We start from the raw sequence: 70,913 nt of genomic DNA, 5'->3' as shown, positions 1-70,913 counted from the left end.
AGGGTGGTAGATGTCTAGTCTCCCTTATGGCTCAAATCTGATAGTGGGGTGGTAGATGTCTAGTCTCCCTTATGGCTCTAATCTGATAGTGGTAGTGGGGTGGTAGATGTCTAGTCTCCCGTATGGCTCTAATCTGATAGTGGTAGATTACTAGTCTCCTTTATGGCTCTAATCAAAAAGTGGGGTGGTAGATGTCTAGTCTCCCTTATGGCTCTAATTTGATAGTGGTAGTGGGGTGGTAGATGTCTAGTCTCCCTTATGGCTCTAATCTGATAGTGGTAGTGGGGTGGTAGATGTCTAGTCTCATTTATGGCTCTAATCTGATAGTGGGGTGGTAGATGTCTAGTCTCCCTTATGGCTCTAATATGATAGTGGTAGTGGGGTGGTAGATGTCTAGTCTCATTTATGGCTCTAATATGATAGTGGTACTGGGGTGGTAGATGTCTAGTCTCCCTTATGGCTCTAATCTGGTAGTGGTCGTGGGTGGTAGATGTCTAGTCTCCCTTATGGCTCTAATCTGATAGTGGGGTGGTAGATGTCTAGTCTCCTTTATGACTCGAATCTGATAGTGGGGTGGTAGATGTCTAGGTTCCCTTATGGCTCTAATCTGATAGTGGGGTGGTAGATTTCTAGTCTCCTTTATGACTCTAATCTGTTTGTGGTAGTGGGGTGGTAGATGTCTAGTCTCCCTTATGGCTCTAATCTGATAGTGGTAGTGGGGTGGTAGATGTCTAGTCTCCCTTATGGCTCTAATCTGACAGTGGTAGTGGGGTGGTAGATGTCTAGTCTCCCTTATGACTCTAATCTGATAGTGGTAGTGGGGTGGTAGATGTCTAGTCTCCCTTATGGATCAAATCTGATTGTGGGGTGGTAGATGTCTAGGCTCCCTTATGGCTCTAATCTGATAGTGGTAGTGGGGTGGTAGATGTCTAGTCTCCCTTATGGCTCTAATCTGATAGTGGTAGTGGGGTGGTAAATGTCTAGTCTCCCGTATGGCTCTAATCTGATAGTGGTAGATTACTAGTCTCCCTTATGGCTCTAATCAAAAAGTGGGGTGGTAGATGTCTAGTCTCCCTTATGGCTCTAATCTGATAGTGGTAGTGGGGTGGTAGATGTCTAGTCTCCCTTATGGCTCTAATCTGATAGTGGTAGTGGGGTGGTAGATGTCTAGGCTCCCTTATGGGTCTAATCTGATAGTGGTAGATGTCTAGTCTCCCTTATGACTCTAATCTGATAGTGGTAGGGGGATGGTAGATGTCTAGTCTCATTTATGGCTCTAATCTGATAGTGGGGTGGTAGATGTCTAGTCTCCCTTATGGCTCTAATATGATAGTGGTAGTGGGGTGGTAGATGTCTAGTCTCATTTATGGCTCTAATATGATAGTGGTACTGGGGTGGTAGATGTCTAGTCTCCCTTATGGCTCTAATCTGGTAGTGGTAGTGGGTGGGAGATGTCTAGTCTCCCTTATGGCTCTAATCTGATAGTGGGGTGGTAGATGTCTAGTCTCCTTTATGACTCTAATCTGATAGTGGGGTGGTAGATGTCTAGGTTCCCTTATGGCTCTAATCTGATAGTGGGGTGGTAGATGTCTAGTCTCCTTTATGACTCTAATCTGTTTGTGGTAGTGGGGTAGTAGATGTCTAGTCTCCCTTATGGCTCTAATCTGATAGTGGTAGTGGGGTGGTAGATGTCTAGTCTCCCTTATGGCTCTAATCTGACAGTGGTAGTGGGGTGGTAGATGTCTAGTCTCCCTTATGACTCTAATCTGATAGTGGTAGTAGGGTGGTAGATGTCTAGTCTCCCTTATGGCTCAAATCTGATAGTGGGGTGGTAGATGTCTAGTCTCCCTTATGGCTCTAATCTGATAGTGGTAGTGGGGTGGTAGATGTCTAGTCTCCCTTATGGCTCTAATCTGATAGTGGTAGTGGGGTGGTAGATGTCTAGTCTCCCGTATGGCTCTAATCTGATAGTGGTAGATTACTAGTCTCCCTTATGGCTCTAATCAAAAAGTGGGGTGGTAGATGTCTAGTCTCCCTTATGGCTCTAATTTGATAGTGGTAGTGGGGTGGTAGATGTCTAGTCTCCCTTATGGCTCTAATCTGATAGTGGTAGTGGGGTGGTAGATGTCTAGTCTCATTTATGGCTCTAATCTGATAGTGGGGTGGTAGATGTCTAGTCTCCCTTATGGCTCTAATCTGATAGTGGTAGTGGGGTGGTAGATGTCTAGTCTCATTTATGGCTCTAATATGATAGTGGTACTGGGGTGGTAGATGTCTAGTCTCCCTTATGGCTCTAATCTGGTAGTGGTCGTGGGTGGTAGATGTCTAGTCTCCCTTATGGCTCTAATCTGATAGTGGGGTGGTAGATGTCTAGTCTCCCTTATGCTCTAATCTGGTAGTGGTAGTGGGGTGGTAGATGTCTAGTCTCCCTTATGGCTCTAATCTGGTATTGGGCTGGTAGATGTCTAGTCTCCCTTATGGCTCTAATCTGGTAGTGGTAGTGGGTGGTAGATGTCTAGTCTCCCTTATGGCTCTAATCTGATAGTGGGGTGGTAGATGTCTAGTCTCCTTAATGGCTCTAATCTGATAGTGGGGTGGTAGATGTCTAGTCTCCCTTTTGGCTCTAATCTGATAGTGGTAGTGGGGTGGTAGATGTCTAGGCTCCCTTATGGCTCTAATCTGATAGTGATAGTGGGGTGGTAGATGTCTAGTCTCCCTTATGGCTCTAATCTGATAGTGGGGTGGTAGATGTCTAGTCTCCTTTATGACTCTAATCTGATAGTGGTAGTGGGGTGGGAGATGTTTAGTCTACCTTATGACTATAATCTGATAGTGGTAGATGTCTAGTCTCCCTTATGGCTCTAATCTGATAGTGGTAGTGGGGTGGTAGATGTCTAGTCTCCTTTATGGCTCTAATCTGATATTGGGGTGGTAGATGTCTAGACTCCCTTATGGCTCTAATCTGATAGTGGTAGTGGGGTGGTAGATGTCTAGTCTCCCTTATGGCTCTAATCTGATAGTGGTATTGGGGTGGTAGATGTCTAGTCTCCCTTATGGCTCTAATCTGGTAGTGGTAGTGGGGTGGTAGATGTCTAGTCTCCCTTATGGATCTAATCTGATAGTGGGGTGGTAGATGTCTAGTCTCCCTTATGCTCTAATCTGGTAGTGGTAGTGGGGTGGTAGATGTCTAGTCTCCCTTATGGCTCTAATCTGATAGTGGGGTGGTAGATGTCTAGTCTCCCTTATGGCTCTAATCTGGTAGTGGTAGTGGGTGGTAGATGTCTAGTCTCCCTTATGGCTCTAATCTGATAGTGGGGTGGTAGATGTCTAGTCTCCTTTATGACTCTAATCTGATAGTGGGGTGGTAGATGTCTAGGTTCCCTTATGGCTCTAGTCTGATAGTGGGGTGGTAGATGTCTAGTCTCCTTTATGACTCTAATCTGTTTGTGGTAGTGGGGTGGTAGATGTCTAGTCTCCCTTATGGCTCTAATCGGATAGTGGTAGTGGGGTGGTAGATGTCTAGTCTCCCTTATGGCTCTAATCTGACAGTGGTAGTGGGGTGGTAGATGTCTAGTCTCCCTTATGACTCTAATCTGATAGTGGGGTGGTAGATGTCTAGTCTCCTTTATGACTCTAATCTGATAGTGGTAGTGGGGTGGGAGATGTTTAGTCTACCTTATGACTATAATCTGATAGTGGTAGATGTCTAGTCTCCCTTATGGCTCTAATCTGATAGTGGTAGTGGGGTGGTAGATGTCTAGTCTCCTTTATGGCTCTAATCTGATATTGGGGTGGTAGATGTCTAGACTCCCTTATGGCTCTAATCTGATAGTGGTAGTGGGGTGGTAGATGTCTAGTCTCCCTTATGGCTCTAATCTGATAGTGGTATTGGGGTGGTAGATGTCTAGTCTCCCTTATGGCTCTAATCTGGTAGTGGTAGTGGGGTGGTAGATGTCTAGTCTCCCTTATGGATCTAATCTGATAGTGGGGTGGTAGATGTCTAGTCTCCCTTATGCTCTAATCTGGTAGTGGTAGTGGGGTGGTAGATGTCTAGTCTCCCTTATGGCTCTAATCTGATAGTGGGGTGGTAGATGTCTAGTCTCCCTTATGGCTCTAATCTGGTAGTGGTAGTGGGTGGTAGATGTCTAGTCTCCCTTATGGCTCTAATCTGATAGTGGGGTGGTAGATGTCTAGTCTCCTTTATGACTCTAATCTGATAGTGGGGTGGTAGATGTCTAGGTTCCCTTATGGCTCTAGTCTGATAGTGGGGTGGTAGATGTCTAGTCTCCTTTATGACTCTAATCTGTTTGTGGTAGTGGGGTGGTAGATGTCTAGTCTCCCTTATGGCTCTAATCGGATAGTGGTAGTGGGGTGGTAGATGTCTAGTCTCCCTTATGGCTCTAATCTGACAGTGGTAGTGGGGTGGTAGATGTCTAGTCTCCCTTATGACTCTAATCTGATAGTGGTAGTGGGGTGGTAGATGTCTAGTCTCCCTTATGGCTCAAATCTGATAGTGGGGTGGTAGATGTCTAGTCTCCCTTATGGCTCTAATCTGATAGTGGGGTGGTAGATGTCTAGTCTCCCTTATGCTCTAATCTGGTAGTGGTAGTGGGGTGGTAGATGTCTAGTCTCCCTTATGGCTCTAATCTGATAGTGGGGTGGTAGATGTCTAGTCTCCCTTATGGCTCTAATCTGGTAGTGGTAGTGGGTGGGAGATGTCTAGTCTCCCTTATGGCTCTAATCTGATAGTGGGGTGGTAGATGTCTAGTCTCCTTTATGACTCTAATCTGATAGTGGGGTGGTAGATGTCTAGGTTCCCTTATGGCTCTAATCTGATAGTGGGGTGGTAGATGTCTAGTCTCCTTTATGACTCTAATCTGTTTGTGGTAGTGGGGTGGTAGATGTCTAGTCTCCCTTATGGCTCTAATCTGATAGTGGTAGTGGGGTGGTAGATGTCTAGTCTCCCTTATGGCTCTAATCTGACAGTGGTAGTGGGGTGGTAGATGTCTAGTCTCCCTTATGACTCTAATCTGATAGTGGTAGTAGGGTGGTAGATGTCTAGTCTCCCTTATGGCTCAAATCTGATAGTGGGGTGGTAGATGTCTAGTCTCCCTTATGGCTCTAATCTGATAGTGGTAGTGGGGTGGTAGATGTCTAGTCTCCCGTATGGCTCTAATCTGATAGTGGTAGATTACTAGTCTCCCTTATGGCTCTAATCAAAAAGTGGGGTGGTAGATGTCTAGTCTCCCTTATGGCTCTAATTTGATAGTGGTAGTGGGGTGGTAGATGTCTAGTCTCCCTTATGGCTCTAATCTGATAGTGGTAGTGGGGTGGTAGATGTCTAGTCTCATTTATGGCTCTAATCTGATGGTAGTGGGTTGGTAGATGTCTAGTCTCCCTTATGGCTCTAATCTGATAGTGGTAGTGGGGTGGTAGATGTCTAGTCTCATTTATGGCTCTAATCTGATAGTGGTAGATGTCTAGTCTCCCTTATGGCTCTAATCTGGTAGTGGTCGTGGGTGGTAGATGTCTAGTCTCCCTTATGGCTCTAATCTGATAGTGGGGTGGTAGATGTCTAGTCTCCTTTATGACTCGAATCTGATAGTGGGGTGGTAGATGTCTAGGTTCCCTTATGGCTCTAATCTGATAGTGGGGTGGTAGATTTCTAGTCTCCTTTATGACTCTAATCTGTTTGTGGTAGTGGGGTGGTAGATGTCTAGTCTCCCTTATGGCTCTAATCTGATAGTGGTAGTGGGGTGGTAGATGTCTAGTCTCCCTTATGGCTCTAATCTGACAGTGGTAGTGGGGTGGTAGATGTCTAGTCTCCCTTATGGCTCTAATCTGATAGTGGTAGTGGGGTGGTAGATGTCTAGTCTCCCTTATGGATCAAATCTGATTGTGGGGTGGTAGATGTCTAGGCTCCCTTATGGCTCTAATCTGATAGTGGTAGTGGGGTGGTAGATGTCTAGTCTCCCTTATGGCTCTAATCTGATAGTGGTAGTGGGGTGGTAAATGTCTAGTCTCCCGTATGGCTCTAATCTGATAGTGGTAGATTACTAGTCTCCCTTATGGCTCTAATCAAAAAGTGGGGTGGTAGATGTCTAGTCTCCCTTATGGCTCTAATCTGATAGTGGTAGTGGGGTGGTAGATGTCTAGTCTCCCTTATGGCTCTAATCTGATAGTGGTAGTGGGGTGGTAGATGTCTAGGCTCCCTTATGGGTCTAATCTGATAGTGGTAGATGTCTAGTCTCCCTTATGACTCTAATCTGATAGTGGTAGGGGGGTGGTAGATGTCTAGTCTCATTTATGGCTCTAATCTGATAGTGGGGTGGTAGATGTCTAGTCTCCCTTATGGCTCTAATATGATAGTGGTAGTGGGGTGGTAGATGTCTAGTCTCCCTTATGGCTCTAATCTGGTAGTGGTAGTGGGGTGGTAGATGTCTAGTCTCCCTTATGGCTCTAATCTGGTAGTGGTAGTGGGTGGGAGATGTCTAGTCTCCCTTATGGCTCTAATCTGATAGTGGGGTGGTAGATGTCTAGTCTCCTTTATGACTCTAATCTGATAGTGGGGTGGTAGATGTCTAGGTTCCCTTATGGCTCTAATCTGATAGTGGGGTGGTAGATGTCTAGTCTCCTTTATGACTCTAATCTGTTTGTGGTAGTGGGGTGGTAGATGTCTAGTCTCCCTTATGGCTCTAATCTGATAGTGGTAGTGGGGTGGTAGATGTCTAGTCTCCTTTATGGCTCTAATCTGATAGTGGTAGATGTCTAGTCTCCTTTATGGCTCTAATCTGATAGTGGTAGTAGGGTGGTAGATGTCTAGTCTCCCTTATGGCTCAAATCTGATAGTGGGGTGGTAGATGTCTAGTCTCCCTTATGGCTCTAATCTGATAGTGGTAGTGGGGTGGTAGATGTCTAGTCTCCCTTATGGCTCTAATCTGATAGTGGTAGTGGGGTGGTAGATGTCTAGTCTCCCGTATGGCTCTAATCTGATAGTGGTAGATTACTAGTCTCCCTTATGGCTCTAATCAAAAAGTGGGGTGGTAGATGTCTAGTCTCCCTTATGGCTCTAATTTGATAGTGGTAGTGGGGTGGTAGATGTCTAGTCTCCCTTATGGCTCTAATCTGATAGTGGTAGTGGGGTGGTAGATGTCTAGTCTCATTTATGGCTCTAATCTGATAGTGGGGTGGTAGATGTCTAGTCTCCCTTATGGCTCTAATATGATAGTGGTAGTGGGGTGGTAGATGTCTAGTCTCATTTATGGCTCTAATATGATAGTGGTACTGGGGTGGTAGATGTCTAGTCTCCCTTATGGCTCTAATCTGGTAGTGGTCGTGGGTGGTAGATGTCTAGTCTCCCTTATGGCTCTAATCTGATAGTGGGGTGGTAGATGTCTAGTCTCCTTTATGACTCGAATCTGATAGTGGGGTGGTAGATGTCTAGGTTCCCTTATGGCTCTAATCTGATAGTGGGGTGGTAGATTTCTAGTCTCCTTTATGACTCTAATCTGTTTGTGGTAGTGGGGTGGTAGATGTCTAGTCTCCCTTATGGCTCTAATCTGATAGTGGTAGTGGGGTGGTAGATGTCTAGTCTCCCTTATGGCTCTAATCTGACAGTGGTAGTGGGGTGGTAGATGTCTAGTCTCCCTTATGACTCTAATCTGATAGTGGTAGTGGGGTGGTAGATGTCTAGTCTCCCTTATGGATCAAATCTGATTGTGGGGTGGTAGATGTCTAGGCTCCCTTATGGCTCTAATCTGATAGTGGTAGTGGGGTGGTAGATGTCTAGTCTCCCTTATGGCTCTAATCTGATAGTGGTAGTGGGGTGGTAAATGTCTAGTCTCCCGTATGGCTCTAATCTGATAGTGGTAGATTACTAGCCTCCCTTATGGCTCTAATCAAAAAGTGGGGTGGTAGATGTCTAGTCTCCCTTATGGCTCTAATCTGATAGTGGTAGTGGGGTGGTAGATGTCTAGTCTCCCTTATGGCTCTAATCTGATAGTGGTAGTGGGGTGGTAGATGTCTAGGCTCCCTTATGGGTCTAATCTGATAGTGGTAGATGTCTAGTCTCCCTTATGACTCTAATCTGATAGTGGTAGGGGGGTGGTAGATGTCTAGTCTCATTTATGGCTCTAATCTGATAGTGGGGTGGTAGATGTCTAGTCTCCCTTATGGCTCTAATATGATAGTGGTAGTGGGGTGGTAGATGTCTAGTCTCATTTATGGCTCTAATATGATAGTGGTACTGGGGTGGTAGATGTCTAGTCTCCCTTATGGCTCTAATCTGGTAGTGGTAGTGGGTGGTAGATGTCTAGTCTCCCTTATGGCTCTAATCTGATAGTGGGGTGGTAGATGTCTAGTCTCCTTTATGACTCGAATCTGATAGTGGGGTGGTAGATGTTTAGTCTCCCTTATGGCTCTAATCTGATAGTGGGGTGGTAGATGTCTAGTCTCCTTTATGACTCTAATCTGTTTGTGGTAGTGGGGTGGTAGATGTCTAGTCTCCCTTATGGCTCTAATCTGATAGTGGTAGTGGGGTGGTAGATGTCTAGTCTCCTTTATGGCTCTAATCTGATATTGGGGTGGTAGATGTCTAGACTCCCTTATGGCTCTAATCTGATAGTGGTAGTGGGGTGGTAGATGTCTAGTCTCCTTTATGGCTCTAATCTGATAGTGGGGTGGTAGATGTCTTGTCTCTCTTATGACTCTATTCTGATAGTGGTAGTGGGGTGGTAGATGTCTAATCTCCCTTATGGATCAAATCTGATAGTGTGGTGGTAGATGTCTAGTCTACCTTATGACTATAATCTGATAGTGGTAGATGTCTAGTCTCCCTTATGGCTCTAATCTGATAGTGGTAGTGGGGTGGTAGATGTCTAGTCTCCTTTATGGCTCTAATCTGATAGTGGTAGTGGGGTCGTAGATGTCTAGTCTCCCTTATGGCTCTAATCTGATAGTGGGGTGGTAAATGTCTAGTCTCCCTTATGGCTCTAATCTGATAGTGGGGTGGTAAATGTCTATTCTCCCTTATGGCTCTAATCTGGTAGTGGGGTGGTAGATGTCTAGTCTCCCTTATGGCTCTAATCTGGTAGTGGTAGTGGTTGGTAGATGTCTAGACTCCCTTATGGCTCTAATCTGATAGTGGGGTGGTAGATGTCTAGTCTCCTTTATGACTATAATCTGTTAGTGGTAGTGGGGTGGTAGATGTCTAGTCTCCCTTATGGCTCTAATCTGATAGTGGGGTGGTAGATGTCTAGTCTCCCTTATGGCTCTATTCTGACAGCGGTAGTTGGGTGGTAGTTGTCTAGTGTCCCTTATGGCTCTAATCTGATAGTGGCAGTGGGGTGGTATATGTCTAGTCTCCCTTATGACTCTAATCTGATAGTGGGGTGGAAGATGTCTAGTCTCCCTTATGGCTCTAATCTGATAGTGGTAGTGGGGTGGTAGATGTCTAGACTCCCTTATGGCTCTAATCTGACAGCGGTAGTGGGGCGGTAGATGTCTAGTCTCCCGTATGGCTCTAATCTGGTAGTGGTAGTGGGTGGTAGATGTCTAGTCTCCCTTATGGCTCTAATCTGATAGTGGGGTGGTAGATGTCTAGTCTCCTTTATGACTCGAATCTGATAGTGGGGTGGTAGATGTCTAGGTTCCCTTATGGCTCTAATCTGATAGTGGGGTGGTAGATGTCTAGTCTCCTTTATGACTCTAATCTGTTTGTGGTAGTGGGGTGGTAGATGTCTAGTCTCCCTTATGGCTCTAATCTGACAGTGGTAGTGGGGTGGTAGATGTCTAGTCTCCCTTATGGATCAAATCTGATAGTGGGGTGGTAGATGTCTAGTCTCCCTTATGGCTCTAATCTGATAGTGGTAGTGGGGTGGTAGATGTCTAGTCTCCCTTATGGCTCTAATCTGATATTGGGGTGGTAGATGTCTAGACTCCCTTATGGCTCTAATCTGATAGTGGTAGATTACTAGTCTCCCTTATGGCTCTAATCAAAAAGTGGGGTGGTAGATGTCTAGTCTCCCTTATGGCTCTAATCTGATAGTGGTAGTGGGGTGGTAGATGTCTAGGCTCCCTTATGGGTCTAATCTGATAGTGGGGTGGTAAATGTCTATTCTCCCTTATGGCTCTAATCTGGTAGTGGTGGTGGGGTGGTAGATGTCTAGTCTCCCTTATGGCTCTAATATGATAGTGGGGTGGTAGATGTCTAGTCTCCCTTATGGCTCTAATCTGGTAGTGGTAGTGGGTGGTAGATGTCTAGTCTCCCTTATGGCTCTAATCTGATAGTGGGGTGGTAGATGTCTAGTCTCCTTTATGACTATAATCTGTTAGTGGTAGTGGGGTGGTAGATGTCTAGTCCCCCTTATGGCTCTAATCTGATAGTGGGGTGGTAGATGTCTAGTCTCCCTTATGGCTCTATTCTGACAGCGGTAGTGGGGTGGTAGTTGTCTAGTGTCCCTTATGGCTCTAATCTGATAGTGGTAGTGGGGTGGTATATGTCTAGTCTCCCTTATGACTCTAATCTGATAGTGGGGTGGAAGATGTCTAGTCTCCCTTATGGCTCTAATCTGATAGTGGTAGTGGGGTGGTAGATGTCTAGTCTCCTTTATGGCTCTAATCTGATAGTGGTAGTGGGGTCGTAGATGTCTAGTCTCCCTTATGGCTCTAATCTGATAGTGGGGTGGTAAATGTCTAGTCTCCCTTATGGCTCTAATCTGGTAGTGGTAGTGGGTGGTAGATGTCTAGTCTCCCGTATGGCTCTAATCTGGTAGTGGTAGTGGGTGGTAGATGTCTAGTCTCCCTTATGGCTCTAATCTGATAGTGGGGTGGTAGATGTCTAGTCTCCTTTATGACTCGAATCTGATAGTGGGGTGGTAGATGTCTAGGTTCCCTTATGGCTCTAATCTGATAGTGGGGTGGTAGATGTCTAGTCTCCTTTATGACTCTAATCTGTTTGTGGTAGTGGGGTGGTAGATGTCTAGTCTCCCTTATGGCTCTAATCTGATAGTGGTAGTGGGGTGGTAGATGTCTAGTCTCCCTTATGGCTCTAATCTGACAGTGGTAGTGGGGTGGTAGATGTCTAGTCTCCCTTATGGATCAAATCTGATAGTGGGGTGGTAGATGTCTAGTCTCCCTTATGGCTCTAATCTGATAGTGGTAGTGGGGTGGTAGATGTCTAGTCTCCCTTATGGCTCTAATCTGATAGTGGTAGTGGGGTGGTAGATGTCTAGTCTCCCTTATGGCTCTAATATGATAGTGGGGTGGTAGATGTCTAGTCTCCCTTATGGCTCTAATCTGGTAGTGGTAGTGGGGTGGTAGATGTCTAGTCTCCCTTATGGCTCTAATCTGATAGTGGTAGTGGGGTGGTAGATGTCTAGTCTCCTTTATGGCTCTAATCTGATATTGGGGTGGTAGATGTCTAGACTCCCTTATGGCTCTAATCTGATAGTGGTAGTGGGGTGGTAGATGTCTAGTCTCCTTTATGGCTCTAATCTGATATTGGGGTGGTAAATGTCTATTCTCCCTTATGGCTCTAATCTGGTAGTGGTGGTGGGGTGGTAGATGTCTAGTCTCCCTTATGGCTCTAATATGATAGTGGGGTGGTAGATGTCTAGTCTCCCTTATGGCTCTAATCTGGTAGTGGTAGTGGGTGGTAGATGTCTAGTCTCCCTTATGGCTCTAATCTGATAGTGGGGTGGTAGATGTCTAGTCTCCTTTATGACTATAATCTGTTAGTGGTAGTGGGGTGGTAGATGTCTAGTCCCCCTTATGGCTCTAATCTGATAGTGGGGTGGTAGATGTCTAGTCTCCCTTATGGCTCTATTCTGACAGCGGTAGTGGGGTGGTAGTTGTCTAGTGTCCCTTATGGCTCTAATCTGATAGTGGTAGTGGGGTGGTATATGTCTAGTCTCCCTTATGACTCTAATCTGATAGTGGGGTGGAAGATGTCTAGTCTCCCTTATGGCTCTAATCTGATAGTGGTAGTGGGGTGGTAGATGTCTAGACTCCCTTATGGCTCTAATCTGACAGCGGTAGTGGGGTGGTAGATGTCTAGTCTCCCGTATGGCTCTAATCTGGTAGTGGTAGTGGGTGGTAGATGTCTAGTCTCCCTTATGGCTCTAATCTGATAGTGGGGTGGTAGATGTCTAGTCTCCTTTATGACTCGAATCTGATAGTGGGGTGGTAGATGTCTAGGTTCCCTTATGGCTCTAATCTGATAGTGGGGTGGTAGATGTCTAGTCTCCCTTATGGCTCTATTCTGACAGCGGTAGTGGGGTGGTAGTTGTCTAGTGTCCCTTATGGCTCTAATCTGATAGTGGTAGTGGGGTGGTATATGTCTAGTCTCCCTTATGACTCTAATCTGATAGTGGGGTGGAAGATGTCTAGTCTCCCTTATGGCTCTAATCTGAGAGTGGTAGTGGGGTGGTAGATGTCTAGACTCCCTTATGGCTCTAATCTGACAGCGGTAGTGGGGTGGTAGATGTCTAGTCTCCCGTATGCCTCTAATCTGGTAGTGGTAGTGGGTGGTAGATGTCTAGTCTCCCTTATGGCTCTAATCTGATAGTGCGGTGGTAGATGTCTAGTCTCCTTTATGACTCGAATCTGATAGTGGGGTGGTAGATGTCTAGGTTCCCTTATGGCTCTAATCTGATAGTGGGGTGGTAGATGTCTAGTCTCCTTTATGACTCTAATCTGTTTGTGGTAGTGGGGTGGTAGATGTCTAGTCTCCCTTATGGCTCTAATCTGATAGTGGTAGTGGGGTGGTAGATGTCTAGTCTCCCTTATGGCTCTAATCTGACAGTGGTAGTGGGGTGGTAGATGTCTAGTCTCCCTTATGGATCAAATCTGATAGTGGGGTGGTAGATGTCTAGTCTCCCTTATGGCTCTAATCTGATAGTGGTAGTGGGGTGGTAGATGTCTAGTCTCCCTTATGGCTCTAATCTGATAGTGGTAGTGGGGTGGTAGATGTCTAGTCTCCCGTATGGCTCTAATCTGATAGTGGTAGATTACTAGTCTCCCTTATGGCTCTAATCAAAAAGTGGGGTGGTAGATGTCTAGTCTCCCTTATGACTCTAATCTGATAGTGGTAGGGGGGTGGTAGATGTCTAGTCTCCCTTATGGCTCTAATATGATAGTGGGGTGGTAGATGTCTAGTCTCCCTTATGGCTCTAATCTGGTAGTGGTAGTGGGTGGTAGATGTCTAGTCTCCCTTATGGCTCTAATCTGATAGTGGTAGTGGGGTGGTAGATGTCTAGTCTCCTTTATGGCTCTAATCTGATATTGGGGTGGTAGATGTCTAGACTCCCTTATGGCTCTAATCTGATAGTGGTAGTGGGGTGGTAGATGTCTAGTCTCCTTTATGGCTCTAATCTGATATTGGGGTGGTAAATGTCTATTCTCCCTTATGGCTCTAATCTGGTAGTGGTGGTGGGGTGGTAGATGTCTAGTCTCCCTTATGGCTCTAATATGATAGTGGGGTGGTAGATGTCTAGTCTCCCTTATGGCTCTAATCTGGTAGTGGTAGTGGGTGGTAGATGTCTAGTCTCCCTTATGGCTCTAATCTGATAGTGGGGTGGTAGATGTCTAGTCTCCTTTATGACTATAATCTGTTAGTGGTAGTGGGGTGGTAGATGTCTAGTCCCCCTTATGGCTCTAATCTGATAGTGGGGTGGTAGATGTCTAGTCTCCCTTATGGCTCTATTCTGACAGCGGTAGTGGGGTGGTAGTTGTCTAGTGTCCCTTATGGCTCTAATCTGATAGTGGTAGTGGGGTGGTATATGTCTAGTCTCCCTTATGACTCTAATCTGATAGTGGGGTGGAAGATGTCTAGTCTCCCTTATGGCTCTAATCTGATAGTGGTAGTGGGGTGGTAGATGTCTAGACTCCCTTATGGCTCTAATCTGACAGCGGTAGTGGGGTGGTAGATGTCTAGTCTCCCGTATGGCTCTAATCTGGTAGTGGTAGTGGGTGGTAGATGTCTAGTCTCCCTTATGGCTCTAATCTGATAGTGGGGTGGTAGATGTCTAGTCTCCTTTATGACTCGAATCTGATAGTGGGGTGGTAGATGTCTAGGTTCCCTTATGGCTCTAATCTGATAGTGGGGTGGTAGATGTCTAGTCTCCTTTATGACTCTAATCTGTTTGTGGTAGTGGGGTGGTAGATGTCTAGTCTCCCTTATGGATCAAATCTGATAGTGGGGTGGTAGATGTCTAGTCTCCCTTATGGCTCTAATCTGGTAGTGGTAGTGGGTGGTAGATGTCTAGTCTCCCTTATGGCTCTAATCTGATAGTGGGGTGGTAGATGTCTAGTCTCCTTTATGACTCGAATCTGATAGTGGGGTGGTAGATGTCTAGGTTCCCTTATGGCTCTAATCTGATAGTGGGGTGGTAGATGTCTAGTCTCCCTTATGGCTCTATTCTGACAGCGGTAGTGGGGTGGTAGTTGTCTAGTGTCCCTTATGGCTCTAATCTGATAGTGGTAGTGGGGTGGTATATGTCTAGTCTCCCTTATGACTCTAATCTGATAGTGGGGTGGAAGATGTCTAGTCTCCCTTATGGCTCTAATCTGATAGTGGTAGTGGGGTGGTAGATGTCTAGACTCCCTTATGGCTCTAATCTGACAGCGGTAGTGGGGTGGTAGATGTCTAGTCTCCCGTATGCCTCTAATCTGGTAGTGGTAGTGGGTGGTAGATGTCTAGTCTCCCTTATGGCTCTAATCTGATAGTGCGGTGGTAGATGTCTAGTCTCCTTTATGACTCGAATCTGATAGTGGGGTGGTAGATGTCTAGGTTCCCTTATGGCTCTAATCTGATAGTGGGGTGGTAGATGTTTAGTCTCCTTTATGACTCTAATCTGTTTGTGGTAGTGGGGTGGTAGATGTCTAGTCTCCCTTATGGCTCTAATCTGATAGTGGTAGTGGGGTGGTAGATGTCTAGTCTCCCTTATGGCTCTAATCTGACAGTGGTAGTGGGGTGGTAGATGTCTAGTCTCCCTTATGGATCAAATCTGATAGTGGGGTGGTAGATGTCTAGTCTCCCTTATGGCTCTAATCTGATAGTGGTAGTGGGGTGGTAGATGTCTAGTCTCCCTTATGGCTCTAATCTGATAGTGGTAGTGGGGTGGTAGATGTCTAGTCTCCCGTATGGCTCTAATCTGATAGTGGTAGATTACTAGTCTCCCTTATGGCTCTAATCAAAAAGTGGGGTGGTAGATGTCTAGTCTCCCTTATGACTCTAATCTGATAGTGGTAGGGGGGTGGTAGATGTCTAGTCTCCCTTATGGCTCTAATATGATAGTGGGGTGGTAGATGTCTAGTCTCCCTTATGGCTCTAATCTGGTAGTGGTAGTGGGTGGTAGATGTCTAGTCTCCCTTATGGCTCTAATCTGATAGTGGTAGTGGGGTGGTAGATGTCTAGTCTCCTTTATGGCTCTAATCTGATATTGGGGTGGTAGATGTCTAGACTCCCTTATGGCTCTAATCTGATAGTGGTAGTGGGGTGGTAGATGTCTAGTCTCCTTTATGGCTCTAATCTGATATTGGGGTGGTAAATGTCTATTCTCCCTTATGGCTCTAATCTGGTAGTGGTGGTGGGGTGGTAGATGTCTAGTCTCCCTTATGGCTCTAATATGATAGTGGGGTGGTAGATGTCTAGTCTCCCTTATGGCTCTAATCTGGTAGTGGTAGTGGGTGGTAGATGTCTAGTCTCCCTTATGGCTCTAATCTGATAGTGGGGTGGTAGATGTCTAGTCTCCTTTATGACTATAATCTGTTAGTGGTAGTGGGGTGGTAGATGTCTAGTCCCCCTTATGGCTCTAATCTGATAGTGGGGTGGTAGATGTCTAGTCTCCCTTATGGCTCTATTCTGACAGCGGTAGTGGGGTGGTAGTTGTCTAGTGTCCCTTATGGCTCTAATCTGATAGTGGTAGTGGGGTGGTATATGTCTAGTCTCCCTTATGACTCTAATCTGATAGTGGGGTGGAAGATGTCTAGTCTCCCTTATGGCTCTAATCTGATAGTGGTAGTGGGGTGGTAGATGTCTAGACTCCCTTATGGCTCTAATCTGACAGCGGTAGTGGGGTGGTAGATGTCTAGTCTCCCGTATGGCTCTAATCTGGTAGTGGTAGTGGGTGGTAGATGTCTAGTCTCCCTTATGGCTCTAATCTGATAGTGGGGTGGTAGATGTCTAGTCTCCTTTATGACTCGAATCTGATAGTGGGGTGGTAGATGTCTAGGTTCCCTTATGGCTCTAATCTGATAGTGGGGTGGTAGATGTCTAGTCTCCTTTATGACTCTAATCTGTTTGTGGTAGTGGGGTGGTAGATGTCTAGTCTCCCTTATGGATCAAATCTGATAGTGGGGTGGTAGATGTCTAGTCTCCCTTATGGCTCTAATCTGATAGTGGTAGTGGGGTGGTAGATGTCTAGTCTCCCTTATGGCTCTAATCTGATAGTGGTAGTGGGGTGGTAGATGTCTAGTCTCCCGTATGGCTCTAATCTGATAGTGGTAGATTACTAGTCTCCCTTATGGCTCTAATCAAAAAGTGGGGTGGTAGATGTCTAGTCTCCCTTATGACTCTAATCTGATAGTGGTAGGGGGGTGGTAGATGTCTAGTCTCCCTTATGGCTCTAATATGATAGTGGGGTGGTAGATGTCTAGTCTCCCTTATGGCTCTAATCTGGTAGTGGTAGTGGGTGGTAGATGTCTAGTCTCCCTTATGGCTCTAATCTGATAGTGGGGTGGTAGATGTCTAGTCTCCTTTATGACTCGAATCTGATAGTGGGGTGGTAGATGTCTAGGTTCCCTTATGGCTCTAATCTGATAGTGGGGTGGTAGATGTCTAGTCTCCTTTATGACTCTAATCTGTTTGTGGTAGTGGGGTGGTAGATGTCTAGTCTCCCTTATGGATCAAATCTGATAGTGGGGTGGTAGATGTCTAGTCTCCCTTATGGCTCTAATCTGATAGTGGTAGTGGGGTGGTAGATGTCTAGTCTCCCTTATGGCTCTAATCTGATAGTGGTAGTGGGGTGGTAGATGTCTAGTCTCCCGTATGGCTCTAATCTGATAGTGGTAGATTACTAGTCTCCCTTATGGCTCTAATCAAAAAGTGGGGTGGTAGATGTCTAGTCTCCCTTATGACTCTAATCTGATAGTGGTAGGGGGGTGGTAGATGTCTAGTCTCCCTTATGGCTCTAATATGATAGTGGGGTGGTAGATGTCTAGTCTCCCTTATGGCTCTAATCTGGTAGTGGTAGTGGGTGGTAGATGTCTAGTCTCCCTTATGGCTCTAATCTGATAGTGGGGTGGTAGATGTCTAGTCTCCTTTATGACTATAATCTGTTAGTGGTAGTGGGGTGGTAGATGTCTAGTCTCCCTTATGGCTCTAATCTGATAGTGGGGTGGTAGATGTCTAGTCTCCCTTATGGCTCTATTCTGACAGCGGTAGTGGGGTGGTAGTTGTCTAGTGTCCCTTATGGCTCTAATCTGATAGTGGTAGTGGGGTGGTATATGTCTAGTCTCCCTTATGACTCTAATCTGATAGTGGGGTGGAAGATGTCTAGTCTCCCTTATGGCTCTAATCTGATAGTGGTAGTGGGGTGGTAGATGTCTAGACTCCCTTATGGCTCTAATCTGACAGCGGTAGTGGGGTGGTAGATGTCTAGTCTCCCGTATGGCTCTAATCTGGTAGTGGTAGTGGGTGGTAGATGTCTAGTCTCCCTTATGGCTCTAATCTGATAGTGGGGTGGTAGATGTCTAGTCTCCTTTATGACTCGAATCTGATAGTGGGGTGGTAGATGTCTAGGTTCCCTTATGGCTCTAATCTGATAGTGGGGTGGTAGATGTCTAGTCTCCTTTATGACTCTAATCTGTTTGTGGTAGTGGGGTGGTAGATGTGTAGTCTCCCTTATGGCTCTAATCTGATAGTGGTAGTGGGGTGGTAGATGTCTAGTCTCCCTTATGGCTCTAATCTGACAGTGGTAGTGGGGTGGTAGATGTGTAGTCTCCCTTATGACTCTAATCTGATAGTGGTAGTGGGGTGGTAGATGTCTAGTCTCCCTTATGGATCAAATCTGATAGTGGGGTGGTAGATGTCTAGTCTCCCTTATGGCTCTAATCTGATAGTGGTAGTGGGGTGGTAGATGTCTAGTCTCCCTTATGGCTCTAATCTGATAGTGGTAGTGGGGTGGTAGATGTCTAGTCTCCCGTATGGCTCTAATCTGATAGTGGTAGATTACTAGTCTCCCTTATGGCTCTAATCAAAAAGTGGGGTGGTAGATGTCTAGTCTCCCTTATGGCTCTAATCTGATAGTGGTAGTGGGGTGGTAGATGTCTAGGCTCCCTTATGGGTCTAATCTGATAGTGGTAGATGTCTAGTCTCCCTTATGACTCTAATCTGATAGTGGTAGGGGGGTGGTAGATGTCTAGTCTCATTTATGGCTCTAATCTGATAGTGGGGTGGTAGATGTTTAGTCTCCCTTATGGCTCTAATATGATAGTGGTAGTGGGGTGGTAGATGTCTAGTCTCATTTATGGCTCTAATATGATAGTGGTACTGGGGTGGTAGATGTCTAGTCTCCCTTATGGCTCTAATCTGGTAGTGGTAGTGGGTGGTATATGTATAGTCTCCCTTATGGCTCTAATCTGATAGTGGGGTGGTAGATGTCTAGTCTCCTTTATGACTCGAATCTGTTTGTGGTAGTGGGGTGGTAGATGTCTAGTCTCCCTTATGGATCAAATCTGATAGTGGGGTGGTAGATGTCTAGTCTCCCTTATGGCTCTAATCTGATAGTGGTAGTGGGGTGGTAGATGTCTAGTCTCCCTTATGGCTCTAATCTGATAGTGGTAGTGGGGTGGTAGATGTCTAGTCTCCCTTATGGCTCTAATCTGATAGTGGTAGTGGGGTGGTAGATGTCTAGTCTCCCGTATGGCTCTAATCTGATAGTGGTAGATTACTAGTCTCCCTTATGGCTCTAATCAAAAAGTGGGGTGGTAGATGTCTAGTCTCCCTTATGACTCTAATCTGATAGTGGTAGGGGGGTGGTAGATGTCTAGTCTCCCTTATTGCTCTAATATGATAGTGGGGTGGTAGATGTCTAGTCTCCCTTATGGCTCTAATCTGGTAGTGGTAGTGGGTGGTAGATGTCTAGTCTCCCTTATGGCTCTAATCTGATAGTGGTAGTGGGGTGGTAGATGTCTAGTCTCCTTTATGGCTCTAATCTGATATTGGGGTGGTAGATGTCTAGACTCCCTTATGGCTCTAATCTGATAGTGGTAGTGGGGTGGTAGATGTCTAGTCTCCTTTATGGCTCTAATCTGATATTGGGGTGGTAAATGTCTATTCTCCCTTATGGCTCTAATCTGGTAGTGGTGGTGGGGTGGTAGATGTCTAGTCTCCCTTATGGCTCTAATATGATAGTGGGGTGGTAGATGTCTAGTCTCCCTTATGGCTCTAATCTGGTAGTGGTAGTGGGTGGTAGATGTCTAGTCTCCCTTATGGCTCTAATCTGATAGTGGGGTGGTAGATGTCTAGTCTCCTTTATGACTATAATCTGTTAGTGGTAGTGGGGTGGTAGATGTCTAGTCCCCCTTATGGCTCTAATCTGATAGTGGGGTGGTAGATGTCTAGTCTCCCTTATGGCTCTATTCTGACAGCGGTAGTGGGGTGGTAGTTGTCTAGTGTCCCTTATGGCTCTAATCTGATAGTGGTAGTGGGGTGGTATATGTCTAGTCTCCCTTATGACTCTAATCTGATAGTGGGGTGGAAGATGTCTAGTCTCCCTTATGGCTCTAATCTGATAGTGGTAGTGGGGTGGTAGATGTCTAGACTCCCTTATGGCTCTAATCTGACAGCGGTAGTGGGGTGGTAGATGTCTAGTCTCCCGTATGGCTCTAATCTGGTAGTGGTAGTGGGTGGTAGATGTCTAGTCTCCCTTATGGCTCTAATCTGATAGTGGGGTGGTAGATGTCTAGTCTCCTTTATGACTCGAATCTGATAGTGGGGTGGTAGATGTCTAGGTTCCCTTATGGCTCTAATCTGATAGTGGGGTGGTAGATGTCTAGTCTCCTTTATGACTCTAATCTGTTTGTGGTAGTGGGGTGGTAGATGTCTAGTCTCCCTTATGGATCAAATCTGATAGTGGGGTGGTAGATGTCTAGTCTCCCTTATGGCTCTAATCTGATAGTGGTAGTGGGGTGGTAGATGTCTAGTCTCCCTTATGGCTCTAATCTGATAGTGGTAGTGGGGTGGTAGATGTCTAGTCTCCCGTATGGCTCTAATCTGATAGTGGTAGATTACTAGTCTCCCTTATGGCTCTAATCAAAAAGTGGGGTGGTAGATGTCTAGTCTCCCTTATGACTCTAATCTGATAGTGGTAGAGGGGTGGTAGATGTCTAGTCTCCCTTATGGCTCTAATATGATAGTGGGGTGGTAGATGTCTAGTCTCCCTTATGGCTCTAATCTGGTAGTGGTAGTGGGTGGTAGATGTCTAGTCTCCCTTATGGCTCTAATCTGATAGTGGGGTGGTAGATGTGTAGTCTCCTTTATGACTCGAATCTGATAGTGGGGTGGTAGATGTCTAGGTTCCCTTATGGCTCTAATCTGATAGTGGGGTGGTAGATGTCTAGTCTCCTTTATGACTCTAATCTGTTTGTGGTAGTGGGGTGGTAGATGTCTAGTCTCCCTTATGGATCAAATCTGATAGTGGGGTGGTAGATGTCTAGTCTCCCTTATGGCTCTAATCTGATAGTGGTAGTGGGGTGGTAGATGTCTAGTCTCCCTTATGGCTCTAATCTGATAGTGGTAGTGGGGTGGTAGATGTCTAGTCTCCCGTATGGCTCTAATCTGATAGTGGTAGATTACTAGTCGCCCTTATGGCTCTAATCAAAAAGTGGGGTGGTAGATGTCTAGTCTCCCTTATGACTCTAATCTGATAGTGGTAGGGGGGTGGTAGATGTCTAGTCTCCCTTATGGCTCTAATATGATAGTGGGGTGGTAGATGTCTAGTCTCCCTTATGGCTCTAATCTGGTAGTGGTAGTGGGTGGTAGATGTCTAGTCTCCCTTATGGCTCTAATCTGATAGTGGGGTGGTAGATGTCTAGTCTCCTTTATGACTATAATCTGTTAGTGGTAGTGGGGTGGTAGATGTCTAGTCTCCCTTATGGCTCTAATCTGATAGTGGGGTGGTAGATGTCTAGTCTCCCTTATGGCTCTATTCTGACAGCGGTAGTGGGGTGGTAGTTGTCTAGTGTCCCATATGGCTCTAATCTGATAGTGGTAGTGGGGTGGTATATGTCTAGTCTCCCTTATGGCTCTAATCTGATAGTGGGGTGGTAGATGTCTAGTCTCCCTTATGGCTCTATTCTGACAGCGGTAGTGGGGTGGTAGTTGTCTAGTGTCCCATATGGCTCTAATCTGATAGTGGTAGTGGGGTGGTATATGTCTAGTCTCCCTTATGACTCTAATCTGATAGTGGGGTGGTAGATGTCTAGTCTCCCTTATGGATCAAATCTGATAGTGGGGTGGTAGATGTCTAGTCTCCCTTATGGCTCTAATCTGATAGTGGTAGTGGGGTGGTAGATGTCTAGTCTCCCTTATGGCTCTAATCTGATAGTGGTAGTGGGGTGGTAGATGTCTAGTCTCCCTTATGGCTCTAATCTGATAGTGGTAGTGGGGTGGTAGATGTCTAGTCTCCCGTATGGCTCTAATCTGATAGTGGTAGATTACTAGTCTCCCTTATGGCTCTAATCAAAAAGTGGGGTGGTAGATGTCTAGTCTCCCTTATGGCTCTAATCTGATAGTGGTAGTGGGGTGGTAGATGTCTAGTCTCCCTTATGACTCTAATCTGATAGTGGTAGTGGGGTGGTAGATGTCTAGACTCCCTTATGGCTCTAATCTGACAGCGGTAGTGGGGTGGTAGATGTCTAGTCTCCCGTATGGCTCTAATCTGGTAGTGGTAGTGGGTGGTAGATGTCTAGTCTCCCTTATGGCTCTAATCTGATAGTGGGGTGGTAGATGTCTAGTCTCCTTTATGACTCGAATCTGATAGTGGGGTGGTAGATGTCTAGGTTCCCTTATGGCTCTAATCTGATAGTGGGGTGGTAGATGTCTAGTCTCCTTTATGACTCTAATCTGTTTGTGGTAGTGGGGTGGTAGATGTGTAGTCTCCCTTATGGCTCTAATCTGATAGTGGTAGTGGGGTGGTAGATGTCTAGTCTCCCTTATGGCTCTAATCTGACAGTGGTAGTGGGGTGGTAGATGTGTAGTCTCCCTTATGACTCTAATCTGATAGTGGTAGTGGGGTGGTAGATGTCTAGTCTCCCTTATGGATCAAATCTGATAGTGGGGTGGTAGATGTCTAGTCTCCCTTATGGCTCTAATCTGATAGTGGTAGTGGGGTGGTAGATGTCTAGTCTCCCTTATGGCTCTAATCTGATAGTGGTAGTGGGGTGGTAGATGTCTAGTCTCCCGTATGGCTCTAATCTGATAGTGGTAGATTACTAGTCTCCCTTATGGCTCTAATCAAAAAGTGGGGTGGTAGATGTCTAGTCTCCCTTATGGCTCTAATCTGATAGTGGTAGTGGGGTGGTAGATGTCTAGGCTCCCTTATGGGTCTAATCTGATAGTGGTAGATGTCTAGTCTCCCTTATGACTCTAATCTGATAGTGGTAGGGGGGTGGTAAATGTCTAGTCTCATTTATGGCTCTAATCTGATAGTGGGGTGGTAGATGTTTAGTCTCCCTTATGGCTCTAATATGATAGTGGTAGTGGGGTGGTAGATGTCTAGTCTCATTTATGGCTCTAATATGATAGTGGTACTGGGGTGGTAGATGTCTAGTCTCCCTTATGGCTCTAATCTGGTAGTGGTAGTGGGTGGTATATGTCTAGTCTCCCTTATGGCTCTAATCTGATAGTGGGGTGGTAGATGTCTAGTCTCCTTTATGACTCGAATCTGATAGTGGGGTGGTAGATGTCTAGGTTCCCTTATGGCTCTAATCTGATAGTGGGGTGGTAGATGTCTAGTCTCCCTTATGGCTCTATTCTGACAGCGGTAGTGGGGTGGTAGTTGTCTAGTGTCCCTTATGGCTCTAATCTGATAGTGGTAGTGGGGTGGTATATGTCTAGTCTCCCTTATGACTCTAATCTGATAGTGGGGTGGAAGATGTCTAGTCTCCCTTATGGCTCTAATCTGATAGTGGTAGTGGGGTGGTAGATGTCTAGACTCCCTTATGGCTCTAATCTGACAGCGGTAGTGGGGTGGTAGATGTCTAGTCTCCCGTATGGCTCTAATCTGGTAGTGGTAGTGGGGTGGTAGATGTCTAGTCTCCCTTATGGTTCTAATCTGATAGTGGGGTGGTAGATGTCTAGTCTCCTTTATGACTCGAATCTGATAGTGGGGTGGTAGATGTCTAGGTTCCCTTATGGCTCTAATCTGATAGTGGGGTGGTAGATGTCTAGTCTCCTTTATGACTCTAATCTGTTTGTGGTAGTGGGGTGGTAGATGTGTAGTCTCCCTTATGGCTCTAATCTGATAGTGGTAGTGGGGTGGTAGATGTCTAGTCTCCCTTATGGCTCTAATCTGACAGTGGTAGTGGGGTGGTAGATGTGTAGTCTCCCTTATGACTCTAATCTGATAGTGGTAGTGGGGTGGTAGATGTCTAGTCTCCCTTATGGATCAAATCTGATAGTGGGGTGGTAGATGTCTAGTCTCCCTTATGGCTCTAATCTGATAGTGGTAGTGGGGTGGTAGATGTCTAGTCTCCCTTATGGCTCTAATCTGATAGTGGTAGTGGGGTGGTAGATGTCTAGTCTCCCGTATGGCTCTAATCTGATAGTGGTAGATTACTAGTCTCCCTTATGGCTCTAATCAAAAAGTGGGGTGGTAGATGTCTAGTCTCCCTTATGGCTCTAATCTGATAGTGGTAGTGGGGTGGTAGATGTCTAGGCTCCCTTATGGGTCTAATCTGATAGTGGTAGATGTCTAGTCTCCCTTATGACTCTAATCTGATAGTGGTAGGGGGGTGGTAGATGTCTAGTCTCATTTATGGCTCTAATCTGATAGTGGGGTGGTAGATGTTTAGTCTCCCTTATGGCTCTAATATGATAGTGGTAGTGGGGTGGTAGATGTCTAGTCTCATTTATGGCTCTAATATGATAGTGGTACTGGGGTGGTAGATGTCTAGTCTCCCTTATGGCTCTAATCTGGTAGTGGTAGTGGGTGGTATATGTCTAGTCTCCCTTATGGCTCTAATCTGATAGTGGGGTGGTAGATGTCTAGTCTCCTTTATGACTCGAATCTGATAGTGGGGTGGTAGATGTTTAGTCTCCCTTATGGTTCTAATCTGATAGTGGGGTGGTAGATGTCTAGTCTCCTTTATGACTCTAATCTGATAGTGGTAGTGGGGTGGTAGATGTCTAGTCTCCCTTATGGCTCTAATCTGATAGTGGTAGTGGGGTGGTAGATGTCTAGTCTCCTTTATGGCTCTAATCTGATATTGGGGTGGTAGATGTCTAGACTCCCTTATGGCTCTAATCTGATAGTGGTAGTGGGGTGGTAGATGTCTAGTCTCTCTTATGACTCTATTCTGATAGTGGTAGTGGGGTGGTAGATGTCTAATCTCCCTTATGGATCAAATCTGATAGTGTGGTGGTAGATGTCTAGTCTACCTTATGACTATAATCTGATAGTGGTAGTGGGGTGGTAGATGTCTAGTCTCCCTTATGGCTCTAATCTGATAGTGGTAGTGGGGTGGTAGATGTCTAGTCTCCTTTATGGCTCTAATCTGATAGTGGTAGTGGGGTCGTAGATGTCTAGTCTCCCTTATGGCTCTAATCTGATAGTGGGGTGGTAGATGTCTAGACTCCCTTATGGCTCTAATCTGGTAGTGGTGGTGGGGTGGTAGATGTCTAGTCTCCCTTATGGCTCTAATATGATAGTGGGGTGGTAGATGTCTAGTCTCCCTTATGGCTCTAATCTGGTAGTGGTAGTGGGTGGTAGATGTCTAGTCTCCCTTATGGCTCTAATCTGATAGTGGGGTGGTAGATGTCTAGTCTCCCTTATGGCTCTATTCTGACAGCGGTAGTGGGGTGGTAGTTGTCTAGTGTCCCTTATGGCTCTAATCTGATAGTGGTAGTGGGGTGGTATATGTCTAGTCTCCCTTATGACTCTAATCTGAGAGTGGGGTGGTAGATGTCTAGTCTCCCTTATGGCTCTAATCTGATAGTGGTAGTGGGGTGGTAGATGTCTAAACTCCCTTATGGCTCTAATCTGATAGTGGTAGTGGGGTGGTAGATGTCTAGTCTCCCTTATGGCTCTAATCTGATAGTGGTAGTGGGGTGGTAGATGTCTAGTCTCCTTTATGGCTCTAATCTGATATTGGGGTGGTAGATGTCTAGACTCCCTTATGGCTCTAATCTGATAGTGGTAGTGGGGTGGTAGATGTCTAGTCTCACTTATGGCTCTAATCTGATAGTGGTAGTGGGGTAGTAGATGTCTAGTCTCCCTTATGGCTCTAATCTGGTAGTGGTAGTGGGTGGTAAATGTCTAGTCTCCCTTATGGCTCTAATCTGATAGTGGGGTGGTAGATGTCTAGTCTCCTTTATGACTCTAATCTGATAGTGGGGTGGTAGATGTCTAGTCTCCCTTATGGCTCTAATCTGATAGTGGGGTGGTAGATGTCTAGTCTCCTTTATGACTCTAATCTGTTTGTGGTAGTGAGGTGGTAGATGTCTAGTCTCCCTTATGGCTCTAATCTGATAGTGGTAGTGGGGTGGTAGATGTCTAGTCTCCTTTATGGCTCTAATCTGATATTGGGGTGGTAGATGTCTAGACTCCCTTATGGCTCTAATCTGATAGTGGTAGTGGGGTGGTAGATGTCTAGTCTCCCTTATGGCTAGAATCTGATAGTGGTATTGGGGTGGTAGATGTCTAGTCTCCCTTATGGCTCTAATCTGGTAGTGGTATTGGGGTGGTAGATGTCTAGTCTCCCTTATGGATCTAATCTGATAGTGTGGTGGTAGATGTCTAGTCTACCTTATGGCTCTAATCTGATAGTGGGGTGGTAGATGTCTAGTCTCCCTTATGGCACTAATCTGGTAGTGGTGGTGGGGTGGTAGATGTCTAGTCTCCCTTATGGCTCTAATATGATAGTGGGGTGGTAGATGTCTAGTCTCCCTTATGGCTCTAATCTGGTAGTGGGTGGTAGATGTCTAGTCTCCCTTATGGCTCTAATCTGATAGTGGGGTGGTAGATGTCTAGTCTCCTTTATGACTATAATCTGTTAGTGGTAGTGGGGTGGTAGATGTCTAGTCTCCCTTATGGCTCTAATCTGATAGTGGGGTGGTAGATGTCTAGTCTCCCTTATGGCTCTAATCTGACAGCGGTAGTGGGGTGGTAGTTGTCTAGTGTCCCTTATGGCTCTAATCTGATAGTGGTAGTGGGGTGGTATATGTCTAGTCTCCCTTATGACTCTAATCTGATAGTGGGGTGGTAGATGTCTAGTCTCCCTTATGGCTCTAATCTGATAGTGGTAGTGGGGTGGTAGATGTCTAGTCTCCCTTATGGCTCTAATCTGACAGCGGTAGTGGGGTGGTAGATGTCTTGTCTCCCTTATGGCTCTAATCTGATAGTGGTAGAGGGGTGGTAGATGTCTAGTCTCCCTTATTGCTCTAATCTGATAGTGGTAGTGGGGTGGGGTGGTAGATGTTTTGTCAACTATATGGCTCTAATCTGATAGTGGTAGTGGGGTGGTAGATGTCTAGTCTCCCTTATGGCTCTAATCTGGTAGTGGGTGGTAGATGTCTAGTCTCCTTTATGACTCTAATCTGTTTGTGGTAGTGGGGTGGTAGATGTCTAGTCTCCCTTATGGCTCTAATCTGATAGTGGTAGTGGGGTGGTAGATGTCTAGTCTCCTTTATGGCTCTAATCTGATATTGGGGTGGTAGATGTCTAGACTCCCTTATGGCTCTAATCTGATAGTGGTAGTGGGGTGGTAGATGTCTAGTCTCCTTTATGGCTCTAATCTGATAGTGGGGTGGTAGATGTCTAGTCTCTCTTATGACTCTATTCTGATAGTGGTAGTGGGGTGGTAGATGTCTAATCTCCCTTATGGATCAAATCTGATAGTGTGGTGGTAGATGTCTAGTCTACCTTATGACTATAATCTGATAGTGGTAGTGGGGTGGTAGATGTCTAGTCTCCCTTATGGCTCTAATCTGATAGTGGTAGTGGGGTGGTAGATGTCTAGTCTCCCTTATGGCTCTAATCTGATAGTGGGGTGGTAGATGTCTAGGCTCCCTTATGGCTCTAATCTGGTAGTGGTGGTGGGGTGGTAGATGTCTAGTCTCCCTTATGGCTCTAATATGATAGTGGGGTGGTAGATGTCTAGTCTCCCTTATGGCTCTAATCTGGTAGTGGTAGTGGGTGGTAGATGTCTAGTCTCCCTTATGGCTCTAATCTGATAGTGGGGTGGTAGATGTCTAGTCTCCTTTATGACTATAATCTGTTAGTGGTAGTGGGGTGGTAGATGTCTAGTCTCCCTTATGGCTCTAATCTGATAGTGGGGTGGTAGATGTCTAGTCTCCCTTATGGCTCTATTCTGACAGCGGTAGTGGGGTGGTAGTTGTCTAGTGTCCCTTATGGCTCTAATCTGATAGTGGTAGTGGGGTGGTATATGTCTAGTCTCCCTTATGACTCTAATCTGATAGTGGGGTGGTAGATGTCTAGTCTCCCTTATGGCTCTAATCTGATAGTGGTAGTGGGGTGGTAGATGTCTAGTCTCCCTTATGGCTCTAATCTGACAGCGGTAGTGGGGTGGTAGATGTCTAGTCTCCCTTATGGCTCTAATCTGATAGTGGTAGTGGGGTGGTAGATGTCTAGTCTCCTTTATGGCTCTAATCTGATATTGGGGTGGTAGATGTCTAGTCTCCCTTATGGCTCTAATATGATAGTGGGGTGGTAGATGTCTAGTCTCCCTTATGGCTCTAATCTGGTAGTGGTAGTGGGTGGTAGATGTCTAGTCTCCCTTATGGCTCTAATCTGATAGTGGGGTGGTAGATGTCTAGTCTCCCTTATGGCTCTATTCTGACAGCGGTAGTGGGGTGGTAGTTGTCTAGTGTCCCTTATGGCTCTAATCTGATAGTGGTAGTGGGGTGGTAGATGTCTAGTCTCCCTTATGACTCTAATCTGAGAGTGGGGTGGTAGATGTCTAGTCTCCCTTATGGCTCTAATCTGATAGTGGTAGTGGGGTGGTAGATGTCTAGTCTCCCTTATGGCTCTAATCTGATAGTGGTAGTGGGGTGGTAGATGTCTAGTCTCCCTTATGGCTCTAATCTGATAGTGGTAGTGGGGTGGTAGATGTCTAGTCTCCTTTATGGCTCTAATCTGATATTGGGGTGGTAGATGTCTAGACTCCCTTATGGCTCTAATCTGATAGTGGTAGTGGGGTGGTAGATGTCTAGTCTCACTTATGGCTCTAATCTGATAGTGGTAGTGGGGTAGTAGATGTCTAGTCTCCCTTATGGCTCTAATCTGGTAGTGGTAGTGGGTGGTAAATGTCTAGTCTCCCTTATGGCTCTAATCTGATAGTGGGGTGGTAGATGTCTAGTCTCCTTTATGACTCTAATCTGATAGTGGGGTGGTAGATGTCTAGTCTCCCTTATGGCTCTAATCTGATAGTGGGGTGGTAGATGTCTAGTCTCCTTTATGACTCTAATCTGTTTGTGGTAGTGAGGTGGTAGATGTCTAGTCTCCCTTATGGCTCTAATCTGATAGTGGTAGTGGGGTGGTAGATGTCTAGTCTCCTTTATGGCTCTAATCTGATATTGGGGTGGTAGATGTCTAGACTCCCTTATGGCTCTAATCTGATAGTGGTAGTGGGGTGGTAGATGTCTAGTCTCCCTTATGGCTAAAATCTGATAGTGGTATTGGGGTGGTAGATGTCTAGTCTCCCTTATGGCTCTAATCTGGTAGTGGTATTGGGGTGGTAGATGTCTAGTCTCCCTTATGGATCTAATCTGATAGTGTGGTGGTAGATGTCTAGTCTACCTTATGGCTCTAATCTGATAGTGGGGTGGTAGATGTCTAGTCTCCCTTATGGCACTAATCTGGTAGTGGTGGTGGGGTGGTAGATGTCTAGTCTCCCTTATGGCTCTAATATGATAGTGGGGTGGTAGATGTCTAGTCTCCCTTATGGCTCTAATCTGGTAGTGGGTGGTAGATGTCTAGTCTCCCTTATGGCTCTAATCTGATAGTGGGGTGGTAGATGTCTAGTCTCCTTTATGACTATAATCTGTTAGTGGTAGTGGGGTGGTAGATGTCTAGTCTCCCTTATGGCTCTAATCTGATAGTGGGGTGGTAGATGTCTAGTCTCCCTTATGGCTCTAATCTGACAGCGGTAGTGGGGTGGTAGTTGTCTAGTGTCCCTTATGGCTCTAATCTGATAGTGGTAGTGGGGTGGTATATGTCTAGTCTCCCTTATGACTCTAATCTGATAGTGGGGTGGTAGATGTCTAGTCTCCCTTATGGCTCTAATCTGATAGTGGTAGTGGGGTGGTAGATGTCTAGTCTCCCTTATGGCTCTAATCTGACAGCGGTAGTGGGGTGGTAGATGTCTTGTCTCCCTTATGGCTCTAATCTGATAGTGGTAGAGGGGTGGTAGATGTCTAGTCTCCCTTATTGCTCTAATCTGATAGTGGTAGTGGGGTGGGGTGGTAGATGTTTTGTCAACTATATGGCTCTAATCTGATAGTGGTAGTGGGGTGGTAGATGTCTAGTCTCCCTTATGGCTCTAATCTGGTAGTGGGTGGTAGATGTCTAGTCTCCTTTATGACTCTAATCTGTTTGTGGTAGTGGGGTGGTAGATGTCTAGTCTCCCTTATGGCTCTAATCTGATAGTGGTAGTGGGGTGGTAGATGTCTAGTCTCCTTTATGGCTCTAATCTGATATTGGGGTGGTAGATGTCTAGACTCCCTTATGGCTCTAATCTGATAGTGGTAGTGGGGTGGTAGATGTCTAGTCTCCTTTATGGCTCTAATCTGATAGTGGGGTGGTAGATGTCTAGTCTCTCTTATGACTCTATTCTGATAGTGGTAGTGGGGTGGTAGATGTCTAATCTCCCTTATGGATCAAATCTGATAGTGTGGTGGTAGATGTCTAGTCTACCTTATGACTATAATCTGATAGTGGTAGTGGGGTGGTAGATGTCTAGTCTCCCTTATGGCTCTAATCTGATAGTGGTAGTGGGGTGGTAGATGTCTAGTCTCCCTTATGGCTCTAATCTGATAGTGGGGTGGTAGATGTCTAGGCTCCCTTATGGCTCTAATCTGGTAGTGGTGGTGGGGTGGTAGATGTCTAGTCTCCCTTATGGCTCTAATATGATAGTGGGGTGGTAGATGTCTAGTCTCCCTTATGGCTCTAATCTGGTAGTGGTAGTGGGTGGTAGATGTCTAGTCTCCCTTATGGCTCTAATCTGATAGTGGGGTGGTAGATGTCTAGTCTCCTTTATGACTATAATCTGTTAGTGGTAGTGGGGTGGTAGATGTCTAGTCTCCCTTATGGCTCTAATCTGATAGTGGGGTGGTAGATGTCTAGTCTCCCTTATGGCTCTATTCTGACAGCGGTAGTGGGGTGGTAGTTGTCTAGTGTCCCTTATGGCTCTAATCTGATAGTGGTAGTGGGGTGGTATATGTCTAGTCTCCCTTATGACTCTAATCTGATAGTGGGGTGGTAGATGTCTAGTCTCCCTTATGGCTCTAATCTGATAGTGGTAGTGGGGTGGTAGATGTCTAGACTCCCTTATGGCTCTAATCTGACAGCGGTAGTGGGGTGGTAGATGTCTAGTCTCCCTTATGGCTCTAATCTGATAGTGGTAGTGGGGTGGTAGATGTCTAGTCTCCTTTATGGCTCTAATCTGATATTGGGGTGGTAGATGTCTAGACTCCCTTATGGCTCTAATCTGGTAGTGGTATTGGGGTGGTAGATGTCTAGTCTCCCTTATGGATCTAATCTGATAGTGTGGTGGTAGATGTCTAGTCTACCTTATGGCTCTAATCTGAAAGTGGTAGTGGGGTGGTATATGTCTAGTCTCCCTTATGACTCTAATCTGATAGTGGGGTGGTAGATGTCTAGTCTCCCTTATGGCTCTAATCTGATAGTGGTATTGGGGTGGTAGATGTCTAGTCTCCCTTATGGCTCTAATCTGGTAGTGGTATTGGGGTGGTAGATGTCTAGTCTCCCTTATGGCTCTAATCTGATAGTGGGGTGGTAGATGTCTAGTCTCCCTTATGGCACTAATCTGGTAGTGGTGGTGGGGTGGTAGATGTCTAGTCTCCCTTATGGATCTAATCTGATAGTGTGGTGGTAGATGTCTAGTCTACCTTATGACTCTAATATGATAGTGGTAGTGGGGTGGTAGATGTCTAGTCTCCCTTATGGCTCTAATCTGATAGTGGGGTGGTAGATGTCTAGTCTCCCTTATGGCACTAATCTGGTAGTGGTGGTGGGGTGGTAGATGTCTAGTCTCCCTTATGGCTCTAATATGATAGTGGGGTGGTAGATGTCTAGTCTCCCTTATGGCTCTAATCTGATAGTGGTAGTGGGGTGGTAGATGTCTAGTCTCCCTTATGGCTCTAATCTGACAGTGGTAGTGGGGTGGTAGATGTCTAGTCTCCCTTATGACTCTAATCTGATAGTGGTAGTGGGGTGGTAGATGTCTAGTCTCCCTTATGGCTCAAATCTGATAGTGGGGTGGTAGATGTCTAGTCTCCCTTATGGCTCTAATCTGGTAGTAGGGTGGTAGATGTCTAGTCTCCCTTATGGCTCTAATCTGATAGTGGTAGTGGGGTGGTAGATGTCTAGTCTCCCGTATGGCTCTAATCTGATAGTGGTAGATTACTAGTCTCCCTTATGGCTCTAATCAAAAAATGGGGTGGTAGATGTCTAGTCTCCCTTATGGCTCTAATCTGATAGTGGTAGTGGGGTGGTAGATGTCTAGTCTCCCTTATGGCTCTAATCTGATAGTGGTAGTGGGGTGGTAGATGTCTAGTCTCCCTTATGGCTCTAATCTGGTAGTGGGTGGTAGATGTCTAGTCTCCTTTATGACTCTAATCTGTTTGTGGTAGTGGGGTGGTAGAAGTCTAGTCTCCCTTATGGCTCTAATCTGATAGTGGTAGTGGGGTGGTAGATGTCTAGTCTCCTTTATGGCTCTAATCTGATATTGGGGTGGTAGATGTCTAGACTCCCTTATGGCTCTAATCTGATAGTGGTAGTGGGGTGGTAGATGTCTAGTCTCCTTTATGGCTCTAATCTGATAGTGGGGTGGTAGATGTCTAGTCTCTCTTATGACTCTATTCTGATAGTGGTAGCGGGGTGGTAGATGTCTAGTCCCCCTTATGGATCAAATCTGATAGTGTGGTGGTAGATGTCTAGTCTACCTTATGACTATAATCTGATAGTGGTAGTGGGGTGGTAGATGTCTAGTCTCCCTTATGGCTCTAATCTGATAGTGGTAGTGGGGTGGTAGATGTCTAGTCTCCCTTATGGCTCTAATCTGATAGTGGGGTGGTAGATGTCTAGTCTCCCTTATGGCTCTAATCTGGTAGTGGTGGTGGGGTGGTAGATGTCTAGTCTCCCTTATGGCTCTAATATGATAGTGGGGTGGTAGATGTCTAGTCTCCCTTATGGCTCTAATATGATAGTGGTAGTGGGGTGGTAGATGTCTAGTCTCATTTATGGCTCTAATCTGACAGTGGTAGTGGGGTGGTAGATGTCTAGTCTCCCTTATGACTCTAATCTGATAGTGGTAGTGGGGTGGTAGATGTCTAGTCTCCCTTATGGCTCTAATCTGATAGTGGGGTGGTAGATGTCTAGTCTCCTTTATGACTCTAATCTGTTTGTGGTAGTGGGGTGGTAGATGTCTAGTCTCCCTTATGGCTCTAATCTGATAGTGGTAGTGGGGTGGTAGATGTCTAGTCTCCCTTATGGCTCTAATCTGACAGTGGTAGTGGGGTGGTAGATGTCTAGTCTCCCTTATGACTCTAATCTGATAGTGGTAGTGGGGTGGTAGATGTCTAGTCTCCCTTATGGCTCAAATCTGATAGTGGGGTGGTAGATGTCTAGTCTCCCTTATGGCTCTAATCTGATAGTGGTAGTGGGGTGGTAGATGTCTAGTCTCCCTTATGGCTCTAATCTGATAGTGGTAGTGGGGTGGTAGATGTCTAGTCTCCCGTATGGCTCTAATCTGATAGTGGTAGATTACTAGTCTCCCTTATGGCTCTAATCAAAAAGTGGGGTGGTAGATGTCTAGTCTCCCTTATGGCTCTAATATGATAGTGGGGTGGTAGATGTCTAGTCTCCCTTATGGCTCTAATATGATAGTGGTAGTGGGGTGGTAGATGTCTAGTCTCATTTATGGCTCTAATCTGACAGTGGTAGTGGGGTGGCAGATGTCTAGTCTCCCTTATGACTCTAATCTGATAGTGGTAGTGGGGTGGTAGATGTCTAGTCTCCCTTATGGCTCTAATCTGATAGTGGGGTGGTAGATGTCTAGTCTCCTTTATGACTCTAATCTGTTTGTGGTAGTGGGGTGGTAGATGTCTAGTCTCCCTTATGGCTCTAATCTGATAGTGGTAGTGGGGTGGTAGATGTCTAGTCTCCCTTATGGCTCTAATCTGACAGTGGTAGTGGGGTGGTAGATGTCTAGTCTCCCTTATGACTCTAATCTGATAGTGGTAGTGGGGTGGTAGATGTCTAGTCTCCCTTATGGCTCAAATCTGATAGTGGGGTGGTAGATGTCTAGTCTCCCTTATGGCTCTAATCTGATAGTGGTAGTGGGGTGGTAGATGTCTAGTCTCCCGTATGGCTCTAATCTGATAGTGGTAGTGGGGTGGTAGATGTCTAGTCTCCCTTATGGCTCTAATCTGATAGTGGGGTGGTAGATGTCTAGTCTCCTTTATGACTCTAATCTGATAGTGGTAGTGGGGTGGTAGATGTCTAGTCTCCCTTATGACTCTAATCTGATAGTGGTAGTGGGGTGGTAGATGTCTAGTCTCCCTTATGGCTCTAATCTGACAGTGGTAGTGGGGTGGTAGATGTCTAGTCTCCCTTATGACTCTAATCTGATAGTGGTAGTGGGGTGGTAGATGTCTAGTCTCCCTTGTGGCTCTAATCAAAAAGTGGGGTGGTAGATGTCTAGTCTCCCTTATGGCTCTAATCTGATAGTGGTAGTGGGGTGGTAGATGTCTAGTCTCCCGTATGGCTCTAATCTGATAGTGGTAGATTACTAGTCTCCCTTATGGCTCTAATCAAAAAATGGGGTGGTAGATGTCTAGTCTCCCTTATGGCTCTAATCTGATAGTGGTAGTGGGGTGGTAGATGTCTAGTCTCCCTTATGGCTCTAATCTGATAGTGGTAGTGGGGTGGTAGATGTCTAGTCTCCCTTATGGCTCTAATCTGGTAGTGGGTGGTAGATGTCTAGTCTCCTTTATGACTCTAATCTGTTTGTGGTAGTGGGGTGGTAGAAGTCTAGTCTCCCTTATGGCTCTAATCTGATAGTGGTAGTGGGGTGGTAGATGTCTAGTCTCCTTTATGGCTCTAATCTGATATTGGGGTGGTAGATGTCTAGACTCCCTTATGGCTCTAATCTGATAGTGGTAGTGGGGTGGTAGATGTCTAGTCTCCTTTATGGCTCTAATCTGATAGTGGGGTGGTAGATGTCTAGTCTCTCTTATGACTCTATTCTGATAGTGGTAGCGGGGTGGTAGATGTCTAGTCCCCCTTATGGATCAAATCTGATAGTGTGGTGGTAGATGTCTAGTCTACCTTATGACTATAATCTGATAGTGGTAGTGGGGTGGTAGATGTCTAGTCTCCCTTATGGCTCTAATCTGATAGTGGTAGTGGGGTGGTAGATGTCTAGTCTCCCTTATGGCTCTAATCTGATAGTGGGGTGGTAGATGTCTAGTCTCCCTTATGGCTCTAATCTGGTAGTGGTGGTGGGGTGGTAGATGTCTAGTCTCCCTTATGGCTCTAATATGATAGTGGGGTGGTAGATGTCTAGTCTCCCTTATGGCTCTAATATGATAGTGGTAGTGGGGTGGTAGATGTCTAGTCTCATTTATGGCTCTAATCTGACAGTGGTAGTGGGGTGGTAGATGTCTAGTCTCCCTTATGACTCTAATCTGATAGTGGTAGTGGGGTGGTAGATGTCTAGTCTCCCTTATGGCTCTAATCTGATAGTGGGGTGGTAGATGTCTAGTCTCCTTTATGACTCTAATCTGTTTGTGGTAGTGGGGTGGTAGATGTCTAGTCTCCCTTATGGCTCTAATCTGATAGTGGTAGTGGGGTGGTAGATGTCTAGTCTCCCTTATGGCTCTAATCTGACAGTGGTAGTGGGGTGGTAGATGTCTAGTCTCCCTTATGACTCTAATCTGATAGTGGTAGTGGGGTGGTAGATGTCTAGTCTCCCTTATGGCTCAAATCTGATAGTGGGGTGGTAGATGTCTAGTCTCCCTTATGGCTCTAATCTGATAGTGGTAGTGGGGTGGTAGATGTCTAGTCTCCCTTATGGCTCTAATCTGATAGTGGTAGTGGGGTGGTAGATGTCTAGTCTCCCGTATGGCTCTAATCTGATAGTGGTAGATTACTAGTCTCCCTTATGGCTCTAATCAAAAAGTGGGGTGGTAGATGTCTAGTCTCCCTTATGGCTCTAATATGATAGTGGGGTGGTAGATGTCTAGTCTCCCTTATGGCTCTAATATGATAGTGGTAGTGGGGTGGTAGATGTCTAGTCTCATTTATGGCTCTAATCTGACAGTGGTAGTGGGGTGGCAGATGTCTAGTCTCCCTTATGACTCTAATCTGATAGTGGTAGTGGGGTGGTAGATGTCTAGTCTCCCTTATGGCTCTAATCTGATAGTGGGGTGGTAGATGTCTAGTCTCCTTTATGACTCTAATCTGTTTGTGGTAGTGGGGTGGTAGATGTCTAGTCTCCCTTATGGCTCTAATCTGATAGTGGTAGTGGGGTGGTAGATGTCTAGTCTCCCTTATGGCTCTAATCTGACAGTGGTAGTGGGGTGGTAGATGTCTAGTCTCCCTTATGACTCTAATCTGATAGTGGTAGTGGGGTGGTAGATGTCTAGTCTCCCTTATGGCTCAAATCTGATAGTGGGGTGGTAGATGTCTAGTCTCCCTTATGGCTCTAATCTGATAGTGGTAGTGGGGTGGTAGATGTCTAGTCTCCCGTATGGCTCTAATCTGATAGTGGTAGTGGGGTGGTAGATGTCTAGTCTCCCTTATGGCTCTAATCTGATAGTGGGGTGGTAGATGTCTAGTCTCCTTTATGACTCTAATCTGATAGTGGTAGTGGGGTGGTAGATGTCTAGTCTCCCTTATGACTCTAATCTGATAGTGGTAGTGGGGTGGTAGATGTCTAGTCTCCCTTATGGCTCTAATCTGACAGTGGTAGTGGGGTGGTAGATGTCTAGTCTCCCTTATGACTCTAATCTGATAGTGGTAGTGGGGTGGTAGATGTCTAGTCTCCCTTGTGGCTCTAATCAAAAAGTGGGGTGGTAGATGTCTAGTCTCCCTTATGGCTCTAATCTGATAGTGGTAGTGGGGTGGTAGATGTCTAGTCTCCCTTATGGCTCTAATCTGATAGTGGTAGTGGGGTGGTAGATGTCTAGGCTCCCTTATGGGTCTAATCTGATAGTGGTAGATGTCTAGTCTCCCTTATGACTCTAATCTGATAGTGGTAGGGGGGTGGTAGATGTCTAGTCTCATTTATGGCTCTAATCTGATAGTGGGGTGGTAGATGTCTAGTCTCCCTTATGGCTCTAATATGATAGTGGTAGTGGGGTGGTAGATGTCTAGTCTCATTTATGGCTCTAATATGATAGTGGTACTGGGGTGGTAGATGTCTAGTCTCCTTTATGACTCGAATCTGATAGTGGGGTGGTAGATGTTTAGTCTCCCTTATGGCTCTAATCTGATAGTGGGGTGGTAGATGTCTAGTCTCCTTTATGACTCTAATCTGTTTGTGGTAGTGGGGTGGTAGATGTCTAGTCTCCCTTATGGCTCTAATCTGATAGTGGTAGTGGGGTGGTAGATGTCTAGTCTCCTTTATGGCTCTAATCTGATATTGGGGTGGTAGATGTCTAGACTCCCTTATGGCTCTAATCTGATAGTGGTAGTGGGGTGGTAGATGTCTAGTCTCCTTTATGGCTCTAATCTGATAGTGGGGTGGTAGATGTCTAGTCTCTCTTATGACTCTATTCTGATAGTGGTAGTGGGGTGGTAGATGTCTAATATCCCTTATGGATCAAATCTGATAGTGTGGTGGTAGATGTCTAGTCTACCTTATGACTATAATCTGATAGTGGTAGTGGGGTGGTAGATGTCTAGTCTCCCTTATGGCTCTAATCTGATAGTGGTAGTGGGGTGGTAGATGTCTAGTCTCCTTTATGGCTCTAATCTGATAGTGGTAGTGGGGTCGTAGATGTCTAGTCTCCCTTATGGCTCTAATCTGATAGTGGGGTGGAAGATGTCTATTCTCCCTTATGGCTCTAATCTGGTAGTGGTGGTGGGGTGGTAGATGTCTAGTCTCCCTTATGGCTCTAATCTGATAGTGGGGTGGTAGATGTCTAGTCTCCCTTATGGCTCTATTCTGACAGCGGTAGTGGGGTGGTAGTTGTCTAGTGTCCCTTATGGCTCTAATCTGATAGTGGTAGTGGGGTGGTATATGTCTAGTCTCCCTTATGACTCTAATCTGATAGTGGGGTGGTAGATGTCTAGTCTCCCTTATGGCTCTAATCTGATAGTGGTAGTGGGGTGGTAGATGTCTAGACTCCCTTATGGCTCTAATCTGACAGCGGTAGTGGGGTGGTAGATGTCTAGTCTCCCTTATGGCTCTAATCTGATAGTGGTAGTGGGGTGGTAGATGTCTAGTCTCCTTTATGGCTCTAATCTGATATTGGGGTGGTAGATGTCTAGACTCCCTTATGGCTCTAATCTGATAGTGGTAGTGGGGTGGTAGATGTCTAGTCTCCCTTATGGCTCTGATCTGACAGCGGTAGTGGGGTGGTAGATGTCTTGTCTCCCTTATGGCTCTAATCTGATAGTGGTAGAGGGGTGGTAGATGTCTAGTCTCCCTTATTGCTCTAATCTGATAGTGGTATTGGGGTGGGGTGGTAGATGTTTTGTCAACCGTATGGCTCTAATCTGATAGTGGGTGGTAGATGTCTAGTCTCCTTTATGACTCTAATCTGTTTGTGGTAGTGGGGTGGTAGATGTCTAGTCTCCCTTATGGCTCTAATCTGGTAGTGGGTGGTAGATGTCTAGTCTCCTTTATGACTCTAATCTGTTTGTGGTAGTGGGGTGGTAGATGTCTAGTCTCCCTTATGGCTCTAATCTGATAGTGGTAGTGGGGTGGTAGATGTCTAGTCTCCTTTATGGCTCTAATCTGATATTGGGGTGGTAGATGTCTAGACTCCCTTATGGCTCTAATCTGATAGTGGTAGTGGGGTGGTAGATGTCTAGTCTCCTTTATGGCTCTAATCTGATAGTGGGGTGGTAGATGTCTAGTCTCTCTTATGACTCTATTCTGATAGTGGTAGTGGGGTGGTAGATGTCTAATCTCCCTTATGGATCAAATCTGATAGTTTGGTGGTAGATGTCTAGTCTACCTTATGACTATAATCTGATAGTGGTAGTGAGGTGGTAGATGTCTAGTCTCCCTTATGGCTCTAATCTGATAGTGGTAGTGGGGTGGTAGATGTCTAGTCTCCCTTATGGCTCTAATCTGGTAGTGGTGGTGGGGTGGTAGATGTCTAGTCTCCCTTATGGCTCTAATATGATAGTGGGGTGGTAGATGTCTAGTCTCCTTTATGACTCTAATCTGTTTGTGGTAGTGGGGTGGTAGATGTCTAGTCTCCCTTATGGCTCTAATCTGATAGTGGTAGTGGGGTGGTAGATGTCTAGTCTCCCTTATGGCTCTAATCTGACAGTGGTAGTGGGGTGGTAGATGTCTAGTCTCCCTTATGACTCTAATCTGATAGTGGTAGTGGGGTGGTAGATGTCTAGTCTCCCTTATGGCTCAAATCTGATAGTGGGGTGGTAGATGTCTATCCTCCCTTATGGCTCTAATCTGATAGTGGTAGTGGGGTGGTAGATGTCTAGTTCCCTTATGGCTCTAATCTGATAGTGGTAGTGGGGTGGTAGATGTCTAGTCTCCCGTATGGCTCTAATCTGATAGTGGTAGATTACTAGTCTCCCTTATGGCTCTAATCAAAAAGTGGGGTGGTAGATGTCTAGTCTCCCTTATGGCTCTAATCTGATAGTGGTAGTGGGGTGGTAGATGTCTAGTCTCCCTTATGGCTCTAATCTGATAGTGGTAGTGGGGTGGTAGATGTCTAGGCTCCCTTATGGGTCTAATCTGATAGTGGTAGATGTCTAGTCTCCCTTATGACTCTAATCTGATAGTGGTAGGGGGGTGGTAGATGTCTAGTCTCATGTATGGCTCTAATCTGATAGTGGGGTGGTAGATGTCTAGTCTCCCTTATGGCTCTAATATGATAGTGGTAGTGGGGTGGTAGATGTCTAGTCTCATTTATGGCTCTAATATGATAGTGGGGTGGTAGATGTCTAGTCTCCCTTATGGCTCTAATCTGGTAGTGGTAGTGGGTGGTAGATGTCTTGTCTCCCTTATGGCTCTAATCTGGTAGTGGGGTGGTAGATGTCTAGTCTCCTTTATGACTCTAATCTGATAGTGGGGTGGTAGATGTTTAGTCTCCCTTATGGCTCTAATCTGATAGTGGGGTGGTAGATGTCTAGTCTCCTTTATGACTCTAATCTGTTTGTGGTAGTGGGGTGGTAGATGTCTAGTCTCCCTTATGGCTCTAATCTGATAGTGGTAGTGGGGTGGTAGATGTCTAGTCTCCTTTATGGCTTTAATCTGATATTGGGGTGGTAGATGTCTAGAATCCCTTATGGCTCTAATCTGATAGTGGTAGTGGGGTGGTAGATGTCTAGTCTCCCTTATGGCTGTAATCTGATAGTGGTAGTGGGGTGGTAGATGTCTAGTCTCCTTTATGGCTCTAATCTGATAGTGGTAGTGGGGTCGTAGATGTCTAGTCTCCCTTATGGCTCTAATCTGATAGTGGTGGTGGGGTGGTAGATGTCTAGTCTCCCTTATGGCTCTAATATGATAGTGGGGTGGTAGATGTCTAGTCTCCCTTATGGCTCTAATCTGGTAGTGGTAGTGGGTGGTAGCTGTCTAGTCTCCCTTATGGCTCTAATCTGATAGTGGGGTGGTAGATGTCTAGTCTCCTTTATGACTCTAATCTGTTAGTGGTAGTGGGGTGGTAGATGTCTTGTCTCCCTTATGGCTCTAATCTGATAGTGGTAGAGGGGTGGTAGATGTCTAGTCTCCCTTATTGCTCTAATCTGATAGTGGTATTGGGGTGGGGTGGTAGATGTTTTGTCAACCGTATGGCTCTAATCTGATAGTGGTAGTGGGGTGGTAGATGTCTAGTCTCCCTTATGGCTCTAATCTGGTAGTGGGTGGTAGATGTCTAGTCTCCTTTATGACTCTAATCTGTTTGTGGTAGTGGGGTGGTAGATGTCTAGTCTCCCTTATGGCTCTAATCTGATAGTGGTAGTGGGGTGGTAGATGTCTAGTCTCCTTTATGGCTCTAATCTGATATTGGGGTGGTAGATGTCTAGACTCCCTTATGGCTCTAATCTGATAGTGGTAGTGGGGTGGTAGATGTATAGTCTCCTTTATGGCTCTAATCTGATAGTGGGGTGGTAGATGTCTAGTCTCTCTTATGACTCTATTCTGATAGTGGTAGTGGGGTGGTAGATGTCTAATCTCCCTTATGGATCAAATCTGATAGTTTGGTGGTAGATGTCTAGTCTACCTTATGACTATAATCTGATAGTGGTAGTGAGGTGGTAGATGTCTAGTCTCCCTTATGGCTCTAATCTGATAGTGGTAGTGGGGTGGTAGATGTCTAGTCTCCCTTATGGCTCTAATCTGGTAGTGGTGGTGGGGTGGTAGATGTCTAGTCTCCCTTATGGCTCTAATATGATAGTGGGGTGGTAGATGTCTAGTCTCCCTTATGGCTCTAATATGAAAGTGGTAGTGGGGTGGTAGATGTCTAGTCTCATTTATGGCTCTAATAAGATAGTGGTAGTGGGGTGGTAGATGTCTAGTCTCCCTTATGGCTCTAATCTGGTAGTGGTAGTGGGTGGTACATGTCTAGTCTCCCTTATGGCTCTAATCTGATAGTGGGGTGGTAGATGTCTAGTCTCCTTTATGACTCTAATCTGTTTGTGGTAGTGGGGTGGTAGATGTCTAGTCTCCCTTATGGCTCTAATCTGATAGTGGTAGTGGGGTGGTAGATGTCTAGTCTCCCTTATGGCTCTAATCTGACAGTGGTAGTGGGGTGGTAGATGTCTAGTCTCCCTTATGACTCTAATCTGATAGTGGTAGTGGGGTGGTAGATGTCTAGTCTCCCTTATGGCTCAAATCTGATAGTGGGGTGGTAGATGTCTATCCTCCCTTATGGCTCTAATCTGATAGTGGTAGTGGGGTGGTAGATGTCTAGTTCCCTTATGGCTCTAATCTGATAGTGGTAGTGGGGTGGTAGATGTCTAGTCTCCCGTATGGCTCTAATCTGATAGTGGTAGATTACTAGTCTCCCTTATGGCTCTAATCAAAAAGTGGGGTGGTAGATGTCTAGTCTCCCTTATGGCTCTAATCTGATAGTGGTAGTGGGGTGGTAGATGTCTAGTCTCCCTTATGGCTCTAATCTGATAGTGGTAGTGGGGTGGTAGATGTCTAGGCTCCCTTATGGGTCTAATCTGATAGTGGTAGATGTCTAGTCTCCCTTATGACTCTAATCTGATAGTGGTAGGGGGGTGGTAGATGTCTAGTCTCATGTATGGCTCTAATCTGATAGTGGGGTGGTAGATGTCTAGTCTCCCTTATGGCTCTAATATGATAGTGGTAGTGGGGTGGTAGATGTCTAGTCTCATTTATGGCTCTAATATGATAGTGGTACTGGGGTGGTAGATGTCTAGTCTCCCTTATGGCTCTAATCTGGTAGTGGTAGTGGGTGGTAGATGTCTAGTCTCCCTTATGGCTCTAATCTGATAGTGGGGTGGTAGATGTCTAGTCTCCTTTATGACTCGAATCTGATAGTGGGGTGGTAGATGTTTAGTCTCCCTTATGGCTCTAATCTGATAGTGGGGTGGTAGATGTCTAGTCTCCTTTATGACTCTAATCTGTTTGTGGTAGTGGGGTGGTAGATGTCTAGTCTCCCTTATGGCTCTAATCTGATAGTGGTAGTGGGGTGGTAGATGTCTAGTCTCCTTTATGGCTTTAATCTGATATTGGGGTGGTAGATGTCTAGAATCCCTTATGGCTCTAATCTGATAGTGGTAGTGGGGTGGTAGATGTCTAGTCTCCCTTATGGCTGTAATCTGGTAGTGGTAGTGGGGTGGTAGATGTCTAGTCTCCCTTATGGCTCAAATCTGATAGTGGGGTGGTAGATGTCTATCCTCCCTTATGGCTCTAATCTGATAGTGGTAGTGGGGTGGTAGATGTCTAGTTCCCTTATGGCTCTAATCTGATAGTGGTAGTGGGGTGGTAGATGTCTAGTCTCCCGTATGGCTCTAATCTGATAGTGGTAGATTACTAGTCTCCCTTATGGCTCTAATCAAAAAGTGGGGTGGTAGATGTCTAGTCTCCCTTATGGCTCTAATCTGATAGTGGTAGTGGGGTGGTAGATGTCTAGTCTCCCTTATGGCTCTAATCTGATAGTGGTAGTGGGGTGGTAGATGTCTAGGCTCCCTTATGGGTCTAATCTGATAGTGGTAGATGTCTAGTCTCCCTTATGACTCTAATCTGATAGTGGTAGGGGGGTGGTAGATGTCTAGTCTCATGTATGGCTCTAATCTGATAGTGGGGTGGTAGATGTCTAGTCTCCCTTATGGCTCTAATATGATAGTGGTAGTGGGGTGGTAGATGTCTAGTCTCATTTATGGCTCTAATATGATAGTGGTACTGGGGTGGTAGATGTCTAGTCTCCCTTATGGCTCTAATCTGGTAGTGGTAGTGGGTGGTAGATGTCTAGTCTCCCTTATGGCTCTAATCTGATAGTGGGGTGGTAGATGTCTAGTCTCCTTTATGACTCGAATCTGATAGTGGGGTGGTAGATGTTTAGTCTCCCTTATGGCTCTAATCTGATAGTGGGGTGGTAGATGTCTAGTCTCCTTTATGACTCTAATCTGTTTGTGGTAGTGGGGTGGTAGATGTCTAGTCTCCCTTATGGCTCTAATCTGATAGTGGTAGTGGGGTGGTAGATGTCTAGTCTCCTTTATGGCTTTAATCTGATATTGGGGTGGTAGATGTCTAGAATCCCTTATGGCTCTAATCTGATAGTGGTAGTGGGGTGGTAGATGTCTAGTCTCCCTTATGGCTGTAATCTGATAGTGGTAGTGGGGTGGTAGATGTCTAGTCTCCTTTATGGCTCTAATCTGATAGTGGTAGTGGGGTCGTAGATGTCTAGTCTCCCTTATGGCTCTAATCTGATAGTGGGGTGGTAGATGTCTAGCCTCCCTTATGGCTCTAATCTGGTAGTGGTGGTGGGGTGGTAGATGTCTAGTCTCCCTTATGGCTCTAATATGATAGTGGGGTGGTAGATGTCTAGTCTCCCTTATGGCTCTAATCTGGTAGTGGTAGTGGGTGGTAGCTGTCTAGTCTCCCTTATGGCTCTAATCTGATAGTGGGGTGGTAGATGTCTAGTCTCCTTTATGACTCTAATCTGTTAGTGGTAGTGGGGTGGTAGATGTCTAGTCTCCCTTATGGCTCTAATCTGATAGTGGGGTGGTAGATGTCTAGTCTCCCTTATGGCTCTATTCTGACAGTGGTAGTGGGGTGGTAGTTGTCTAGTGTCCCTTATGGCTCTAATCTGATAGTGGTAGTGGGGTGGTATATGTCTAGTCTCCCTTATGACTCTAATCTGATAGTGGGGTGGTAGATGTCTAGTCTCCCTTATGGCTCTAATCTGATAGTGGTAGTGGGGTGGTAGATGTCTAGACTCCCTTATGGCTCTAATCTGATAGTGGTAGTGGGGTGGTAGATGTCTAGTCTCCCTTATGGCTCTAATCTGACAGTGGTAGTGGGGTGGTAGATGTGTAGTCTACCTTATGACTCTAATCTGATAGTGGTAGTGGGGTGGTAGATGTCTAGTCTCCCTTATGGATCAAATCTGATAGTGGGGTGGTAGATGTCTAGTCTCCCTTATGGCTCTAATCTGATAGTGGTAGTGGGGTGGTAGATGTCTAGTCTCCCTTATGGCTCTAATCTGATAGTGGTAGTGGGGTGGTAGATGTCTAGTCTCCCGTATGGCTCTAATCTGATAGTGGTAGATTACTAGTCTCCCTTATGGCTCTAATCAAAAAGTGGGGTGGTAGATGTCTAGTCTCCCTTATGGCTCTAATCTGATAGTGGTAGTGGGGTGGTAGATGTCTAGGCTCCCTTATGGGTCTAATCTGATAGTGGTAGATGTCTAGTCTCCCTTATGACTCTAATCTGATAGTGGTAGGGGGGTGGTAGATGTCTAGTCTCATTTATGGCTCTAATCTGATAGTGGGGTGGTAGATGTTTAGTCTCCCTTATGGCTCTAATATGATAGTGGTAGTGGGGTGGTAGATGTCTAGTCTCATTTATGGCTCTAATATGATAGTGGTACTGGGGTGGTAGATGTCTAGTCTCCCTTATGGCTCTAATCTGGTAGTGGTAGTGGGTGGTATATGTCTAGTCTCCCTTATGGCTCTAATCTGATAGTGGGGTGGTAGATGTCTAGTCTCCTTTATGACTCGAATCTGATAGTGGGGTGGTAGATGTTTAGTCTCCCTTATGGTTCTAATCTGATAGTGGGGTGGTAGATGTCTAGTCTCCTTTATGACTCTAATCTGTTTGTGGTAGTGGGGTGGTAGATGTCTAGTCTCCCTTATGGCTCTAATCTGATAGTGGTAGTGGGGTGGTAGATGTCTAGTCTCCTTTATGGCTCTAATCTGATATTGGGGTGGTAGATGTCTAGACTCCCTTATGGCTCTAATCTGATAGTGGTAGTGGGGTGGTAGATGTCTAGTCTCTCTTATGACTCTATTCTGATAGTGGTAGTGGGGTGGTAGATGTCTAATCTCCCTTATGGATCAAATCTGATAGTGTGGTGGTAGATGTCTAGTCTACCTTATGACTATAATCTGATAGTGGTAGTGGGGTGGTAGATGTCTAGTCTCCCTTATGGCTCTAATCTGATAGTGGTAGTGGGGTGGTAGATGTCTAGTCTCCTTTATGGCTCTAATCTGATAGTGGTAGTGGGGTCGTAGATGTCTAGTCTCCCTTATGGCTCTAATCTGATAGTGGGGTGGTAGATGTCTAGACTCCCTTATGGCTCTAATCTGGTAGTGGTAGTGGGTGGTAGATGTCTAGTCTCCCTTATGGCTCTAATCTGATAGTGGGGTGGTAGATGTCTAGTCTCCCTTATGGCTCTATTCTGACAGCGGTAGTGGGGTGGTAGTTGTCTAGTGTCCCTTATGGCTCTAATCTGATAGTGGTAGTGGGGTGGTATATGTCTAGTCTCCCTTATGGCTCTAATCTGATAGTGGTAGTGGGGTGGTAGATGTCTAGACTCCCTTATGGCTCTAATCTGACAGCGGTAGTGGGGTGGTAGATGTCTAGTCTCCCTTATGGCTCTAATCTGATAGTGGTAGTGGGGTGGTAGATGTCTAGTCTCCTTTATGGCTCTAATCTGATATTGGGGTGGTAGATGTCTAGACTCCCTTATGGCTCTAATCTGATAGTGGTAGTGGGGTGGTAGATGTCTAGTCTCACTTATGGCTCTAATCTGATAGTGGTAGTGGGGTGGTAGATGTCTAGTCTCCCTTATGGCTCTAATCTGATAGTGGGGTGGTAGATGTCTAGTCTCCCTTATGCTCTAATCTGGTAGTGGTAGTGTGGTGGTAGATGTCTAGTCTCCCTTATGGCTCTAATCTGATAGTGGGGTGGTAGATGTCTAGTCTCCCTTATGGCTCTAATCTGGTAGTGGTAGTGGGTGGTAAATGTCTAGTCTCCCTTATGGCTCTAATCTGATAGTGGGGTGGTAGATGTCTAGTCTCCTTTATGACTCTAATCTGATAGTGGGGTGGTAGATGTCTAGTCTCCCTTATGGCTCTAATCTGATAGTGGGGTGGTAGATGTCTAGTCTCCTTTATGACTCTAATCTGTTTGTGGTAGTGAGGTGGTAGATGTCTAGTCTCCCTTATGGCTCTAATCTGATAGTGGTAGTGGGGTGGTAGATGTCTAGTCTCCTTTATGGCTCTAATCTGATATTGGGGTGGTAGATGTCTAGACTCCCTTATGGCTCTAATCTGATAGTGGTAGTGGGGTGGTAGATGTCTAGTCTCCCTTATGGCTAGAATCTGATAGTGGTATTGGGGTGGTAGATGTCTAGTCTCCCTTATGGCTCTAATCTGGTAGTGGTATTGGGGTGGTAGATGTCTAGTCTCCCTTATGGATCTAATCTGATAGTGTGGTGGTAGATGTCTAGTCTACCTTATGGCTCTAATCTGATAGTGGGGTGGTAGATGTCTAGTCTCCCTTATGGCACTAATCTGGTAGTGGTGGTGGGGTGGTAGATGTCTAGTCTCCCTTATGGCTCTAATATGATAGTGGGGTGGTAGATGTCTAGTCTCCCTTATGGCTCTAATCTGGTAGTGGGTGGTAGATGTCTAGTCTCCCTTATGGCTCTAATCTGATAGTGGGGTGGTAGATGTCTAGTCTCCTTTATGACTATAATCTGTTAGTGGTAGTGGGGTGGTAGATGTCTAGTCTCCCTTATGGCTCTAATCTGACAGCGGTAGTGGGGTGGTAGTTGTCTAGTGTCCCTTATGGCTCTAATCTGATAGTGGTAGTGGGGTGGTATATGTCTAGTCTCCCTTATGACTCTAATCTGATAGTGGGGTGGTAGATGTCTAGTCTCCCTTATGGCTCTAATCTGATAGTGGTAGTGGGGTGGTAGATGTCTAGTCTCCCTTATGGCTCTAATCTGACAGCGGTAGTGGGGTGGTAGATGTCTTGTCTCCCTTATGGCTCTAATCTGATAGTGGTAGAGGGGTGGTAGATGTCTAGTCTCCCTTATTGCTCTAATCTGATAGTGGTAGTGGGGTGGGGTGGTAGATGTTTTGTCAACTATATGGCTCTAATCTGATAGTGGTAGTGGGGTGGTAGATGTCTAGTCTCCCTTATGGCTCTAATCTGGTAGTGGGTGGTAGATGTCTAGTCTCCTTTATGACTCTAATCTGTTTGTGGTAGTGGGGTGGTAGATGTCTAGTCTCCCTTATGGCTCTAATCTGATAGTGGTAGTGGGGTGGTAGATGTCTAGTCTCCTTTATGGCTCTAATCTGATATTGGGGTGGTAGATGTCTAGTCTCCCTTATGGCTCTAATCTGGTAGTGGTAGTGGGTGGTAGATGTCTAGTCTCCCTTATGGCTCTAATCTGATAGTGGTAGTGGGGTGGTAGATGTCTAGTCTCCCTTATGGCTCTAATCTGACAGTGGTAGTGGGGTGGTAGATGTCTAGTCTCCCTTATGGCTCTAATCTGATAGTGGTAGTGGGGTGGTAGATGTCTAGTCTCCTTTATGGCTCTAATCTGATAGTGGGGTGGTAGATGTCTAGTCTCTCTTATGACTCTATTCTGATAGTGGTAGTGGGGTGGTAGATGTCTAATCTCCCTTATGGATCAAATCTGATAGTGTGGTGGTAGATGTCTAGTCTACCTTATGACTATAATCTGATAGTGGTAATGGGGTGGTAGATGTCTAGTCTCCCTTATGGCTCTAATCTGAGTGGTAGTGGGGTGGTAGATGTCTAGTCTCCCTTATGGCTCTAATCTGATAGTGGGGTGGTAGATGTCTAGTCTCCCTTATGGCTCTAATCTGGTAGTGGTGGTGGGGTGGTAGATGTCTAGTCTCCCTTATGGCTCTAATATGATAGTGGGGTGGTAGATGTCTAGTCTCCCTTATGGCTCTAATCTGGTAGTGGTAGTGGGTGGTAGATGTCTAGTCTCCCTTATGGCTCTAATCTGATAGTGGGGTGGTAGATGTCTAGTCTCCTTTATGACTATAATCTGTTAGTGGTAGTGGGGTGGTAGATGTCTAGTCTCCCTTATGGCTCTAATCTGATAGTGGGGTGGTAGATGTCTAGTCTCCCTTATGGCTCTATTCTGACAGCGGTAGTGGGGTGGTAGTTGTCTAGTCTCCCTTATGGCTCTAATCTGATAGTGGGGTGGTAGATGTCTAGTCTCCTTTATGACTATAATCTGTTAGTGGTAGTGGGGTGGTAGATGTCTAGTCTCCCTTATGGCTCTAATCTGATAGTGGTAGTGGGGTGGTAGATGTCTAGTCTCCCTTATGGCTCTAATCTGACAGTGGTAGTGGGGTGGTAGATGTCTAGTCTCCCTTATGGCTCTAATCTGATAGTGGTAGTGGGGTGGTAGATGTCTAGTCTCCTTTATGGCTCTAATCTGATAGTGGGGTGGTAGATGTCTAGTCTCTCTTATGACTCTATTCTGATAGTGGTAGTGGGGTGGTAGATGTCTAATCTCCCTTATGGATCAAATCTGATAGTGTGGTGGTAGATGTCTAGTCTACCTTATGACTATAATCTGATAGTGGTAATGGGGTGGTAGATGTCTAGTCTCCCTTATGGCTCTAATCTGATAGTGGTAGTGGGGTGGTAGATGTCTAGTCTCCCTTATGGCTCTAATCTGATAGTGGGGTGGTAGATGTCTAGTCTCCCTTATGGCTCTAATCTGGTAGTGGTGGTGGGGTGGTAGATGTCTAGTCTCCCTTATGGCTCTAATATGATAGTGGGGTGGTAGATGTCTAGTCTCCCTTATGGCTCTAATCTGGTAGTGGTAGTGGGTGGTAGATGTCTAGTCTCCCTTATGGCTCTAATCTGATAGTGGGGTGGTAGATGTCTAGTCTCCTTTATGACTATAATCTGTTAGTGGTAGTGGGGTGGTAGATGTCTAGTCTCCCTTATGGCTCTAATCTGATAGTGGGGTGGTAGATGTCTAGTCTCCCTTATGGCTCTATTCTGACAGCGGTAGTGGGGTGGTAGTTGTCTAGTGTCCCTTATGGCTCTAATCTGATAGTGGTAGTGGGGTGGTATATGTCTAGTCTCCCTTATGACTCTAATCTGATAGTGGGGTGGTAGATGTCTAGTCTCCCTTATGGCTCTAATCTGATAGTGGTAGTGGGGTGGTAGATGTCTAGACTCCCTTATGGCTCTAATCTGACAGCGGTAGTGGGGTGGTAGATGTCTAGTCTCCCTTATGGCTCTAATCTGATAGTGGTAGTGGGGTGGTAGATGTCTAGTCTCCTTTATGGCTCTAATCTGATATTGGGGTGGTAGATGTCTAGACTCCCTTATGGCTCTAATCTGGTAGTGGTATTGGGGTGGTAGATGTCTAGTCTCCCTTATGGATCTAATCTGATAGTGTGGTGGTAGATGTCTAGTCTACCTTATGGCTCTAATCTGATAGTGGTAGTGGGGTGGTATATGTCTAGTCTCCCTTATGACTCTAATCTGATAGTGGGGTGGTAGATGTCTAGTCTCCCTTATGGCTCTAATCTGATAGTGGTATTGGGGTGGTAGATGTCTAGTCTCCCTTATGGCTCTAATCTGGTAGTGGTATTGGGGTGGTAGATGTCTAGTCTCCCTTATGGATCTAATCTGATAGTGTGGTGGTAGATGTCTAGTCTCCCTTATGGCTCTAATATGATAGTGGGGTGGTAGATGTCTAGTCTCCCTTATGGCTCTAATCTGGTAGTGGTAGTGGGTGGTAGATGTCTAGTCTCCCTTATGGCTCTAATCTGATAGTGGGGTGGTAGGTGTCTAGTCTCCTTTATGACTATAATCTGTTAGTGGTAGTGGGGTGGTAGATGTCTAGTCTCCCTTATGGCTCTAATCTGATAGTGGGGTGGTAGATGTCTAGTCTCCCTTATGGCTCTATTCTGACAGCGGTAGTGGGGTGGTAGTTGTCTAGTGTCCCTTATGGCTCTAATCTGATAGTGGTAGTGGGGTGGTATATGTCTAGTCTCCCTTATGACTCTAATCTGATAGTGGGGTGGTAGATGTCTAGTCTCCCTTATGGCTCTAATCTGATAGTGGTAGTGGGGTGGTAGATGTCTAGACTCCCTTATGGCTCTAATCTGACAGCGGTAGTGGGGTGGTAGATGTCTAGTCTCCCTTATGGCTCTAATCTGATAGTGGTAGTGGGGTGGTAGATGTCTAGTCTCCTTTATGGCTCTAATCTGATATTGGGGTGGTAGATGTCTAGACTCCCTTATGGCTCTAATCTGGTAGTGGTATTGGGGTGGTAGATGTCTAGTCTCCCTTATGGATCTAATCTGATAGTGTGGTGGTAGATGTCTAGTCTACCTTATGGCTCTAATCTGATAGTGGTAGTGGGGTGGTATATGTCTAGTCTCCCTTATGACTCTAATCTGATAGTGGGGTGGTAGATGTCTAGTCTCCCTTATGGCTCTAATCTGATAGTGGTATTGGGGTGGTAGATGTCTAGTCTCCCTTATGGCTCTAATCTGGTAGTGGTATTGGGGTGGTAGATGTCTAGTCTCCCTTATGGATCTAATCTGATAGTGTGGTGGTAGATGTCTAGTCTACCTTATGACTCTAATCTGATAGTGGTAGTGGGGTGGTAGATGTCTAGTCTCCCTTATGGCTCTAATCTGATAGTGGGGTGGTAGATGTCTAGTCTCCCTTATGGCACTAATCTGGTAGTGGTGGTGGGGTGGTAGATGTCTAGTCTCCCTTATGGCTCTAATATGATAGTGGGGTGGTAGATGTCTAGTCTCCCTTATGGCTCTAATCTGGTAGTGGTAGTGGGTGGTAGATGTTTAGTCTCCCTTATGGCTCTAATCTGATAGTGGGGTGGTAGATGTCTAGTCTCCTTTATGACTATAATCTGTTAGTGGTAGTGGGGTGGTAGATGTCTAGTCTCCCTTATGGCTCTAATCTGATAGTGGGGTGGTAGATGTCTAGTCTCCCTTATGGCTCTAATCTGACAGCGGTAGTGGGGTGGTAGTTGTCTAGTGTCCCTTATGGCTCTAATCTGATAGTGGTAGTGGGGTGGTATATGTCTAGTCTCCCATATGACTCTAATCTGATAGTGGGGTGGTAGATGTCTAGTCTCCCTTATGGCTCTAATCTGATAGTGGTAGTGGGGTGGTAGATGTCTAGTCTCCCTTATGGCTCTAATCTGATAGTGGTATTGGGGTGGTAGATGTCTAGTCTCCCTTATGGCTCTAATCTGGTAGTGGTATTGGGGTGGTAGATGTCTAGTCTCCCTTATGGATCTAATCTGATAGTGTGGTGGTAGATGTCTAGTCTACCTTATGGCTCTAATCTGATAGTGGTAGTGGGGTGGTATATGTCTAGTCTCCCTTATGACTCTAATCTGATAGTGGGGTGGTAGATGTCTAGTCTCCCTTATGGCTCTAATCTGATAGTGGTAGTGGGGTGGTAGATGTCTAGTCTCCCTTATGGCTCTAATCTGACAGCGGTAGTGGGGTGGTAGAAGTCTTGTCTCCCTTATGGCTCTAATCTGATAGTGGTAGAGGGGTGGTAGATGTCTAGTCTCCCTTATTGCTCTAATCTGATAGTGGTAGTGGGGTGGGGTGGTAGATGTTTTGTCAACCGTATGGCTCTAATCTGATAGTGGTAGTGGGGTGGTAGATGTCTAGTCTCCCTTATGGCTCTAATCTGGTAGTGGGTGGTAGATGTCTAGTCTCCTTTATGACTCTAATCTGTTTGTGGTAGTGGGGTGGTAGATGTCTAGTCTCCCTTATGGCTCTAATCTGATAGTGGTAGTGGGGTGGTAGATGTCTAGTCTCCTTTATGGCTCTAATCTGATATTGGGGTGGTAGATGTCTAGACTCCCCTATGGCTCTAATCTGATAGTGGTAGTGGGGTGGTAGATGTCTAGTCTCCTTTATGGCTCTAATCTGATAGTGGGGTGGTAGATGTCTAGTCTCTCTTATGACTCTATTCTGATAGTGGTAGTGGGGTGGTAGATGTCTAGTCTCCCTTATGGATCAAATCTGATAGTGTGGTGGTAGATGTCTAGTCTACCTTATGACTATAATCTGATAGTGGTAGTGGGGTGGTAGATGCCTAGTCTCCCTTATGGCTCTAATCTGATAGTGGTAGTGGGGTGGTAGATGTCTAGTCTCCCTTATGGCTCTAATCTGATAGTGGGGTGGTAGATGTCTAGTCTCCCATATGGCTCTAATCTGGTAGTGGTGGTGGGGTGGTAGATGTCTAGTCTCCCTTATGGCTCTAATATGATAGTGGGGTGGTAGATGTCTAGTCTCCCTTATGGCTCTAATATGATAGTGGTAGTGGGGTGGTAGATGTCTAGTCTCATTTATGGCTCTAATCTGACAGTGGTAGTGGGGTGGTAGATGTCTAGTCTCCCTTATGACTCTAATCTGATAGTGGTAGTGGGGTGGTAGATGTCTAGTCTCCCTTATGTCTCTAATCTGATAGTGGGGTGGTAGATGTCTAGTCTCCTTTATGACTATAATCTGTTAGTGGTAGTGGGGTGGTAGATGTCTAGTCTCCCTTATGGCTCTAATCTGATAGTGGGGTGGTAGATGTCTAGTCTCCCTTATGGCTCTAATCTGACAGCGGTAGTGGGGTGGTAGTTGTCTAGTGTCCCTTATGGCTCTAATCTGATAGTGGTAGTGGGGTGGTATATGTCTAGTCTCCCTTATGACTCTAATCTGATAGTGGGGTGGTAGATGTCTAGTCTCCCTTATGGCTCTAATCTGATAGTGGTAGTGGGGTGGTAGATGTCTAGTCTCCCTTATGGCTCTAATCTGATAGTGGTATTGGGGTGGTAGATGTCTAGTCTCCCTTATGGCTCTAATCTGGTAGTGGTATTGGGGTGGTAGATGTCTAGTCTCCCTTATGGCTCTAATCTGATAGTGGTAGTGGGGTGGTAGATGTCTAGTCTACCTTATGGCTCTAATCTGATAGTGGTAGTGGGGTGGTATATGTCTAGTCTCCCTTATGACTCTAATCTGATAGTGGGGTGGTAGATGTCTAGTCTCCCTTATGGCTCTAATCTGATAGTGGTAGTGGGGTGGTAGATGTCTAGTCTCCCTTATGGCTCTAATCTGACAGCGGTAGTGGGGTGGTAGAAGTCTTGTCTCCCTTATGGCTCTAATCTGATAGTGGTAGAGGGGTGGTAGATGTCTAGTCTCCCTTATTGCTCTAATCTGATAGTGGTAGTGGGGTGGGGTGGTAGATGTTTTGTCAACCGTATGGCTCTAATCTGATAGTGGTAGTGGGGTGGTAGATGTCTAGTCTCCCTTATGGCTCTAATCTGGTAGTGGGTGGTAGATGTCTAGTCTCCTTTATGACTCTAATCTGTTTGTGGTAGTGGGGTGGTAGATGTCTAGTCTCCCTTATGGCTCTAATCTGATAGTGGTAGTGGGGTGGTAGATGTCTAGTCTCCTTTATGGCTCTAATCTGATATTGGGGTGGTAGATGTCTAGACTCCCCTATGGCTCTAATCTGATAGTGGTAGTGGGGTGGTAGATGTCTAGTCTCCTTTATGGCTCTAATCTGATAGTGGGGTGGTAGATGTCTAGTCTCTCTTATGACTCTATTCTGATAGTGGTAGTGGGGTGGTAGATGTCTAGTCTCCCTTATGGATCAAATCTGATAGTGTGGTGGTAGATGTCTAGTCTACCTTATGACTATAATCTGATAGTGGTAGTGGGGTGGTAGATGCCTAGTCTCCCTTATGGCTCTAATCTGATAGTGGTAGTGGGGTGGTAGATGTCTAGTCTCCCTTATGGCTCTAATCTGATAGTGGGGTGGTAGATGTCTAGTCTCCCTTATGGCTCTAATCTGGTAGTGGTGGTGGGGTGGTAGATGTCTAGTCTCCCTTATGGCTCTAATATGATAGTGGGGTGGTAGATGTCTAGTCTCCCTTATGGCTCTAATATGATAGTGGTAGTGGGGTGGTAGATGTCTAGTCTCATTTATGGCTCTAATCTGACAGTGGTAGTGGGGTGGTAGATGTCTAGTCTCCCTTATGACTCTAATCTGATAGTGGTAGTGGGGTGGTAGATGTCTAGTCTCCCTTATGTCTCTAATCTGATAGTGGGGTGGTAGATGTCTAGTCTCCTTTATGACTCTAATCTGTTTGTGGTAGTGGGGTGGTAGATGTCTAGTCTCCCTTATGGCTCTAATCTGATAGTGGTAGTGGGGTGGTAGATGTCTAGTCTCCCTTATGGCTCTAATCTGACAGTGGTAGTGGGGTGGTAGATGTCTAGTCTCCCTTATGACTCTAATCTGATAGTGGTAGTGGGGTGGTAGATGTCTAGTCTCCCTTATGGCTCAAATCTGATAGTGGGGTGGTAGATGTCTAGTCTCCCTTATGGCTCTAATCTGGTAGTGGGGTGGTAGATGTCTAGTCTCCCTTATGGCTCTAATCTGATAGTGGTAGTGGGGTGGTAGATGTCTAGTCTCCCGTATGGCTCTAATCTGATAGTGGTAGATTACTAGTCTCCCTTATGGCTCTAATCAAAAAATGGGGTGGTAGATGTCTAGTCTCCCTTATGGCTCTAATCTGATAGTGGTAGTGGGTTGGTAGATGTCTAGTCTCCCTTATGGCTCTAATCTGATAGTGGTAGTGGGGTGGTAGATGTCTAGTCTCCCTTATGGCTCTAATCTGGTAGTGGGTGGTAGATGTCTAGTCTCCTTTATGACTCTAATCTGTTTGTGGTAGTGGGGTGGTAGATGTCTAGTCTCCCTTATGGCTCTAATCTGATAGTGGTAGTGGGGTGGTAGATGTCTAGTCTCCTTTATGGCTCTAATCTGATATTGGGGTGGTAGATGTCTAGACTCCCTTATGGCTCTAATCTGATAGTGGTAGTGGGGTGGTAGATGTCTAGTCTCCTTTATGGCTCTAATCTGATAGTGGGGTGGTAGATGTCTAGTCTCTCTTATGACTCTATTCTGATAGTGGTAGCGGGGTGGTAGATGTCTAGTCCCCCTTATGGATCAAATCTGATAGTGTGGTGGTAGATGTCTAGTCTACCTTATGACTATAATCTGATAGTGGTAGTGGGGTGGTAGATGTCTAGTCTCCCTTATGGCTCTAATCTGATAGTGGTAGTGGGGTGGTAGATTTCTAGTCTCCCTTATGGCTCTAATCTGATAGTGGGGTGGTAGATGTCTAGTCTCCCTTATGGCTCTAATCTGGTAGTGGTGGTGGGGTGGTAGATGTCTAGTCTCCCTTATGGCTCTAATATGATAGTGGGGTGGTAGATGTCTAGTCTCCCTTATGGCTCTAATATGATAGTGGTAGTGGGGTGGTAGATGTCTAGTCTCATTTATGGCTCTAATCTGACAGTGGTAGTGGGGTGGTAGATGTCTAGTCTCCCTTATGACTCTAATCTGATAGTGGTAGTGGGGTGGTAGATGTCTAGTCTCCCTTATGGCTCTAATCTGATAGTGGGGTGGTAGATGTCTAGTCTCCTTTATGACTCTAATCTGTTTGTGGTAGTGGGGTGGTAGATGTCTAGTCTCCCTTATGGCTCTAATCTGATAGTGGTAGTGGGGTGGTAGATGTCTAGTCTCCCTTATGGCTCTAATCTGACAGTGGTAGTGGGGTGGTAGATGTCTAGTCTCCCTTATGACTCTAATCTGATAGTGGTAGTGGGGTGGTAGATGTCTAGTCTCCCTTATGGCTCAAATCTGATAGTGGGGTGGTAGATGTCTAGTCTCCCTTATGGCTCTAATCTGATAGTGGTAGTGGGGTGGTAGATGTCTAGTCTCCCTTATGGCTCTAATCTGATAGTGGTAGTGGGGTGGTAGATGTCTAGTCTCCCGTATGGCTCTAATCTGATAGTGGTAGATTACTAGTCTCCCTTATGGCTCTAATCAAAAAGTGGGGTGGTAGATGTCTAGTCTCCCTTATGGCTCTAATATGATAGTGGGGTGGTAGATGTCTAGTCTCCCTTATGGCTCTAATATGATAGTGGTAGTGGGGTGGTAGATGTCTAGTCTCATTTATGGCTCTAATCTGACAGTGGTAGTGGGGTGGTAGATGTCTAGTCTCCCTTATGACTCTAATCTGATAGTGGTAGTGGGGTGGTAGATGTCTAGTCTCCCTTATGGCTCTAATCTGATAGTGGGGTGGTAGATGTCTAGTCTCCTTTATGACTCTAATCTGTTTGTGGTAGTGGGGTGGTAGATGTCTAGTCTCCCTTATGGCTCTAATCTGATAGTGGTAGTGGGGTGGTAGATGTCTAGTCTCCCTTATGGCTCTAATCTGACAGTGGTAGTGGGGTGGTAGATGTCTAGTCTCCCTTATGACTCTAATCTGATAGTGGTAGTGGGGTGGTAGATGTCTAGTCTCCCTTATGGCTCAAATCTGATAGTGGGGTGGTAGATGTCTAGTCTCCCTTATGGCTCTAATCTGATAGTGGTAGCGGGGTGGTAGATGTCTAGTCCCCCTTATGGATCAAATCTGATAGTGTGGTGGTAGATGTCTAGTCTACCTTATGACTATAATCTGATAGTGGTAGTGGGGTGGTAGATGTCTAGTCTCCCTTATGGCTCTAATCTGATAGTGGTAGTGGGGTGGTAGATGTCTAGTCTCCCTTATGGCTCTAATCTGATAGTGGGGTGGTAGATGTCTAGTCTCCCTTATGGCTCTAATCTGGTAGTGGTGGTGGGGTGGTAGATGTCTAGTCTCCCTTATGGCTCTAATATGATAGTGGGGTGGTAGATGTCTAGTCTCCCTTATGGCTCTAATATGATAGTGGTAGTGGGGTGGTAGATGTCTAGTCTCATTTATGGCTCTAATCTGACAGTGGTAGTGGGGTGGTAGATGTCTAGTCTCCCTTATGACTCTAATCTGATAGTGGTAGTGGGGTGGTAGATGTCTAGTCTCCCTTATGGCTCTAATCTGATAGTGGGGTGGTAGATGTCTAGTCTCCTTTATGACTCTAATCTGTTTGTGGTAGTGGGGTGGTAGATGTCTAGTCTCCCTTATGGCTCTAATCTGATAGTGGTAGTGGGGTGGTAGATGTCTAGTCTCCCTTATGGCTCTAATCTGACAGTGGTAGTGGGGTGGTAGATGTCTAGTCTCCCTTATGGCTCTAATCTGATAGTGGTAGTGGGGTGGTAGATGTCTAGTCTCCCTTATGGCTCAAATCTGATAGTGGGGTGGTAGATGTCTAGTCTCCCTTATGGCTCTAATCTGATAGTGGTAGTGGGGTGGTAGATGTCTAGTCTCCCTTATGGCTCTAATCTGATAGTGGTAGTGGGGTGGTAGATGTCTAGTCTCCCTTATGGCTCTAATCTGATAGTGGGGTGGTAGATGTCTAGTCTCCCTTATGGCTCTAATCTGGTAGTGGTGGTGGGGTGGTAGATGTCTAGTCTCCCTTATGGCTCTAATATGATAGTGGGGTGGTAGATGTCTAGTCTCCCTTATGGCTCTAATATGATAGTGGTAGTGGGGTGGTAGATGTCTAGTCTCATTTATGGCTCTAATCTGACAGTGGTAGTGGGGTGGTAGATGTCTAGTCTCCCTTATGACTCTAATCTGATAGTGGTAGTGGGGTGGTAGATGTCTAGTCTCCCTTATGTCTCTAATCTGATAGTGGGGTGGTAGATGTCTAGTCTCCTTTATGACTCTAATCTGTTTGTGGTAGTGGGGTGGTAGATGTCTAGTCTCCCTTATGGCTCTAATCTGATAGTGGTAGTGGGGTGGTAGATGTCTAGTCTCCCTTATGGCTCTAATCTGACAGTGGTAGTGGGGTGGTAGATGTCTAGTCTCCCTTATGACTCTAATCTGATAGTGGTAGTGGGGTGGTAGATGTCTAGTCTCCCTTATGGCTCAAATCTGATAGTGGGGTGGTAGATGTCTAGTCTCCCTTATGGCTCTAATCTGGTAGTGGGGTGGTAGATGTCTAGTCTCCCTTATGGCTCTAATCTGATAGTGGTAGTGGGGTGGTAGATGTCTAGTCTCCCGTATGGCTCTAATCTGATAGTGGTAGATTACTAGTCTCCCTTATGGCTCTAATCAAAAAATGGGGTGGTAGATGTCTAGTCTCCCTTATGGCTCTAATCTGATAGTGGTAGTGGGTTGGTAGATGTCTAGTCTCCCTTATGGCTCTAATCTGATAGTGGTAGTGGGGTGGTAGATGTCTAGTCTCCCTTATGGCTCTAATCTGGTAGTGGGTGGTAGATGTCTAGTCTCCTTTATGACTCTAATCTGTTTGTGGTAGTGGGGTGGTAGATGTCTAGTCTCCCTTATGGCTCTAATCTGATAGTGGTAGTGGGGTGGTAGATGTCTAGTCTCCTTTATGGCTCTAATCTGATATTGGGGTGGTAGATGTCTAGACTCCCTTATGGCTCTAATCTGATAGTGGTAGTGGGGTGGTAGATGTCTAGTCTCCTTTATGGCTCTAATCTGATAGTGGGGTGGTAGATGTCTAGTCTCTCTTATGACTCTATTCTGATAGTGGTAGCGGGGTGGTAGATGTCTAGTCCCCCTTATGGATCAAATCTGATAGTGTGGTGGTAGATGTCTAGTCTACCTTATGACTATAATCTGATAGTGGTAGTGGGGTGGTAGATGTCTAGTCTCCCTTATGGCTCTAATCTGATAGTGGTAGTGGGGTGGTAGATTTCTAGTCTCCCTTATGGCTCTAATCTGATAGTGGGGTGGTAGATGTCTAGTCTCCCTTATGGCTCTAATCTGGTAGTGGTGGTGGGGTGGTAGATGTCTAGTCTCCCTTATGGCTCTAATATGATAGTGGGGTGGTAGATGTCTAGTCTCCCTTATGGCTCTAATATGATAGTGGTAGTGGGGTGGTAGATGTCTAGTCTCATTTATGGCTCTAATCTGACAGTGGTAGTGGGGTGGTAGATGTCTAGTCTCCCTTATGACTCTAATCTGATAGTGGTAGTGGGGTGGTAGATGTCTAGTCTCCCTTATGGCTCTAATCTGATAGTGGGGTGGTAGATGTCTAGTCTCCTTTATGACTCTAATCTGTTTGTGGTAGTGGGGTGGTAGATGTCTAGTCTCCCTTATGGCTCTAATCTGATAGTGGTAGTGGGGTGGTAGATGTCTAGTCTCCCTTATGGCTCTAATCTGACAGTGGTAGTGGGGTGGTAGATGTCTAGTCTCCCTTATGACTCTAATCTGATAGTGGTAGTGGGGTGGTAGATGTCTAGTCTCCCTTATGGCTCAAATCTGATAGTGGGGTGGTAGATGTCTAGTCTCCCTTATGGCTCTAATCTGATAGTGGTAGTGGGGTGGTAGATGTCTAGTCTCCCTTATGGCTCTAATCTGATAGTGGTAGTGGGGTGGTAGATGTCTAGTCTCCCGTATGGCTCTAATCTGATAGTGGTAGATTACTAGTCTCCCTTATGGCTCTAATCAAAAAGTGGGGTGGTAGATGTCTAGTCTCCCTTATGGCTCTAATATGATAGTGGGGTGGTAGATGTCTAGTCTCCCTTATGGCTCTAATATGATAGTGGTAGTGGGGTGGTAGATGTCTAGTCTCATTTATGGCTCTAATCTGACAGTGGTAGTGGGGTGGTAGATGTCTAGTCTCCCTTATGACTCTAATCTGATAGTGGTAGTGGGGTGGTAGATGTCTAGTCTCCCTTATGGCTCTAATCTGATAGTGGGGTGGTAGATGTCTAGTCTCCTTTATGACTCTAATCTGTTTGTGGTAGTGGGGTGGTAGATGTCTAGTCTCCCTTATGGCTCTAATCTGATAGTGGTAGTGGGGTGGTAGATGTCTAGTCTCCCTTATGGCTCTAATCTGACAGTGGTAGTGGGGTGGTAGATGTCTAGTCTCCCTTATGACTCTAATCTGATAGTGGTAGTGGGGTGGTAGATGTCTAGTCTCCCTTATGGCTCAAATCTGATAGTGGGGTGGTAGATGTCTAGTCTCCCTTATGGCTCTAATCTGATAGTGGTAGCGGGGTGGTAGATGTCTAGTCCCCCTTATGGATCAAATCTGATAGTGTGGTGGTAGATGTCTAGTCTACCTTATGACTATAATCTGATAGTGGTAGTGGGGTGGTAGATGTCTAGTCTCCCTTATGGCTCTAATCTGATAGTGGTAGTGGGGTGGTAGATGTCTAGTCTCCCTTATGGCTCTAATCTGATAGTGGGGTGGTAGATGTCTAGTCTCCCTTATGGCTCTAATCTGGTAGTGGTGGTGGGGTGGTAGATGTCTAGTCTCCCTTATGGCTCTAATATGATAGTGGGGTGGTAGATGTCTAGTCTCCCTTATGGCTCTAATATGATAGTGGTAGTGGGGTGGTAGATGTCTAGTCTCATTTATGGCTCTAATCTGACAGTGGTAGTGGGGTGGTAGATGTCTAGTCTCCCTTATGACTCTAATCTGATAGTGGTAGTGGGGTGGTAGATGTCTAGTCTCCCTTATGGCTCTAATCTGATAGTGGGGTGGTAGATGTCTAGTCTCCTTTATGACTCTAATCTGTTTGTGGTAGTGGGGTGGTAGATGTCTAGTCTCCCTTATGGCTCTAATCTGATAGTGGTAGTGGGGTGGTAGATGTCTAGTCTCCCTTATGGCTCTAATCTGACAGTGGTAGTGGGGTGGTAGATGTCTAGTCTCCCTTATGACTCTAATCTGATAGTGGTAGTGGGGTGGTAGATGTCTAGTCTCCCTTATGGCTCAAATCTGATAGTGGGGTGGTAGATGTCTAGTCTCCCTTATGGCTCTAATCTGATAGTGGTAGTGGGGTGGTAGATGTCTAGTCTCCCTTATGGCTCTAATCTGATAGTGGTAGTGGGGTGGTAGATGTCTAGTCTCCCGTATGGCTCTAATCTGATAGTGGTAGATTACTAGTCTCCCTTATGGCTCTAATCAGAAAGTGGGGTGGTAGATGTCTAGTCTCCCTTATGGCTCTAATATGATAGTGGGGTGGTAGATGTCTAGTCTCCCTTATGGCTCTAATATGATAGTGGTAGTGGGGTGGTAGATGTCTAGTCTCATTTATGGCTGTAATCTGACAGTGGTAGTGGGGTGGTAGATGTCTAGTCTCCCTTATGGCTCTAATCTGATAGTGGGGTGGTAGATGTCTAGTCTCCTTTATGACTCTAATCTGTTTGTGGTAGTGGGGTGGTAGATGTCTAGTCTACCTTATGGCTCTAATCTGATAGTGGTAGTGGGGTGGTAGATGTCTAGTCTCCCTTATGGCTCTAATCTGACAGTGGTAGTGGGGTGGTAGATGTCTAGTCTCCCTTATGACTCTAATCTGATAGTGGTAGTGGGGTGGTAGATGTCTAGTCTCCCTTATGGCTCAAATCTGATAGTGGGGTGGTAGATGTCTAGTCTCCCTTATGGCTCTAATCTGATAGTGGTAGTGGGGTGGTAGATGTCTAGTCTCCCTTATGGCTCTAATCTGATAGTGGTAGTGGGGTGGTAGATGTCTAGTCTCCCGTATGGCTATAATCTGATAGTGGTAGTGGGATGGTAGATGTCTAGTCTCCCTTATGGCTCTAATCTGATAGTGGGGTGGTAGATGTCTAGTCTCCTTTATGACTCTAATCTGATAGTGGTAGTGGGGTGGTAGATGTCTAGTCTCCCTTATGACTCTAATCTGATAGTGGTAGTGGGGTGGTAGATGTCTAGTCTCCCTTATGGCTCTAATCTGACAGTGGTAGTGGGGTGGTAGATGTCTAGTCTCCCTTATGACTCTAATCTGATAGTGGTAGTGGGGTGGTAGATGTCTAGTCTCCCTTATGGCTCTAATCAAAAAGTGGGGTGGTAGATGTCTAGTGTCCCTTATGGCTCTAATCTGATAGTGGTAGTGGGGTGGTAGATGTCTAGTCTCCCTTATGGCTCTAATCTGATAGTGGTAGTGGGGTGGTAGATGTCTAGGCTCCCTTATGGGTCTAATCTGATAGTGGTAGATGTCTAGTCTCCCTTATGACTCTAATCTGATAGTGGTAGGGGGGTGGTATATGTCTAGTCTCCCTTATGACTCTAATCTGATAGTGGGGTGGTAGATGTCTAGTCTCCCTTATGGCTCTAATCTGATAGTGGTAGTGGGGTGGTAGATGTCTAGACTCCCTTATGGCTCTAATCTGACAGCGGTAGTGGGGTGGTAGATGTCTAGTCTCCCTTATGGCTCTAATCTGATAGTGGTAGTGGGGTGGTAGATGTCTAGTCTCCTTTATGGCTCTACTCTGATATTGGGGTGGTAGATGTCTAGACTCCCTTATGGCTCTAATCTGATAGTGGTAGTGGGGTGGTAGATGTCTAGTCTCCCTTATGGCTCTAATCTGACAGCGGTAGTGGGGTGGTAGATGTCTTGTCTCCCTTATGGCTCTAATCTGATAGTGGTAGAGGGGTGGTAGATGTCTAGTCTCCCTTATTGCTCTAATCTGATAGTGGTAGTGGGGTGGTAGATGTCTAGTCTCCCTTATGGCTCTAATCTGGTAGTGGGTGGTAGATGTCTAGTCTCCTTTATGACTCTAATCTGTTTGTGGTAGTGGGGTGGTAGATGTCTAGTCTCCCTTATGGCTCTAATCTGATAGTGGTAGTGGGGTGGTAGATGTCTAGTCTCCTTTATGGCTCTAATCTGATATTGGGGTGGTAGATGTCTAGACTCCCTTATGGCTCTAATCTGATAGTGGTAGTGGGGTGGTAGATGTCTAGTCTCCTTTATGGCTCTAATCTGATAGTTTGGTGGTAGATGTCTAGTCTACCTTATGACTATAATCTGATAGTGGTAGTGAGGTGGTAGATGTCTAGTCTCCCTTATGGGTCTAATCTGATAGTGGTAGTGGGGTGGTAGATGTCTAGTCTCCCTTATGGCTCTAATCTGGTAGTGGTGGTGGGGTGGTAGATGTCTAGTCTCCCTTATGGCTCTAATATGATAGTGGGGTGGTAGATGTCTAGTCTCCCTTATGGCTCTAATATGAAAGTGGTAGTGGGGTGGTAGATGTCTAGTCTCATTTATGGCTCTAATATGATAGTGGTAGTGGGGTGGTAGATGTCTAGTCTCCCTTATGGCTCTAATCTGGTAGTGGTAGTGGGTGGTAGATGTCTAGTCTCCCTTATGGCTCTAATCTGATAGTGGGGTGGTAGATGTCTAGTCTCCTTTATGACTCTAATCTGTTTGTGGTAGTGGGGTGGTAGATGTCTAGTCTCCCTTGTGGCTCTAATCTGATAGTGGTAGTGGGGTGGTAGATGTCTAGTCTCCCTTATGGCTCTAATCTGACAGTGGTAGTGGGGTGGTAGATGTCTAGTCTCCCTTATGACTCTAATCTGATAGTGGTAGTGGGGTGGTAGATGTCTAGTCTCCCTTATGGCTCTAATCTGATAGTGGGGTGGTAGATGTCTATCCTCCCTTATGGCTCTAATCTGATAGTGGTAGTGGGGTGGTAGATGTCTAGTTCCCTTATGGCTCTAATCTGATAGTGGTAGTGGGGTGGTAGATGTCTAGTCTCCCGTATGGCTCTAATCTGATAGTGGTAGATTACTAGTCTCCCTTATGGCTCTAATCAAAAAGTGGGGTGGTAGATGTCTAGTCTCCCTTATGTCTCTAATCTGATAGTGGTAGTGGGGTGGTAGATGTCTAGTCTCCCTTATGGCTCTAATCTGATAGTGGTAGTGGGGTGGTAGATGTCTAGGCTCCCTTATGGGTCTAATCTGATAGTGGTAGATGTCTAGTCTCCCTTATGACTCTAATCTGATAGTGGTAGGGGGGTGGTAGATGTCTAGTCTCATGTATGGCTCTAATCTGATAGTGGGGTTGTAGATGTCTAGTCTCCCTTATGGCTCTAATATGATAGTGGTAGTGGGGTGGTAGATGTCTAGTCTCATTTATGGCTCTAATATGATAGTGGTACTGGGGTGGTAGATGTCTAGTCTCCCTTATGGCTCTAATCTGGTAGTGGTAGTGGGTGGTAGATGTCTAGTCTCCCTTATGGCTCTAATCTGATAGTGGGGTGGTAGATGTCTAGTCTCCTTTATGACTCGAATCTGATAGTGGGGTGGTAGATGTTTAGTCTCCCTTATGGCTCTAATCTGATAGTGGGGTGGTAGATGTCTAGTCTCCTTTATGACTCTAATCTGTTTGTGGTAGTGGGGTGGTAGATGTCTAGTCTCCCTTATGGCTCTAATCTGATAGTGGTAGTGGGGTGGTAGATGTCTAGTCTCCTTTATGGCTTTAATCTGATATTGGGGTGGTAGATGTCTAGAATCCCTTATGGCTCTAATCTGATAGTGGTAGTGGGGTGGTAGATGTCTAGTCTCCCTTATGGCTGTAATCTGATAGTGGTAGTGGGGTGGTAGATGTCTAGTCTCCTTTATGGCTCTAATCTGATAGTGGTAGTGGGGTCGTAGATGTCTAGTCTCCCTTATGGCTCTAATCTGATAGTGGGGTGGTAGATGTCTAGTCTCCCTTATGGCTCTAATCTGGTAGTGGTGGTGGGGTGGTAGATGTCTAGTCTCCCTTATGGCTCTAATATGATAGTGGGGTGGTAGATGTCTAGTCTCCCTTATGGCTCTAATCTGGTAGTGGTAGTGGGTGGTAGCTGTCTAGTCTCCCTTATGGCTCTAATCTGATAGTGGGGTGGTAGATGTCTAGTCTCCTTTATGACTCTAATCTGTTAGTGGTAGTGGGGTGGTAGATGTCTAGCCTCCCTTATTGCTCTAATCTGATAGTGGGGTGGTAGATGTTTTGTCAACCGTATGGCTCTAATCTGATAGTGGTAGTGGGGTGGTAGATGTCTAGTCTCCCTTATGGCTCTAATCTGGTAGTGGGTGGTAGATGTCTAGTCTCCCTTATGACTCTAATCTGTTTGTGGTAGTGGGGTGGTAGATGTCTAGTCTCCCTTATGGCTCTAATCTGATAGTGGTAGTGGGGTGGTAGATGTCTAGTCTCCTTTATGGCTCTAATCTGATATTGGGGTGGTAGATGTCTAGACTCCCTTATGGCTCTAATCTGATAGTGGTAGTGGGGTGGTAGATGTCTAGTCTCCTTTATGGCTCTAATCTGATAGTGGGGTGGTAGATGTCTAGTCTCTCTTATGACTCTATTCTGATAGTGGTAGTGGGGTGGTAGATGTCTAATCTCCCTTATGGATCAAATCTGATAGTTTGGTGGTAGATGTCTAGTCTACCTTATGACTATAATCTGATAGTGGTAGTGGGGTGGTAGATGTCTAGTCTCCCTTATGGCTCTAATCTGATAGTGGTAGTGGGGTGGTAGATGTCTAGTCTCCCTTATGGCTCTAATCTGATAGTGGTGGTGGGGTGGTAGATGTCTAGTCTCCCTTATGGCTCTAATCTGATAGTGGGGTGGTAGATGTCTAGTCTCCCTTATGGCTCTATTCTGACAGCGGTAGTGGGGTGGTAGTTGTCTAGTGTCCCTTATGGCTCTAATCTGATAGTGGTAGTGGGGTGGTATATGTCTAGTCTCCCTTATGACTCTAATCTGATAGTGGGGTGGTAGATGTCTAGTCTCCCTTATGGCTCTAATCTGATAGTGGTAGTGGGGTGGTAGATGTCTAGACTCCCTTATGGCTCTAATCTGACAGCGGTAGTGGGGTGGTAGATGTCTAGTCTCCCTTATGGCTCTAATCTGATAGTGGTAGTGGGGTGGTAGATGTCTAGTCTCCTTTATGGCTCTAATCTGATATTGGGGTGGTAGATGTCTAGACTCCCTTATGGCTCTAATCTGATAGTGGTAGTGGGGTGGTAGATGTCTAGTCTCCCTTATGGCTCTAATCTGACAGCGGTAGTGGGGTGGTAGATGTCTTGTCTCCCTTATGGCTCTAATCTGATAGTGGTAGAGGGGTGATAGATGTCTAGTCTCCCTTATTGCTCTAATCTGATAGTGGTATTGGGGTGGGGTGGTAGATGTTTTGTCAACCGTATGGCTCTAATCTGATAGTGGTAGAAGGGTGGTAGATGTCTAGTCTCCCTTATGGCTCTAATCTGGTAGTGGGTGGTAGATGTCTAGTCTCCTTTATGACTCTAATCTGTTTGTGGTAGTGGGGTGGTAGATGTCTAGTCTCCCTTATGGCTCTAATCTGATAGTGGTAGTGGGGTGGTAGATGTCTAGTCTCCTTTATGGCTCTAATCTGATATTGGGGTGGTAGATGTCTAGACTCCCTTATGGCTCTAATCTGATAGTGGTAGTGGGGTGGTAGATGTCTAGTCTCCTTTATGGCTCTAATCTGATAGTGGGGTGGTAGATGTCTAGTCTCTCTTATGACTCTATTCTGATAGTGGTAGTGGGGTGGTAGATGTCTAATCTCCCTTATGGATCAAATCTGATAGTTTGGTGGTAGATGTCTAGTCTACCTTATGACTATAATCTGATAGTGGTAGTGAGGTGGTAGATGTCTAGTCTCCCTTATGGCTCTAATCTGATAGTGGTAGTGGGGTGGTAGATGTCTAGTCTCCCTTATGGCTCTAATCTGGTAGTGGTGGTGGGGTGGTAGATGTCTAGTCTCCCTTATGGCTCTAATATGATAGTGGGGTGGTAGATGTCTAGTCTCCCTTATGGCTCTAATATGAAAGTGGTAGTGGGGTGGTAGATGTCTAGTCTCATTTATGGCTCTAATATGATAGTGGTAGTGGGGTGGTAGATGTCTAGTCTCCCTTATGGCTCTAATCTGGTAGTGGTAGTGGGTGGTAGATGTCTAGTCTCCCTTATGGCTCTAATCTGATAGTGGGGTGGTAGATGTCTAGTCTCCTTTATGACTCTAATCTGTTTGTGGTAGTGGGGTGGTAGATGTCTAGTCTCCCTTATGGCTCTAATCTGATAGTGGTAGTGGGGTGGTAGATGTCTAGTCTCCCTTATGGCTCTAATCTGACAGTGGTAGTGGGGTGGTAGATGTCTAGTCTCCCTTATGACTCTAATCTGATAGTGGTAGTGGGGTGGTAGATGTCTAGTCTCCCTTATGGCTCAAATCTGATAGTGGGGTGGTAGATGTCTATCCTCCCTTATGGCTCTAATCTGATAGTGGTAGTGGGGTGGTAGATGTCTAGTTCCCTTATGGCTCTAATCTGATAGTGGTAGTGGGGTGGTAGATGTCTAGTCTCCCGTATGGCTCTAATCTGATAGTGGTAGATTACTAGTCTCCCTTATGGCTCTAATCAAAAAGTGGGGTGGTAGATGTCTAGTCTCCCTTATGGCTCTAATCTGATAGTGGTAGTGGGGTGGTAGATGTCTAGTCTCCTTTATGGCTCTAATCTGATAGTGGTAGTGGGGTGGTAGATGTCTAGGCTCCCTTATGGGTCTAATCTGATAGTGGTAGATGTCTAGTCTCCCTTATGACTCTAATCTGATAGTGGTAGGGGGGTGGTAGATGTCTAGTCTCATGTATGGCTCTAATCTGATAGTGGGGTGGTAGATGTCTAGTCTCCCTTATGGCTCTAATATGATAGTGGTAGTGGGGTGGTAGATGTCTAGTCTCATTTATGGCTCTAATATGATAGTGGTACTGGGGTGGTAGATGTCTAGTCTCCTTTATGGCTCTAATCTGATATTGGGGTGGTAGATGTCTAGACTCCCTTATGGCTCTAATCTGATAGTGGTAGTGGGGTGGTAGATGTCTAGTCTCCTTTATGGCTCTAATCTGATAGTGGGGTGGTAGATGTCTAGTCTCTCTTATGACTCTATTCTGATAGTGGTAGTGGGGTGGTAGATGTCTAATCTCCCTTATGGATCAAATCTGATAGTTTGGTGGTAGATGTCTAGTCTACCTTATGACTATAATCTGATAGTGGTAGTGGGGTGGTAGATGTCTAGTCTCCCTTATGGCTCTAATCTGATAGTGGTAGTGGGGTGGTAGATGTCTAGTCTCCTTTATGGCTCTAATCTGATAGTGGTGGTGGGGTGGTAGATGTCTAGTCTCCCTTATGGCTCTAATCTGATAGTGGGGTGGTAGATGTCTAGTCTCCCTTATGGCTCTATTCTGATAGTGGTAGTGGGGTGGTAGTTGTCTAGTGTCCCTTATGGCTCTAATCTGATAGTGGTAGTGGGGTGGTATATGTCTAGTCTCCCTTATGACTCTAATCTGATAGTGGGGTGGTAGATGTCTAGTCTCCCTTATGGCTCTAATCTGATAGTGGTAGTGGGGTGGTAGATGTCTAGACTCCCTTATGGCTCTAATCTGACAGCGGTAGTGGGGTGGTAGATGTCTAGTCTCCCTTATGGCTCTAATCTGATAGTGGTAGTGGGGTGGTAGATGTCTAGTCTCCTTTATGGCTCTAATCTGATATTGGGGTGGTAGATGTCTAGACTCCCTTATGGCTCTAATCTGATAGTGGTAGTGGGGTGGTAGATGTCTAGTCTCCCTTATGGCTCTAATCTGACAGCGGTAGTGGGGTGGTAGATGTCTTGTCTCCCTTATGGCTCTAATCTGATAGTGGTAGAGGGGTGATAGATGTCTAGTCTCCCTTATTGCTCTAATCTGATAGTGGTATTGGGGTGGGGTGGTAGATGTTTTGTCAACCGTATGGCTCTAATCTGATAGTGGTAGAAGGGTGGTAGATGTCTAGTCTCCCTTATGGCTCTAATCTGGTAGTGGGTGGTAGATGTCTAGTCTCCTTTATGACTCTAATCTGTTTGTGGTAGTGGGGTGGTAGATGTCTAGTCTCCCTTATGGCTCTAATCTGATAGTGGTAGTGGGGTGGTAGATGTCTAGTCTCCTTTATGGCTCTAATCTGATATTGGGGTGGTAGATGTCTAGACTCCCTTATGGCTCTAATCTGATAGTGGTAGTGGGGTGGTAGATGTCTAGTCTCCTTTATGGCTCTAATCTGATAGTGGGGTGGTAGATGTCTAGTCTCTCTTATGACTCTATTCTGATAGTGGTAGTGGGGTGGTAGATGTCTAATCTCCCTTATGGATCAAATCTGATAGTTTGGTGGTAGATGTCTAGTCTACCTTATGACTATAATCTGATAGTGGTAGTGAGGTGGTAGATGTCTAGTCTCCCTTATGGCTCTAATCTGATAGTGGTAGTGGGGTGGTAGATGTCTAGTCTCCCTTATGGCTCTAATCTGGTAGTGGTGGTGGGGTGGTAGATGTCTAGTCTCCCTTATGGCTCTAATATGATAGTGGGGTGGTAGATGTCTAGTCTCCCTTATGGCTCTAATATGAAAGTGGTAGTGGGGTGGTAGATGTCTAGTCTCATTTATGGCTCTAATATGATAGTGGTAGTGGGGTGGTAGATGTCTAGTCTCCCTTATGGCTCTAATCTGGTAGTGGTAGTGGGTGGTAGATGTCTAGTCTCCCTTATGGCTCTAATCTGATAGTGGGGTGGTAGATGTCTAGTCTCCTTTATGACTCTAATCTGTTTGTGGTAGTGGGGTGGTAGATGTCTAGTCTCCCTTATGGCTCTAATCTGATAGTGGTAGTGGGGTGGTAGATGTCTAGTCTCCCTTATGGCTCTAATCTGACAGTGGTAGTGGGGTGGTAGATGTCTAGTCTCCCTTATGACTCTAATCTGATAGTGGTAGTGGGGTGGTAGATGTCTAGTCTCCCTTATGGCTCAAATCTGATAGTGGGGTGGTAGATGTCTATCCTCCCTTATGGCTCTAATCTGATAGTGGTAGTGGGGTGGTAGATGTCTAGTTCCCTTATGGCTCTAATCTGATAGTGGTAGTGGGGTGGTAGATGTCTAGTCTCCCGTATGGCTCTAATCTGATAGTGGTAGATTACTAGTCTCCCTTATGGCTCTAATCAAAAAGTGGGGTGGTAGATGTCTAGTCTCCCTTATGGCTCTAATCTGATAGTGGTAGTGGGGTGGTAGATGTCTAGTCTCCCTTATGGCTCTAATCTGATAGTGGTAGTGGGGTGGTAGATGTCTAGGCTCCCTTATGGGTCTAATCTGATAGTGGTAGATGTCTAGTCTCCCTTATGACTCTAATCTGATAGTGGTAGGGGGGTGGTAGATGTCTAGTCTCATGTATGGCTCTAATCTGATAGTGGGGTGGTAGATGTCTAGTCTCCCTTATGGCTCTAATATGATAGTGGTAGTGGGGTGGTAGATGTCTAGTCTCATTTATGGCTCTAATATGATAGTGGTACTGGGGTGGTAGATGTCTAGTCTCCCTTATGGCTCTAATCTGGTAGTGGTAGTGGGTGGTAGATGTCTAGTCTCCCTTATGGCTCTAATCTGATAGTGGGGTGGTAGATGTCTAGTCTCCTTTATGACTCGAATCTGATAGTGGGGTGGTAGATGTTTAGTCTCCCTTATGGCTCTAATCTGATAGTGGGGTGGTAGATGTCTAGTCTCCTTTATGACTCTAATCTGTTTGTGGTAGTGGGGTGGTAGATGTCTAGTCTCCCTTATGGCTCTAATCTGATAGTGGTAGTGGGGTGGTAGATGTCTAGTCTCCTTTATGGCTTTAATCTGATATTGGGGTGGTAGATGTCTAGAATCCCTTATGGCTCTAATCTGATAGTGGTAGTGGGGTGGTAGATGTCTAGTCTCACTTATGGCTGTAATCTGATAGTGGTAGTGGGGTGGTAGATGTCTAGTCTCCTTTATGGCTCTAATCTGATAGTGGTAGTGGGGTCGTAGATGTCTAGTCTCCCTTATGGCTCTAATCTGATAGTGGGGTGGTAGATGTCTAGTCTCTCTTATGGCTCTAATCTGGTAGTGGTGGTGGGGTGGTAGATGTCTAGTCTCCCTTATGGCTCTAATATGATAGTGGGGTGGTAGATGTCTAGTCTCCCTTATGGCTCTAATCTGGTAGTGGTAGTGGGTGGTAGCTGTCTAGTCTCCC

Source organism: Salvelinus alpinus, chromosome 27 (genome assembly GCF_045679555.1).
Source record: "Salvelinus alpinus chromosome 27, SLU_Salpinus.1, whole genome shotgun sequence".
In the NCBI taxonomy this organism is placed as follows: domain Eukaryota; kingdom Metazoa; phylum Chordata; class Actinopteri; order Salmoniformes; family Salmonidae; genus Salvelinus; species Salvelinus alpinus.
This window is presented reverse-complemented; position numbering follows the sequence as displayed.